Genomic DNA, 66423 nt, shown 5'->3' with positions numbered 1-66423 from the left:
TTTGTAGAATTTTCTGGGATGAAAAGTGTTTAACTGCTACTATAGTGGTGATACGATGATGTAGGGCGGCAGGTAGCTTAGTGGGTAAGAGCGTTGTGCCAGTAACCGAAAGGTCGCTGGTTCTAATCCCCGAGCCGACTAGGTGAAAAATCTTTCGATGTGCCCTTGAGCAAGGCACTTAACCCTAATTGCTCCTGTAAGTCGCTCTGGATAAGAGCGTCTGCTAAATGACAAAAAAAAAAAAAAAAAAAAATGTAGGCTACTCTTTATTTTAGACCATTCATTTTGAGTGTTGAGTTCACAGAGCATCCGTTTAATGGGTTCCAGTATAGAGGAACTGCTGAGTTCAACTATCTTACTGAAGGCAGTTTAAGACCATATAAAGTCAATGATGACTGAGGAGAGAAGACACAGTTAGTTGGAGAGACAGTGGTCGGATACAAGACAGGAAGTTGGTGAAGTATGTCGACATGACGGCAGAATGGTGTTAACATCTACTAGTCACTGTTTCTCTGCATATTTTGTGCAGTTACCAGAATAATAATATTATCTATTTTAACTTTATATCTATTTAGAAGTTATTGTGTCAGTTTTATGTTGAGTTTTAAACAAGACAAACAATTTAGGCTGATTTTAATATTGTTAATTCATACAAATAAAAACTTAACATTCAACTTCAATTAAATCTTCTGGATTTTATTGGTCCAACCTTTTACATATCTAATTTAAATTGATTAAATTGAGATTTTGTGTCACTGGCCTACACACAATACCCCATAATGTGGAATTATGTTTTAAAACATTTTTACAAGTCAATAAGTATTCAACCCCTTTCCTCAACCCCTTTCTTATGGCAAGCCTAAATTCTTTCCGGAGTAAAGATTTGCTTAACAAGTCACATAATAAGTTGCATGCACTCACTCTCTGTGCAATAATAGTGTTTAACATGATTTTTGAATGACTACCTCATCTCTGTACCCCACACATACAATTATCTTAAAGGTCCCTCAGTAGAGCAGCGAATTTTAAACAGATTCAACCACAAAGACCATGGAGCTTTTCCAATGCCTCGCAAAAAAGGGCACCAATGGTAGATTGGTAAAAAGAAAACAAATCTGACATTTCATATCCCTTTGAGCATGGTGAAGTGATTAATTACACTTTTGCACATGCAAAACGCAAGAGGAAAACCTGTGTAGCTCCTCCAGTGACAGGCATGAGGCAAGAGGTCTTGATTTGAATACAGGGCTTTAATGCTGGTCAACCCATGAGAACTCATTGCTGCTTATCACACAGAGGTGCTAAACATCCTTTTAAATGTCCTTTATCTTCTTCTGTATACTTTCTTTGTAAGTATGCACTTAAACACGATAACAGTGGAAAAATAATTCGCTTTTTTTTGCGGTAAAGTTTCCTCGGTGCGTCGCTAAAGGCGCTCGGGTGACAACACTCGGGCGGAACCAATAATTAGTTCCGTCTTGCTGTAAACGTACAATTCAGAAGAAATTAAATAATAAAAAGTGCAAATACATGAAATAACTAAAGTGCTAATACATGAAATAAACTGGCGACAGAGGCAGTTACACTCCCACCAAATCACAAGTGATTTCTTAAAACTTGGAGACAAACCTACTGCATGAATAAATTAAATGAAACTCTGTCCTAATAAACAACTAATAAACTGTGTGTGAGTGTATGATAGAACAATCAGTCTCCTTCTAGCAATGTAACTGTTTTCTGAATGGGTCTCTCCAGGTAAACAGGTTTGGCTGTACGCTTTCCTCTTCCATCCAGGGAGGAGTCACTGATGAGTAACTTGAGTCTCCTCACTCTTTCATCACTTCCAGGATACACCTCGATGACTCTTGCTAGCTTCCATTGGTTTCGTGGTGTGGCAGCATCTTGTAACAGAACAATGTCACCGACCTTTGCATTTCTGCGATCTTTGGTCCAATTCTGTCTGTGTTGGAGATTCAGGAGATACTTCTTTTTCCATCGTACCCAAAAGTTGTTGGTTAAGAGTTGAACTCTGCGCCATCTTTTGCGGAGGTAGAGATCCTCCTTGACAAACTTTCCAGGAGGAGGGAGAATGATTGTGGATTTTCTTTGACAACCACTCTGAACTGCAGCTCATCAGAAGTTACACACCACTGTACTCCTAGTGCTCTTTCCATGTGTGGTTCTCCCAACATCATGGTCAGGTCCTTGACGGCTTTAGCACACTCTTCCTCAGGAATTGTGGCTAAGACTTCTTTGCTGTTGGAGATGAACTTGTGCAATCGAAGTTTGCCTGTGCGACAAAGCTCTCTTGCTTCCTTCACTAGTTGGATTGCTTGGTTTTCAGATTCTACACTTGCCAATCCATCATCGACGTAGAAGTTCTTCTGGATGAACCTGATGGTTTCTTCTCTAAAGCGTCCTTGTCCTTGAGCGGCAAGGTGCTTCAGGCCATAGTTAGCACATCCAGGTGATGAAGCTGCACCGAACAAGTGGACCTTCATTCGATAGATGGAGGGCTGGGCTTTAAGATCTCCATCCTTCCACCACAAGAATCTGAGGTAATCTTGGTCCTCTGGCTTAACATGGAACTGGTGGAACATACGTTCTATGTCACACATAACTGCCACACGACCCTTTCTGAACCGACATAAAACTCCCACCAAGGTGTTTGTTAACTCTGGGCCAGTCAGGAGATGGTCATTCAAGGCTGTCCCTTGAAACCTTACAGAGCAGTCAAAAACGACACGGATCTTACCGGGCTTTTGGGGATGATACACCCCATGGTGGGGGATGTACCACGCTGGGGTCTTGCTAATATCCTCTTCAGGGACAAGCTCGGCGTCTCCACAAGCTATTGTCTCATCCATAAAGGTCTTATAGTCTCTGCAGTACTGCTCATTTCCCTTTAACTTCTTCTCCAGACATCTGAGACGGTGGATGCTACATACCTTGTTATCTGGTAAGTTTGGTCTTCCTTTCTTGAAGGGAAGTGGCATTTCATAGTGCCCATCATCCTTGAGTCTGATGCCACTCTCCATAATTGACATGAACTGGAGATCCTCTTGAGAAAGGTGTTCATCTTCTGAAGCCCTTTCTACAAAATCAGATTCCAACACCTTGATGACGTCTGTTGGAAGGACTACTTCTTTGATCTGTGCTCTACAGACATAGTTCACTTCGTTTGGGAGATTTGGAAGAACTGATGTCACTTGCTTCACAATGACTTGATGGCTTATTCCAAAGGCATCTCCAAAGTCAAGACATGGGTTGCCATAGCCGACTACACTCCAACCCAAGTCTGTTCTCTGAGCAAAGGGCTCATTTTCTTCTCCAGCAACCACTTGTCTTGGTACAAGAGCTTGAGGACAGTTGTAGCCAATTAGTAGGCCGATGTCACAGCTCTGCAGAGGAGCAATTTCATCTGCAATGTGCTCAAGATGAGACCATGCCTTGGCAGTCTCTGGTGTGGGAATATGATCTCTGTTTGCAGGGATGAATTCTCTTGAGTAAGTTACTGGCAGGTAGATTATCTTATCGGAGTAGTATCCTCTTATTTGTAGATCAGTCAGCCTTCTGCTAGGCACCACTGTATTTCTTGAAGCCATTGTGGAGAGCTTTAACTGGACTGGTTCATTTTTAGTGTGAAGCACCTTTGCTGTCTCTTCAAGGATGAAGGTCGTGTCACTCTGTGTATCTAGAAGAGCGTACACAAGAACTTCATGATTTGGCTTACTTGTAGTGGACAACCACACAGGAATGACTGAGGATGTATGGGTGCCTTTAACATTCTGGATAACTCTGTTAGATGTTACCTCGCGTGGTGGTTTTGTCACCCTCTCTTGTGAACGATCTGTCGTTCCTTCTCTTGACTTGTCACTCTCCATTTCTCCATCAGTCCTTGTTGACATTCCTCTTTCTTTGCTGCGATTATCGTGTAGGCAGGTTGGATGTCCTTTCTCACATGTATCACAGATCCTTCTATTTTCACACTCCTTTGAGCGATGGCCAGGCTTCAGACAGCCAAAGCACAACTTCATCCCTTGAACAAACTTGACTCGCTCAGAGATGGTTTTATTCATAAATTTCCAACACTTGTGTAGACTGTGACCTGACTTCTCACAAAAAACACAGCTTGTGGAGGAAGCTTTTTCATCTGTGTTAGTTGCTAGTACCTTTGCTCCGAGAGCTCTGTTCTTTAAAACCTTGATCTGCTCACCTTCAGCAGGTTTCAGAGCATGGAGAGATGTTATTGGGTTATTAGCAATCTTAGCTTCACGTGTGAGAAACTTTACAAACTGCTGGAAGCTTGGGAATGTGTGACTTTCTTCCTCCACTTCTATGACCTTTCTGTTCCATCTCGAGGTCAGCCAGTCTGGAAGCTTTGCAAGTAACTTCTGGTTCTCATTGCAGTCATTAAGTACTTCGAGGCCTCTGATGTGAGTCATAGCAGCCTCACAGCTCCGAAGAAAATCAGCAAACTCTTGAAGTTCGATACTGCCTTTGGAGCTTATCTTGGGCCATGCCTCCAGCTTATCTCTGAATGCTTTGGCTATGAGGAATGGATTTCCATATCTTTCCTCGAGAATCCTCCATGCTGCGTGATAGGCTGACTCTGAACCAAGCAGGAAGTAGCTCTCTATAGCCTTTTTAGCAGGTCCACCCACATACTTTCGCAAGTAATATATATTTTTTCTTCGGCTGGAATGTTTTTCCGATCAATGAGTGTCTGAAATGAAACCTTCCAGTCATTGAATCTGAGTGGGTCGCCATTGAATATTGTTGGTTCAGGTATAGGAAGACGACCTGCACTGATGGACTCTGCAAGTGCTCTAACAAGAGCTGCTGTGCTGTCACCCTGCTTTGAATGTGCCCGGTCTTGTGGTGAAGAATGGTGCTGCAACAGATTATTTTCATGTTTAACTTCTTCCTTTTCCTTCATACAGACACTTTGATGGAGTAGACTGCTTATTTCCTTATCTGAGCACTCACTCTGATCATACACTCGCTGACGTGCCTTAGCAGCCTTTAACCTTTTAACTGTCTCTAGTCGCTCCAGTTGTCTCCGCTTTGCATCTAGCACCTTTTGTCTCTCTGCAGCTTCAGCTTCAAGCCTTTCCAATTCCTCAATGCAACACTCTTGTTCTAGTAGTACTTCTAGAGTAGCTTCATTGGCAGCAACTTCAGCAGCGGCATCTTGTCTGCTAACAGAAATCCGACTTGAATGTCTGGAGCTGCTTTGAGCATGACAGGACTTAGTGCATTGGGATTTGATACTTATCTTGTCTGAGGCTACAGACTTGAATATAGACGATGTCGCCCTGTTGCCTCATTGTTCATCTCCTCCACCGTTATCTGCTGTCTCCAAACGATCTTTTACAGTTTGGATGATCTTCCTGGTTACTGCATCACAGGTGTCAATTCTGCGACGTGTGTCATGGTCAGGGTTGTCTATGCGCCTTAACTCATCATAAGCAATGTTCAGATTCTCTGAGGCAGCACTTATTTTGCTTATGTGTTCCTGTAGCAGGTTGTTTGAGCATTGTCCACTCAAAGCTTGCTTGGCGTCTTTAGCAATAGCCTTCCCCTCCTCATAGCTCACAGTGAAACGGTGAGCAAATCTTCTTATTTGCTCATTGTACAGTTCTTGGCCCTTTTCTGTTAACTTTCGGTCTCTTTGGCTTCTTCGTGGTTCTTGTGAGGAAGTGTGGTCATTAGCTCTTGTGCCTTTAGTAGCCTGTGGTTGCATGTCTATGCACTGCTGCTCTATACTTTCACCTACATTAACCAGCTTTCTCCCAGAGGTAAGACTAGGCTCTGACATTGTTACTTGGTGTACTTAAATTTGGGTTAAATCTAATTTGGCCTGTAGCTAAGTGATTCAGCTCCCATTAGCTATTCACATTTATACTATTTTTACCACTAATATTATTTTTTAGAACATATTCACATCTACTTCACACAAATCAATATCACGTTGTTCTATGAAATGCAAAATTCAGTCTCTTGGTTGTAGCTTAGTTAACACTTAAACATACACACAACTATACCGTATGAATATGAAGGCAAAAATGTGTCAGTCTCTTGTGGGAAATAGTTTAAGCTTCTTTGCATCAGCTGGATTCATGGTAAGGCGCCTGGATTCTTCTGTGGATGCTGCGGCTGTGTAAATGTCAGGAGCAGATGCACACTCTTGGATGTAGAGATGTCCCTTCTTGTCCATGGATCACGGCTCTTTGGTACTGTCTTCCTCGTCTACTCATGCAGAGCAGATGAGTTCTCACTGTAGCTCCTCCAGTGACAGGCATGAGGCAAGAGGTCTTGATTTGAATACAGGGCTTTAATGCTGGTCAACCCGTGAGAACTCATTGCTGCTTATCACACAGAGGTGCTAAACATCCTTTTAAATGTCCTTTATCTTCTTCTGTATACTTTCTTTGTAAGTATGCACTTAAACACGATAACAGTGGAAAAATAATTCGCTTTTTTTTGCGGTAAAGTTTCCTCGGTGCGTCGCTAAAGGCGCTCGGGTGACAACACTCGGGCGGAACCAATAATTAGTTCCGTCTTGCTGTAAACGTACAATTCAGAAGAAATTAAATAATAAAAAGTGCAAATACATGAAATAACTAAAGTGCTAATACATGAAATAAACTGGCGACAGAGGCAGTTACAACCTGGTTCAGTCTGCTTTTCAAAAGACACTGGGAGACAAATTCACATTTCAGCAGGACAATAACCTAAAACACAAGGCCAAATATACACCAGAGTTGCTTACTAAGACAACATTGAATGTTCCTAAGTGGCATTGTTACAGTTTCGATCGGCATGAAAATCTATTGCAAGACTTGAAAATGGCTGTCTAGCAATGATTAACAACCAAATTGAAAGAGCTTGAAGAATTGTTTTAAGAATGATGTGCAAATGTTGTACAATCCAGGTGTGCAAAGCTCTTAGAGACTTACCCAGAAAGACTCACAGCTGTAATCGCTGCAAAAAGTGCATTGACTCAAGGGTGTGAATGCTTAAGCAAATTAAATATTTCTGTATTTCATTTTCAATAAAACTCCAAACTTTTCTAAAAACATATTTTCACTTTGTTATTATGGGTTATTGTGTGTAAATGGGTGAGAAAACAAATACATAATCAATGTTTTATTCAGGCATTAACACAACAAAATGTGGAATAAGTCAAGGGGTATGAATACTTTCTGAAGGCCCTGAGTATACCAAACATTAGGAACACCTTCCTAATATTGAGTTGCACCCCCTTTTGCCTTCAGAACAGCCTCAATTCATCGGGGCATGGACTCAACAAGGTGTCGAAAGCGTTCCACAGAGTTGCTGGCCCATGTTGACTCCAATGCTTCCCACAGTTGTGTCAAGTTGGCTGGATGTCCTTTAGATGGAGGATCATTGTTGATACACACAGGAAACTGTTAAGTGCGAAAAAAACAACAGTGTTGCAGTTCTTGATACAAACCGGTGCGCCTTGCACCTACTACCACACGTCGTTCAAAGGCACTTACATTTTTGTGTCTTGCCCGATCACCCTATAAATGGCACACATACACAATCCATGTCTCAGTTGTCTCAAGGCTTAAAAATCCTTCTTGAACTTGTCTCCTCCCCTTCATATACACTGATTGAAGTGGATTAAACAAGTGACATCAATAAGGCATCATAGATTTAACCTGGATTCACCTTGTCAGTCTATGTCATGAAAAGCGCAGTAAGATACTGCTAAACGTTGGTTCTGATCTATCACCTAATACCTACTCATATATCCATTGACAGTGAGTGGTTGCCTGAACTGCATGCAGACAAGACGTTTCATTGTAATTTCATACATTTTACCCACATATAGGAGAAGCAGTTTCCACAAAACTGAAATTAGCTTGTTAGTCCCTTTTCTGTCAGTCTCACCATATCCCCATCCCCACCATATTGCAGCATCAGCATAGTGTAGTGTCCAATAGTCCATACTTTCTCTCTTCTCTCTCTGAATCATCTGGTCCCTCCACCTCTCAATTCCTGACCCTGTCCTCCAGAGCCTTCAGCTCTCCCTCCACCTGTTGGGGGAGGTTGGCTCTCAACTGCAGGGTAAAGTACGCCCTCGGCTCCTGGGTCTCCTTCTCCCAGAAGGCCTTGGGCAGGTCCAAGAGGGTTTTGTTCAGAAGGGATACAGCTTTTGTCAAAATTGCCTTTTACTTAGCGATTTGGGGTCCCGTTTCAAAAAGCTGTTGTCTTGTCCTAACCCCAAAAAGGGATTTACCCCTCCCCCCTCCCCCCACTTTGTGTTAAGAATCAGTCAGTGGGCAGCTGAGGCCCATTTCATTTGAAACTGGTGAAACATGGCTCAGGCCACCTCTGCAATGTCTCAAGTGACTGAAACAAATTGTGCAAAAGTAGAAGGTTTATTAGAAAATGTCAATGTTCATAGCACTTACAATGGGGAGAACAAGTATTTGATACACTGCCGATTTTGCAGGTTTTCCTACTTACAAAGCATGTAGAGGTCTGTAATTTTTTATCATAGGTACACTTCAACTGTGAGAGACGGAATCTAAAACAAAAATCCAGAAAATCACATTGTATGATTTTTAAGTAATTCATTTGCATTTTATTGCATGACATAAGTATTTGATCACCTACCAACCAGTAAGAATTCCGGCTCTCACAGACCTGTTAGTTTTTCTTTAAGAAGCCCTCCTGTTCTCCACTCATTACCTGTATTAACTGCACCTGTTTGAACTCGTTACCTGTATAAAAGACACCTGTCCACACACTCAATCAAACGGACTCCAACCTCTCCACAATGGCCAAGACCAGAGAGCTGTGTAAGGACATCAGGGATAAAATTGTAGACCTGCACAAGGCTGGGATGGGCTACAGGACAATAGGCAAGCAGCTTGGTGAGAAGGCAACAACTGTTGGCGCAATTATTAGAAAATGGAAGAAGTTCAAGATGACGGTCAATCACCCTCGGTCCGGGGCTCCATGCAAGATCTCACCTCGTGGGGCATCAATGATCATGAGGAAGGTGAGGGATCAGCCCAGAACTACACGGCAGGACCTGGTCAATGACCTGAAGAGAGCTGGGACCACAGTCTCAAAGAAAACCATTAGTAACACATTACGCCGTCATGGATTAAAATCCTGCAGCGCACGCAAGGTCCCCCTGCTCAAGCCAGCGCATGTCCAGGCCCGTCTGAAGTTTGCCAATGACCATCTGGATGATCCAGAGGAGGAATGGGAGAAGGTCATGTGGTCTGATGAGACAAAAATAGAGCTTTTTGGTCTAAACTCCACTCGCCGTGTTTGGAGGAAGAAGAAGGATGAGTACAACCCCAAGAACACCATCCCAACCGTGAAGCATGGAGGTGGAAACATCATTCTTTGGGGATGCTTTTCTGCAAAGGGGACAGGATGACTGCACCGTATTTAGGGGAGGATGGATGGGGCCATGTATCGCGAGATCTTGGCCAACAACCTCCATCCCTCAGTAAGAGCATTGAAGAGGTTGAGAGGTTGAGAGCTTCAAGTTCCTTGGTGTCCACATCACCAACGAACTATCATGGTCCAAACACACCAAGACAGTCGTGAAGAGGGCACGACAAAGCCTATTCCCCCTCAGGAGACTGAAAAGATTTGGCATGGGTCCTCAGATCCTCAAAAAATTATACAGCTGCACAATCGAGAGCATCCTGACTGGTTGCATCACCGCCTGGTATGGCAACTGCTTGGCCTCCGACCGCAAGGCACTACAGAGGGTAGTGCGTACGGCCCAGTACATCACTGGGGCCAAGCTTCCTGCCATCCAGGAACTCTATACCAGGCGGTGTCAGAGGAAGGCCCTCAAAATTGTCAAAGACTCCAGCCACCCTAGTCATAGACTGTTCTCCCTGCTACCGCACGGCAAGCGGTACCGGAGTGCAAAGTCTAGGTCCAAAAGACTTCTCAACAGCTTCTACCCCCAAGCCATAAGACTCCTGAACAGCTAATCATGGCTACCCGGACTATTTGCACTGCCCCCCCACCCCATCCTTTTTACGCTGCTGCAACTCTGTTAATTATTTATGCATAGTCACTTTAACTCTACCCACATGTACATATTACTTCAACTATCTCAACTAGCCGGTGCCCCCGCACATTGACTCTGCATCGGTACCCCCCTGTATATATAGCCTCCCTACTGTTATTTTATTTTACTTCTGCTCTTTTTTTCTCAACACTTTTTTTGTTGTTGTTTTATTTTTACTTTTTTTGTTAAAAATAAATGCACTGTTGGTTAAGGGCTGTAAGTAAGCATTTCACTGTAATGTCTGCACCTGTTGTATTCGGCGCATGTGACAAATAAAATTTGATTTGATTTGATAAGGAGTGGCTCCGTAAGAAGCATCTCAAGGTCCTGGAGTGGCCTAGCCAGTCTCCAGACCTGAACCCAATAGAAAATCTTTGGAGGGAGCTGAAAGTCCATATTGCCCAGCGACAGCCCCGAAACCTGAAGGATCTGGAGAAGGTCTGTATGGAGGAGTGGGCCAAAATCCCTGCTGCAGTGTGTGCAAACCTGGTCAAGACCTACAGGAAATGTATGATCTCTGTAATTGCAAACAAAGGTTTCTGTACCAAATATTAAGTTCTGCTTTTCTGATATATCAAATACTAAAATGCAAATGAATTACTTAAAAATCATACAATGTGATTTTCTGGATTTTTGTTTTAGATTCCGTCTCTCACAGTTGAAGTGTACCTATGATAAAAATTACAGACCTCTGCATGCTTTGTAAGTAGGAAAACCTGCAAAATCGGCAGTGTATCAAATACTTGTTCTCCCCACTGTATGTTTTCAGACAGTGTTTCTCACACTCTTATTATGAAGTACGTCACTGATGAGATGTGAGATGTGCCACATGAATTTTATCACTTTAGTCAGACCACACTATGGGTGTGTGACAGTCTCTTCTGTAGACAGTTTACGTTACCGTCCAAGGCAAGTATGGACTTCTTCACTATATTTTCTGTTAATTTGAATGTTCAACATAAAATAAAGGAACTTATTTACAAGAAATTAGATTTAATATGGTAAAAGTACTGCAATTCGTTCATGTATTAGCTTCACAACTGAAAGACATACTGTATTTGATATGGGGATTGTTCAATGCAATGTGTTGTGTGAGTTAAGATATTCTACTAGTAAGTGTGTGTTTGTCCTGTTTCAGGTGATCAGAAGTGTGTGAGTTCTCACATGGCTTGTCCTGAGAACATGTTTTTTCTCATTGGCCTCTTTATGTCAGGTGAGTCTTCCACACAGCAACAACTAGTTATGAATCAGACAGAGGAATAAGCACAAGTCATGATATTTCATGGTATGAGCTATATTCCCATCTGTCTCAATGTGTAGAAAAGTGTACAGTTGACTCCTGATAAGTACAGTTTAATATTCTGGATTCAAACAAACTTTGCTCCAGATATATCCATGCTCCAGTTTAGGGCATGGAGTCACAACATCAGGAATCACCTGTACATTGAAATTAATTAATATGTTTTGATACAGAGGCAGAATATTGGGAGAGAGTGACTGGACTGAAAAGATCACATAACCTCCCTGATGTTGTCCTTTATGTTGCAGGTGTTTTCGCCTGTTTTCGCCAACGAGATTTGATCGCCACAATGCCAGATAGACTGGATGTACTGACTGGCTCCTGTGTGCAAATCCCATGTGCATTTTATATTCCTGACCAAAATGACTATAAATTTAACAGCACAATACTTACGTCTGGAGTGTGGTTGAAAGGATCAACAAAATTTGGTGAAGGTCAGGACAATGTGAAATTTCACAGTAGTAAGACGGTCAACAGATATCAAGGGAACATAACTGGAAACATGTCCCAGAAGAACTGCACCACAGTCTTCTTCAATGTAACCACCAGTTACTCTGATAAATACTTCTTCAGGATTGAAAGTCAACCATTCCGTGCAACAGACCCAGAAAAGTCTGTTAATATAGATGTCAGGGGTAAGAAGACAGAGACTATTTAACTTTTATAAACTTTTCTAAAATGATATGAGTAGAATAAGACCAAGTAGGCAGTGTGCCTGTCAGAGTAAAATATATTTATATTCAATGTATTACAGATTTGCCTCCCAGTCCCATCATTACTGTCTCAGGTGAGGTGATGGAAGGGACCCCTGTCAGTTTGAACTGCTCTGCTGTCGCTCCCTGTCCCGAACACCCCCCTGAGTTGATATGGACTCTCCCAACACAGTTCACACCTGAGAACCAACTGCAGGAGAATCCAGACCAAACCAAATCAGTTCTCTCCACGGTGAACTTCACTCCATCATACCTTCATCATGAGAAGAACATCACTTGTACTGCAGTCTACCCAGTAGGGACAAGCAACAAGACAGCTGAACATACCATGATGCTTAACGTTTCATGTAAGATTTAGTCACAGTTTCCTGTAGAATAGATCATTCTATCATGTTTTCACTGATGATTGTCATAGAGTGGTTTTAATTAGATTATTCAATATACCACATCCAGATACATTCTAAACGAACCCTTCTCCCTCAGTCTGTCCTAAGGACACCTCAGCCTCCATCAGTCCAGCTGGTCCAGTATTAGTGGGCAGCTGTGTTAATCTGACCTGCAGCAGTACAGCCAACCCTCCTGTGACAAACTTCACCTGGTTCCAGATCAGTGGGGGTAAACCAACACAGGTAGCATCTGGACAGAGTTACACCCTCAATGTGACTGTTGGTGATGGAGGACTGTACTACTGTGAAGCAAGAAATAGTCACGGCCTTGGGAAGTCAGAGGAAGAGAAGCTGGCTATTAAAGGTAAAACAGGCACGTTGGGCACAATCTTAGATTAGATATACACTGTATATACAAGAGTATGTGGACACCCCTTCAAATTAGTAGATTTGGTTATTTCAGCCACACCCGTTGCTGACAGGTGTATAAAATCGAGCACACAGCCATGCAATCTCCATACTCAAACACTGGTAGTAGAATGGCCTTACTCAAGAGCTCAGTGACTTTCAACGAGGCACCGTCATAGGATTCCACCTTTCCAACAAGTCAGTTTGTCAAATTTCTGCCCTGCCAGAGCTAACCCGGTCCACTGTAAGTGCTGTTATTGTGAAGTGGAATCTTCTAGGAGCAACAACATCTCAGCCGCGAAGCGGTAAGCCACACAAGCTCAGAAAACGGGACAGCTGAGTGCTGAAGCGCATAGTTCGTAAATATCATCTGACCTCAGTTGCAACATTCACTACCGAGTTCCAAACTGCCTCTGGAAGCAACGTCAGCACTATAACTATTTGTGGGGAGCTTCATGAAATGGGTTTCCATGGCCGAGCAGCCGCACACAAGCCTAAGATCAACAAGCGCAATGCCAAGAATCGTCTGGAGTGGTGTAAGGCTCACCGCCATTGGACTCTGGAGAATAGGAAACCGGTTCTCTGGAGTGATGAATCCTGCTTCACCATCTGGCAGTCCGACGGACAAATCTGGGTTTGACGGATGCCAGGAGAACGCTACCTTCCCCAATGCATAGGTCCAACTGTAAAGTTTGGTGGAGGAGGAATAATGGTCTGGAGCTGATTTTCATGGTTCGGGCTAGAACCCTTAGTTCCAGTGAAGGGAAATCTTAATGCTACAGTGGAGGCTGTTATAACAGCAAAGGGGGGACCAACTCCATATTAATATTAATGCCCATGATTTTGGAATGAGATGTTCGACGAGCAAGTGTCCACATACTTTTGTTCATGTAGTGTCCTTTAGAGATCTTTTAGTTAGAAATGACCATAATATGTGCTGTATTTTCAGGGCAAGTAGAGCCTGTGGTGTTTGGGGTTGCAGCAGGAACTCTGGGGGTCTTTCTGCTTATCAGCCTGGTCTGTCATTTTGGATGGTAAAAACTATTCCTGGCATCAATGCAAAACTATCTATTTATGTTGTGTTTGTGCTTTTGCATATGAAAACCCTCTCAGTGCATTCAGAATACCTTTCTAAATGTCTTCCAGGAGGAGAAACTCTAGGCTCCCCGATGGACTTGAAAGGACGGACAATCCACAGGGACAGGTGGGAATAAGGCTCAACTTTCAAAACACATCTACAAAGTGTATCTAAGGATGTACTGAATGAATGATGAAACTACCCAAAGCCATGAGGTTAACATCATTTTAGAGAATGTTTAGGGTGAGATGACCACACTGAAAGCAGTTCCACATCCTGTAAGAACATTGAATGATAACAGAATAGCTGTTGGACTTTGACAGTATTTTCTGTAGATTGGAGCTCATTTGTTGTCAAAATGTAATTATTTTCTTCTGTCAGTTAAATTGACATTGTCATTGACATCCCCTCAGTATGTGTTGTGTAACCTGCTGACTTTAGAGTTTTACAAATGACTGAGCTTAGAACTTTACACCTGTTCCTCTCTCTGTGTTCTCTCCACAGAACTCCCCGGTTGGGACGGTGTGTGTTAACCAGACCACAGCCGGAGAGAAACCAGAGGAACCTGCAGAAGACCATCCTGAAGAGATCCACTATGGTGACATAGACTTCTCCAAACTACGGCCCAAAGTGATCCCAGCTGCAGCCCAGGACGGGAACAGGGTCCAGGGGCAGGAGAGTGAGTACGCTGAAGTCAATGTGACCAGGAGAGGGCCCCAGGAATCACACCTTAACTACATAGATGGGCTTTAAGAGATAAAAGAGGTGCATTTTAAGTATTTTGCCAATGGGTAGTAAATGTTTTTACGTACAGTATCGTCGTTGTGTATTTGTTTTCTGTTGGTACTTTTGATACATTTATAATTGTTTGCTCTTTGATTATCTGCATATTTGTAGAATTTTCTGGGATGAAAAGTGTTTAACTGCTACTATAGTGGTGATACGATGATGTAGGCTACTCTTTATTTTAGACCATTCATTTTGAGTGTTGAGTTCACAGAGCATCCGTTTAATGGGTTCCAGTATAGAGGAACTGCTGAGTTCAACTATCTTACTGAAGGCAGTTTAAGACCATATAAAGTAAATGATGACTGAGGAGAGAAGACACAGTTAGTTGGAGAGACAGTGGTCGGATACAAGACAGGAAGTTGGTGAAGTATGTCTACATGACGGCAGAATGGTGTTAACATCTACTAGTCACTGTTTCTCTGCATATTTTGTGCAGTTACCAGAATAATAATATTATCTATTTTAACTTTATATCTATTTAGAAGTTATTGTGTCAGTTTTATGTTGAGTTTTAAACAAGACAAACAATTTAGGCTGATTTTAATATTGTTAATTCATACAAATAAAAACTTAACATTCAACTTCAATTAAATCTTTTGGATTTTATTGGTCCAACCTTTTACATATCTAATTTAAATTGATTAAATTGAGATTTTGTGTCACTGGCCTACACACAATACCCCATAATGTGGAATTATGTTTTAAAACATTTTTACAAGTCAATAAGTATTCAACCCCTTTCCTCAACCCCTTTCTTATGGCAAGCCTAAATTCTTTCCGGAGTAAAGATTTGCTTAACAAGTCACATAATAAGTTGCATGCACTCACTCTCTGTGCAATAATAGTGTTTAACATGATTTTTGAATGACTACCTCATCTCTGTACCCCACACATACAATTATCTTAAAGGTCCCTCAGTAGAGCAGCGAATTTCAAACAGATTCAACCACAAAGACCAGGGAGCTTTTCCAATGCCTCGCAAAAAAGGGCACCAATGGTAGATTGGTAAAAAGAAAACAAATCTGACATTTCATATCCCTTTGAGCATGGTGAAGTTATTAATTACACTTTTGCACATGCAAAACGCAAGAGGAAAACCTGTGTAGCTCCTCCAGTGACAGGCATGAGGCAAGAGGTCTTGATTTGAATACAGGGCTTTAATGCTGGTCAACCCGTGAGAACTCATTGCTGCTGTTGGTGAAACCATAATTAGGAGAGGAAGTACAAAACCAACGACGCTAGACAGAGAGGAATTTGCTTAAGAAAAAGGCAGTTTATTAAAACAGAGATAGCTGGTACTGTTCAAGCTACATGCATGGACCCATTCAATTGCCTCTTATGGAGACAGTTGAGAATGGATGGATAAACAGAGTTACAGCATTATTTTATACAATGTAACATAAAGGAAGGGGTCCTTCTTCTAGTCCCTTGATTGGTTCCCGAGGCGTAGGAGGCGGGTCTGCTCTGTCCAGAGCAGATGCCCCATTGGTGCACGGCAGAGTCCTCTACCCTTGGCACCCGACCAGTAGACAGGGGAGTTGAGAATGAGTGTGCGTCCACAGTGAGATGTGTGTGTGTGTGTGTGTGTGTGTCTCAAGGGAAAGTCGTGGGGAGCAACAAGTGATTGTGGCCTGTGGCGTGGGTGTTGTCCTTGGCCACCTGGTGACAAGATATGGTCCTCTGTCCATTGTTCGCTACTAAAATGTTATGCACAGACAACTAACACAACAGTATCAGACGCATGACACAGAACAGTACGCTGTTAGTATCAGACACATGACACACTCCTGTAACAGCATTTATAAGACCATTTTACACAACATATTACTCAGATCAATCTATAACATTTTATATTTACTACGACACTGCTTATCACACAGAGGTGCTAAACATCCTTTTAAATGTCCTTTATCTTCTTCTGTATACTTTCTTTGTAAGTATGCACTTAAACACGATAACAGTGGAAAAATAATTCGCTTTTTTTTGCGGTAAAGTTTCCTCGGTGCGTCGCTAAAGGCGCTCGGGTGACAACACTCGGGCGGAACCAATAATTAGTTCCGTCTTGCTGTAAACGTACAATTCAGAAGAAATTAAATAATAAAAAGTGCAAATACATGAAATAACTAAAGTGCTAATACATAAAATAAACTGGCGACAGAGGCAGTTACACTCCCACCAAATCACAAGTGATTTCTTAAAACTTGGAGACAAACCTACTGCATGAATAAATTAAATGAAACTCTGTCCTAATAAACAACTAATAAACTGTGTGTGAGTGTATAATAGAACAATCAGTCTGCTTCTAGCAATGTAACTGTTTTCTGAATGGGTCTCTCCAGGTAAACAGGTTTGGCTGTACGCTTTCCTCTTCCATCCAGGGAGGAGTCACTGATGAGTAACTTGAGTCTCCTCACTCTTTCATCACTTCCAGGATACACCTCGATGACTCTTGCTAGCTTCCATTGGTTTCGTGGTGTGGCAGCATCTTGTAACAGAACAATGTCACCGACCTTTGCATTTCTGCGATCTTTGGTCCACTTCTGACTGTGTTGGAGATTCAGGAGATACTTCTTTTTCCATCGTACCCAAAAGTTGTTGGTTAAGAGTTGAACTCTGCGCCATCTTTTGCGGAGGTAGAGATCCTCCTTGACAAACTTTCCAGGAGGAGGGAGAATGATTGTGGATTTTCTTTGACAACCACTCTGAACTGCAGCTCATCAGAAGTTACACACCACTGTACTCCTAGTGCTCTTTCCATGTGTGGTTCTCCCAACATCATGGTCAGGTCCTTTACGGCTTTAGCACACTCTTCCTCAGGAATTGTGGCTAAGACTTCTTTGCTGTTGGAGATGAACTTGTGCAATCGAAGTTTGCCTGTGCAACAAAGCTCTCTTGCTTCCTTCACTAGTTGGATTGCTTGGTTTTCAGATTCTACACTTGCCAATCCATCATCGACGTAGAAGTTCTTCTGGATGAACCTGATGGTTTCTTCTCTAAAGCGTCCTTGTCCTTGAGCGGCAAGGTGCTTCAGGCCATAGTTAGCACATCCAGGTGATGAAGCTGCACCGAACAAGTGGACCTTCATTCGATAGATGGAGGGCTGGGCTTTAAGATCTCCATCCTTCCACCACAAGAATCTGAGGTAATCTTGGTCCTCTGGCTTAACATGGAACTGGTGGAACATACGTTCTATGTCACACATAACTGCCACACGACCCTTTCTGAACCGACACAAAACTCCCACCAAGGTGTTTGTTAACTCTGGGCCAGTCAGGAGATGGTCATTCAAGGCTGTCCCTTGAAACCTTACAGAGCAGTCAAAAACGACACGGATCTTACCGGGCTTTTGGGGATGATACACCCCATGGTGGGGGATGTACCACGCTGGGGTCTTGCTAATATCCTCTTCAGGGACAAGCTCGGCGTCTCCACAAGCTATTGTCTCATCCATAAAGGTCTTATAGTCTCTGCAGTACTGCTCATTTCCCTTTAACTTCTTCTCCAGACATCTGAGACGGTGGATGCCACATACCTTGTTATCTGGTAAGTTTGGTCTTCCTTTCTTGAAGGGAAGTGGCATTTCATAGTGCCCATCATCCTTGAGTCTGATGCCACTCTCCATAATTGACATGAACTGGAGATCCTCTTGAGAAAGGTGTTCATCTTCTGAAGCCCTTTCTACAAAATCAGATTCCAACACCTTGATGACGTCTGTTGGAAGGACTACTTCTTTGATCTGTGCTCTACAGACATAGTTCACTTCGTTTGGGAGATTTGGAAGAACTGATGTCACTTGCTTCACAATGACTTGATGGCTTATTCCAAAGGCATCTCCAAAGTCAAGACATGGGTTGCCATAGCCGACTACACTCCAACCCAAGTCTGTTCTCTGAGCAAAGGGCTCATTTTCTTCTCCAGCAACCACTTGTCTTGGTACAAGAGCTTGAGGACAGTTGTAGCCAATTAGTAGGCCGATGTCACAGCTCTGCAGAGGAGCAATTTCATCTGCAATGTGCTCAAGATGAGACCATGCCTTGGCAGTCTCTGGTGTGGGAATATGATCTCTGTTTGCAGGGATGAATTCTCTTGAGTAAGTTACTGGCAGGTAGATTATCTTATCGGAGTAGAATCCTCTTATTTGTAGATCAGTCAGCCTTCTGCTAGGCACCACTGTATTTCTTGAAGCCATTGTGGAGAGCTTTAACTGGACTGGTTCATTTTTAGTGTGAAGCACCTTTGCTGTCTCTTCAAGGATGAAGGTCGTGTCACTCTGTGTATCTAGAAGAGCGTACACAAGAACTTCATGATTTGGCTTACTTGTAGTGGACAACCACACAGGAATGACTGAGGATGTATGGGTGCCTTTAACATTCTGGATAACTCTGCTAGATGTTACCTCGCGTGGTGGTTTTGTCACCCTCTCTTGTGAACGATCTGTCGTTCCTTCTCTTGACTTGTCACTCTCCATTTCTCCATCAGTCCTTGTTGACATTCCTCTTTCTTTGCTGTGATTATCGTGTAGGCAGGTTGGATGTCCTTTCTCACAAGTATCACAGATCCTTCTATTTTCACACTCCTTTGAGCGATGGCCAGGCTTCAGACAGCCAAAGCACAACTTCATCCCTTGAACAAACTTGACTCGCTCAGAGATGGTTTTATTCATACATTTCCAACACTTGTGTAGACTGTGACCTGACTTCTCACAAAAAACACAGCTTGTGGAGGAAGCTTTTTCATCTGAGTTAGTTGCTAGTACCTTTGCTCCGAGAGCTCTGTTCTTTAAAACCTTGATCTGCTCACCTTCAGCAGGTTTCAGAGCATGGAGAGATGTTATTGGGTTATTAGCAATCTTAGCTTCACGTGTGAGAAACTTTACAAACTGCTGGAAGCTTGGGAATGTGTGACTTTCTTCCTCCACTTCTATGACCTTTCTGTTCCATCTCGAGGTCAGCCAGTCTGGAAGCTTTGCAAGTAACTTCTGGTTCTCATTGCAGTCATTAAGTACTTCGAGGCCTCTGATGTGAGTCATAGCAGCCTCACAGCTCCGAAGAAAATCAGCAAACTCTTGAAGTTCGATACTGCCTTTGGAGCTTATCTTGGGCCATGCCTCCAGCTTATCTCTGAATGCTTTGGCTATGAGGAATGGATTTCCATATCTTTCCTCGAGAATCCTCCATGCTGCGTGATAGGCTGACTCTGAACCAAGCAGGAAGTAGCTCTCTATAGCCTTTTTAGCAGGTCCACCCACATACTTTCGCAAGTAATATATCTTTTCTTCGGCTGGAATGTTTTTCCGATCAATGAGTGTCTGAAATGAAACCTTCCAGTCATTGAATCTGAGTGGGTCGCCATTGAATATTGTTGGTTCAGGTATAGGAAGACGACCTGCACTGATGGACTCTGCAAGTGCTCTAACAAGAGCTGCTGTGCTGTCATCCTGCTTTGAATGTGCCCGGTCTTGTGGTGAAGAATGGTGCTGCAACAGATTATTTTCATGTTTAACTTCTTCCTTTTCCTTCATACAGACACTTTGATGGAGTAGACTGCTTATTTCTTTATCTGAGCACTCACTCTGATCATACACTCGCTGACGTGCCTTAGCAGCCTTTAACCTTTTAACTGTCTCTAGTCGCTCCAGTTGTCTCCGCTTTGCATCTGGCACCTTTTGTCTCTCTGCAGCTTCAGCTTCACGCCTTTCCAATTCCTCAATGCAACACTCTTGTTCTAGTAGTACTTCTAGAATAGCTTCATTGGCAGCAACTTCAGCAGCGGCATCTTGTCTGCTAACAGAAATCCGACTTGAATGTCTGGAGCTGCTTTGAGCATGAGAGGACTTAGTGCATTGGGATTTGATACTTATCTTGTCTGAGGCTACAGACTTGAATATAGACGATGTCGCCCTGTTGCCTCGTTGTTCATCTCCTCCACCGTTATCTGCTGTCTCCAAACGATATTTTGCAGTTTGGATGATCTTCCTGGTTACTGCATCGCAGGTGTCAATTCTGCGACGTGTGTCATGGTCAGGGTTGTCTATGCGCCTTAACTCATCATAAGCAATGTTCAGATTCTCTGAGGCAGCACTTATTTTGCTTATGTGTTCATGTAGCAGGTTGTTTGAGCATTGTCCACTCAAAGCTTGCTTGGCGTCTTTAGCAATAGCCTTCCACTCCTCATAGCTCACAGTGAAACGGTGAGAAAATCTTCTTATTTGCTCATTGTACAGTTCTTGGCCCTTTTCTGTTAACTTTCGGTCTCTTTGGCTTCTTCGTGGTTCTTGTGAGGAAGTGTGGTCATTAGCTCTTGTGCCTCTAGTAGCCTGTGGTTGCATGTCTATGCACTGCTGCTCTATACTTTCACCTACATTAACGTGCTTTCTCCCAGAGGTAAGACTAGGCTCTGACATTGTTACTTGGTGTACTTAAATTTGGGTTAAATCTAATTTGGCCTGTAGCTAAGTGATTCAGCTCCCATTAGCTATTCACATTTATACTATTTTTACCACTAATATTATTTTTTAGAACATATTCACATCTACTTCACACAAATCAATATCACGTTGTTCTATGAAATGCAAAATTCAGTCTCTTGGTTGTAGCTTAGTTAACACTTAAACATACACACAACTATACCGTATGAATATGAAGGCAAAAATGTGTCAGTCTCTTGTGGGAAATAGTTTAAGCTTCTTTGCATCAGCTGGATTCATGGTAAGGCGCCTGGATTCTTCTGTGGATGCTGCGGCTGTGTAAATGTCAGGAGCAGATGCACACTCTTGGATGTAGAGATGTCCCTTCTTGTCCATGGATCACGGCTCTTTGGTACTGTCTTCCTCGTCTACTCATGCAGAGCAGATGAGTTCTCACTGTAGCTCCTCCAGTGACAGGCATGAGGCAAGAGGTCTTGATTTGAATACAGGGCTTTAATGCTGGTCAACCCGTGAGAACTCATTGCTGCTTATCACACAGAGGTGCTAAACATCCTTTTAAATGTCCTTTATCTTCTTCTGTATACTTTCTTTGTAAGTATGCACTTAAACACGATAACAGTGGAAAAATAATTCGCTTTTTTTTGCGGTAAAGTTTCCTCGGTGCGTCGCTAAAGGCGCTCGGGTGACAACACTCGGGCGGAACCAATAATTAGTTCCGTCTTGCTGTAAACGTACAATTCAGAAGAAATTAAATAATAAAAAGTGCAAATACATGAAATAACTAAAGTGCTAATACATGAAATAAACTGGCGACAGAGGCAGTTACAACCTGGTTCAGTCTGCTTTTCAAAAGACACTGGGAGACAAATTCACTTTTCAGCAGGACAATAACCTAAAACACAAAGCCAAATATACACCAGAGTTGCTTACTAAGACAACATTGAATGTTCCTAAGTGGCATTGTTACAGTTTCGATCGGCATGAAAATCTATTGCAAGACTTGAAAATGGCTGTCTAGCAATGATTAACAACCAAATTGAAAGAGCTTGAAGAATTGTTTTAAGAATGATGTGCAAATGTTGTACAATCCAGGTGTGCAAAGCTCTTAGAGACTTACCCAGAAAGACTCACAGCTGTAATCGCTGCAAAAAGTGCATTGACTCAGGGGTGTGAATGCTTAAGCAAATTAAATATTTCTGTCTCAAGGCTTAAAAATCCTTCTTGAATTTGTCTCCTCCCCTTCATCTACACTGATTGAAGTGGATTAAACAAGTGACATCAATAAGGCATCATAGATTTAACCTGGATTCACCTTGTCAGTCTATGTCATGAAAAGCACAGTAAGATACTTCTAAATGTTGGTTCTGATCTATCACCTAATACCTACTCATATATCCATTGACAGTGAGTGGTTGCCTGAACTGCATGCAGACAAGTCGTTTTATTGTATTTTCATACATTTTACCCACATATAGGCAAAGCAGTTTCCACCAAACTGAAATGAGCTTGTTAGTCCCTTTTCTGTCAGTCCCACCATATCCCCATCCCCACCATATTGCAGCATCAGCATAGTGTAGTGTCCAATAGTCCATACTTTCTCTCTTCTCTCTCTGAATCATCTGGTCCCTCCACCTCTCACTTCCTGACCCTGTCCTCCAGAGCCTTCAGCTCTCCCTCGGCTCTCAACTGCTGGGTAAAGTACACCCTCGGCTCCTGGGTCTCCTTCTCCCAGAAGGCCTTGGGTAGGTCGAAGAGGTTTTTTTTTCCTAGAAGGGATACAGCTTTTGACAAAATTGACTTTTCCTAGCAGGTTTAAAGCAATTTATGCAGCAGGTTCGGATAATTAACGTAGCAGGTTAGGAAAATTAGATTGATGTAAAGAAAAGGGTTAGGGTTAGCTGAAATGATAAAAAAATTCAACTTTTGACATTAATTTGACAAAAGCTGTATCCCATCTACACATCATCGTCGAAGAGGGTGCCCATGTACACCTTGCCGCCCAGGCCCTGCAGGTCGCTGGCTCCTTCCTGTGGCACCACGGTCATGCTCTTTTCATGAAATTTCAATAAGAAGTCATTTTGGGAGTAGGGCCCCATTACCGAACGGCCCCAGATAGCATATGATAGCAAAATGTGTTGAATATCAGGACATTTGCTTAAAAACAGAAGCATTTCTGATCAGCTTCATGACAAAATGTGTGGAATAGCATTATAAAACTCTACATTTTTCTCTCTGCACCATGGCAAAATGGGTTTAAATGTAGTAAGTAAACTCCTGGGGGGAAATAGACCTCAAAGAGGAAGTGAAACAAGAAAAACAGGAAGTTAGTGCAGTAGAAGTTGAGTGGTGTGTGAGAATCAGTCAGATACAATTATAGTTACTCTGTTACATACCAAGTCTGTTTTTCATGTAAAAAAATTATGTGAGAACCATATGTTTTGTATCGAACTCAAATGTAACTTTTTTTTTTTGTCTTAAAGAAATTAATAGTGGATTTTGGTTCATGATTTAACTATATGTTTTAATCCCACATACATTCCCATTGAAGCCTGGGAGACAGGGGAGAGGGAGATGCTTATATTACCTAAAGTTTCCTTTATTATATTTATTGATGTTTCAGGGAGGACTTAGCAATTTGGGGGCCTGTTTCAAAATGCTGTTGAGGTATTCTTCTACCCCCATTAAGTCACATTTAATTAAATGTATAGGCCATATAAAGCTGTTGAATCAGTGGATAAAACATAATTTGTCTTTAGAACCATTTCATTTGAAACTGGTGGAACATTATTAAGGCCACCTCTGCAATGTCTCAAGTGAAAGAAACAGAAGGTTCATTAGCAGAGCAGAAGGTTCATTAGAAAATGGAAATGTTCTTAGCACTTATTTATGCATACAGTGTTTTCACAGCTGATGAGGACACCCAGTACATAGACTATTCAAGCATCCTGTTATACAAATACTGTAGTATTCTTTTAAAATAATTTCTCATACACTTATTAGGAAGTACGTCACTGATGAGATGTGAGATGTGCCACATGAATTTCATCACTTTAGTTTGTCAGACCACACTATGGGTGTGTGATAGTCTCTCCTGTGGACCGTTTACATCATTGGAAGGCAAGTGTTGACTTCTTCACTATCTTATCTTTACATTTTAATGTTCAGATTAAATTTAGGAAATGAATTACAAGTAATGAGATTCAATATGTTCAAAGTACTGTTATCCGTTCATGTTTTAGCTTCACAACTGAAAGACATACACAACATGACCAAAAGTATGTGGACACCTGCTCATCAAACATCTCATTCCAAAATCATGGGCATTAATATGGAGTTGGTCCCCCCTTTGCTGTTATAACAACCTCCACTCTTCTGGGAAGGCTTTCCAGTAGATGTTGGAACATTGTTGCGGGGACTTGCTTCCATTCAGCAACAACATCATTAGTGATGTCGGGCATTGATGTTGGGCAATTAGGCCTGGCTCGCAGTCGGCGTTCCAATTCATCCCAAAGGGTTTCAATGGGTTTGAGGTCAGGGCTTTGTGCAGGTCAGTCAAGTTCTTCCACACCGATCTCAACAAACCATTTCTGTATGGACCTCGCTTTGTGCACGGGGGCATTGTCATGCTGAAAAAGGAAAGGGCCTTTCCCAAACTGTTGCCACAAAGTTGGAAGCACAGAGTCGTCATTGTATGCTGTAGCTTTAAGATTTCTGTTCACTGGAACTAAGGGGCCTTGCCCGAACCATGAAAAACAGCCCCAGACCTTTATTACTCCTCCACCAAACTTTACAGTTGGCACTAGGCATTTGGTCAGGTAGCGTTCTCCTGGCATCCGTCAAACCCAGATTCGTCCGTCAGACTGCCAGATGGTGAAGCGTGATTCATCACTCCAGAGAACGCGTTTCCACTGCTCCAGAGTCCAACGGCGACGAGCTTCAGACCACTCCAGACGATTCTTGGCATTGCGCATGGTGATCTTAGGCTTGTGGGCGGCTGCTCCGCCATGAAAACTCATTTCATGAAGCTCCCGACGAACAGTTATTGTGCTGACGTTGCTTCCAGAGGCAGTTTGGAACTCGTTAGTGAGTGTTGCAACCGAGGACAGACGATTTTTACGAGCTACCCACTTCAGCACTCGGCGGTCCTGTTCTGTGAGCTTGTGTGGCCTACCACTTCGCGGCTCCGCCGTTGTTGCTCCTAGACATTTCCACCTCACAATAACAGCACTTACAGTTGACCGGGGCAGCTCTAGCAGGGCAGAAATTGGACCTATGACGGTGCCACGTTGAAAGACACTGAGCTCTTCAGCATTGCCATTCTACTGCCAATGTTTGTCTATGGAGATTGCATGGTTGTGTGCTCAATTTATAGCCAAATCCACTCATTTGTTGGGGTGTCCACATACTTATGTGTATATAGTGTATTTGATATGGGGATTGTTCAATGCAATGTGTTGTGTGAGTTAAGCTACTCTACTAGTAAGTGTGTGTTTGTCCTGTTTCAGGTGATCAGTAGTGTGTGAGTTCTCACATGGCTTGTCCTGAGAACATGTTTTTTCTCATTGGCCTCTTTATGTCAGGTGAGTCTTCCACACAGCAACAACAAGTTATGAATCAGACAGAGGAATAAGCACAAGTCATGATATTTCATGGTATGAGCTATATTCCCATCTGTCTCAATGTGTAGAAAAGTGTACAGTTGACTCCTGATAAGTACAGTTTAATATTCTGGATTCAAACATGCTTTGCTCCAGATATGTCCATGCTCCAGTTTAGGGCATGGAGTCAGGACATCAGGAATCACCTGTACATTGAAATGAGTTCATATGTTTCGATGCAGAGGCAGAATATTGGGAGAGAGTGACTGTACTGAAAAGATCATATAACCTCCCTGATGTTGTCCTTTATGTTGCAGGTGTTTTGGCCTGTTTTGGCGAACGACATTTGATCGCCACAATGCCAGACAAATTGAATGTACTGACTGGCTCCTGTGTGCAAATCCCATGTGCATTTGATATTACAAACCAAAATTACTATACATTTAACAGCACAATACTTACATCTGGAGTGTGGTTGAAAGGATCAACAAAATTAGGTGAAGGTCAGGACAATGTGAAATTTCACAGTAGTAAGACGGTCAACAGATATCAAGGGAAGATAACTGGAAACATGTCCCAGAAGAACTGCACCACAGTCTTCTTCAATGTAACCACCAGTTACTCTGATAAATACTTCTTCAGGATTGAAAGTCAACCATACCGTTCAACAGACCCAGACAAGTCTGTTAATATAGATGTCAGGGGTAAGAGACAATTTAACTGTTTACCAACTATTTTATCCAGTTTAGATTCCTTGCATCAAAGATAAGAGTAGAACAAGTGAAACAGTTTAGCTATTAGTAATATAGATGTCAGGGGTAAGAAGACAGAGACTATTTAACTTTTATAAACTTTTCTAAAATGATATGAGTAGAATAAGACCAAGTAGGCAGTGTGACTGTCAGAGTAAAATATATTTATTTTTAATGTATTACAGATTTGCCTCCCAGCCCCATCATTACTGTCTCAGGTGAGGTGAAGGAAGAGACCCCTGTCAGTTTGAACTGCTCTGCTGTCGCTCCCTGTCCCGAACACCCCCCTGAGCTGACATGGACTCTCCCAACACAGTTTACACCTGAGAACCAACTGCAGGAGAATCCAGACCAAACCAAATCAGTTCTCTCCACGGTGACCTTCACTCCGTCATACCTTCATCAGGAGAAGAACATCACTTGTACTGCAGTCTACCCAGTAGGGACTAGCAACAAGACAGCTGAACATACCATGATGCTTAACGTTTCATGTAAGATTTAGTCACAGTTTCCTGTACAATAGATAATTCTATCATGTTTTCACTGATGATTGTCATAGAGTGGTTTTGATTAGATTATTCAATATACCACATCCTGATACATTCTAAATGAACCCCTCTCCCTCAGTCTCTCCTAAGGACACCTCAGCCTCCATCAGTCCAGCTGATCCAGTATTAGTGGGCAGCTGTGTTAATCTGACCTGCAGCAGTACAGCCAACCCTCCTGTGACAAACTTCACCTGGTTCCAGATCAGTGGGGGTAAACCAACACAGGTAGCATCTGGACTGAGTTACACCCTCAATGTGACTGTTGGTGATGGAGGACTGTACTACTGTGAAGCAAGAAATAGTCAAGGCCGTGGGAAGTCAAAGGAAGTGAAGCTGGCTATTAAAGGTAGAAGCAGTGGCACATTCAATATGACACAACATTAAGAACAATATAGAGATAGATAGATATAATGTAGAAGAGATATACTTGTTTTTGTGGAACAGACCAGATAAAGCATGCCTGCTATATGTATCTAGGCATGATACAGTTGTAGGATCTTAAATTGATTACTATTTTGTTGCTGAGAAGTTTCTTGCACCGTGGGAAATGCAGATAAGCTTTGTGATTTACATAAATTCACAGAACACCTGCACCAAAACATGGTTGTATTAATAGTATTGCACTTTTCATGTAGCCTTATTTTGGCCAGCTAATAGCCTAACCACCAATGGAACAACATTATGGACTCAATGTTCAAATACTTTTGCTGCAGGATTATTTTGCTGCAACAATACTGGTCAAATTAAGATCTTACATCTGTACATCTACAGTACACGTGTAATTTGTAATATTAGACAATGTGCAAAATGTTTCCTCTTTTTGGAACAGATGACCATACAATATGTGCTTTATTTACAGGGCAAGATGAGCCTGTTAACCCAAAGGTTTATGAAATTATAGGAAAAACCTTGGCGTTGCTTTTCCTTTTCAGCCTGATCGTGTTCCTTGCATGGTAATAAGCTATTCCAAGCCTCAATGCAAACATATTTATCATGCTGTTTGTGCTTTTGTATATGAATACCTAAATGATTTATTCTTGTCTTCCAGGAGGAGGAGAACATCTAGACTCTCCAATGGGTTTGAAATGACAGACCGTTCATAGGGACAGGTGGGAATGTTAGAGTCATCTTTTAAAACCCATCTAGAATGTGCATTTAAGGAAGAATTGATTGAATACTGTGTTGTATAACTAACTGTAACTATGAAGTCATTCTTCTTCTGAAGTGTCTGTCCTGACACCTGTTCCTTTCTCTGTGTTCTCTCCTCAGAACTCCCCGGTTGGGACGGTGTGCTCTAACCAGGCCACGGTCGGGAGAGGGGACCAGGAACCACCACTTAACTACCTAGATGGGCTTGATGTACAAGTGAATAAAAGAGGTGCATTTTAAGTATTTTGCCAATAGATATTAAGTGTTTATGTAGATTAATGTCATTATGTATCAGTTTTCTATTGGTACTTTAGTTACTTTTATATTTGTGTGCTCTTTGATTATCTGCATATTTGTAGAATTTATTTTTAGCCAATTTATTTTGAGTGTTGAGTTCACAGAGCATCTGTTTAATGGGTTCCAGTATAGAGGAACTGCTGAGTTCAACTATCTCACTGAAGGCAGTTTAAGACCATATAAAGTCAATGATGACTGAGGAGAGAAGACACAGTTAGTTGGAGAGACAGTGGTCTGATACAAGACAGGAAGTTGGTGAAGTATGTCTACATGACGGCAGAATGGTGTTAACATCTACTAGTTACTGTTTCTCTGCATCTTTTGTGCAGTTACCAGAATAATAATATTATCTATTTTAACTTTATATCTATTTATAAATTATTGTGTCAGTTTTTATGTTGAGTGTTAAACCAGACAAACAATTGGGACTGAATTTAAGGTTGTTTATTAATTGCACTGTAATCAAAACATTTACAATCAATTTCCATGAAATCTTTTGGTCTTATTGGTCCAACATTTTACATATCTCATTAAAATGGAATACATTGAGATGTTGTGTCACTGGCCTACACACAGTACCCCATAATGTGGAATTATGTTTTTTTTTTAAATACAAATAATAAAAAATGAAAAGCTGAACTGTCTCGAGTCAATATGTATTCAACCCCTTTCTTATGGCAAGCCTAAATAAGTTCAGGAGTAAAGATTTGCATAACAAGTCACATAAGTTACATTGATTCACTCTGTGTGCAATACTAGAGTTTAACATGATTTTTGAATGACTACCTCATCTCTGTACCCCACACATACAATAATATGTAATGTCCCTCAGTCGAGCAGCGAATTTCAAACAGATTCAACCACGAAGACCAGGGAGCTTTTCCAATGCCTCACAAAGAAGGGCACCTATTGGAAGATGGGTGTATCCTTTTGAGCATGGTGAAGTTATTAATTACAATTTGGATGGTTTATCAATACACAGATTCACTACAAAGATACAGGCATCCTTCCTAACTCAGTTGCCGAAGAGGAAAGAAACCGCTCAGGGATTTCACACCCAGGAGGTTGGTGGCACCTTCATTGGGGAGAATGGGCTCGTGGTAATGGCTGGAGTGGAATTGGTGGAATGGTATCAAATCCATGAAACACATGGTTTCCATGTGTTTCATGCTATTCCATTTGGTCCGTTCCAGCCATTATTATGAGCTGTCCTCCCCTCAGCAGCCTCCACTGATTTCACCATAAGGCCATTGGTGACTTTTTTAATTTTTATTTTATTTCACCTTTATTTAACCAGGTAAGCCAGTTGAGAACAAGTTCTCATTTACAACTGCGACCTGGCCAAGATAAAGCAAAGCAGTGCGATAAAAACAACACAGAGTTACATATGGGGTAAAAAAACCTAAAGTCAAAAATACAACAGAAAATATATATACAGTGGTGCAAATGTAGCAAGTTATGGAGGTAAGGCAATAAATAGGCTATAGTGCAAAATAATTACAGGCTATAGTGCAAATAGAGATACTGGGGTTGCAAAAGAGCAAAATAAATAACAATATAGGGATGATGTAGTTGGGTGGGCTAATTTCAGATGGGCTGTGTACAGTTGCAGTGATCGGTAAGGTGCTCTGACAACTGATGCTTAAAGTTAGTGAGGGAGATAAGAGTCTCCAGCTTCAGAGATTTTTGCAATTCATTCCAGTCATTGGCAGCAGAGAACTGGAAGGAATGGCGGCCAAAGGAGGTGTTGGCTTTGGGAATGACCAGTGAGATATACCTGCTGGAGCGCAGACTACGGGTGGGTGCTGCTATGGTGACCAATGAGCTAAGATAAGGCGGGGATTTGCCTAGCAGTGATTTATAGATGGCCTGGAGCCAGTGGGTTTGACGACGAACATGTAGTGAGGACCAGCCAACAAGAGCGTACAGGTCACAGTGGTGGGTAGTGTATGGGGCTTTGGAGACAAAACGGATGGCACTGTGATAGACTACATCCAGTTTGCTGAGTAGAGTGTTGGAGGCTATTTTGTAAATGACATCGCCAAAGTCAAGGATCGGTAGGATAGTCAGTTTTACGAGGGCATGTTTGGCAGCATGAGTGAAGGAGGCTTTTTTGCGAAATAGGAAGCCGATTCTAGATTTAACTTTGGATTGGAGATTCTTAATGTGAGTCTGGAAGGAGAGTTTACAGTCTAACCAGACACCTAGGTATTTGTAGTTGTCCACATACTCTAGGTCAGACCCGTCGAGAGTGGTGATTCTAGTCGGGTGTGCGGGTGCCAGCAGCGTTCGATTGAAAAGCATGCATTTAGTTTTACTAGTGTTTAAGAGCAGTTGGAGGCTACTGAAGGAATGTTGTATGGCATTGAAGCTCGTTTGGAGGTTTGTTAACACAGTGTCCAATGAAGGGCCAGATGTATACAAAAATGGTGTCGTCTGCGTAGAGGTGGATCTGAGAGTCACCAGCAGCAAGAGCGACATCATTGATATACACGGAGAAAAGTGTCGGCCCAAGAATTGAACCCTGTGGCACCCCCATAGAGACTGCCATAGGTCCAGACAACAGGCCCTCCGATTTGACACACTGAACTCTATCTGAGAAGTAGTTGGTGAACCAGGCGAGGCAGTCATTTGAGAAACCAAGGCTATTTAGTCTGCCAATAAGAATGCGGTGGTTGACAGAGTCGAAAGCCTTGGCCAGGTCGATGAAGACGGCTGCACAGTACTGTGTATTATCAATCGCGGTTATAATATCGTTTAGGACCTTGAGTGTGGCTGAAGTGCACCCATGACCAGCTCGGAAACCGGATTGCATAGCGGAGAAGGTACGGTGGTATTCGAAATGGTCGGTGATCTGTTTGTTAACTTGGCTTTCAAATACTTTCGAAAGGCAGGGCAGGATGGATATAGGTCTGTAGCAGTTTGGATCTAGAGTGTCACCCCCTTTGAAGAGGGGGATGACCGCGGCAGCTTTCCAATCTCTGGGGATCTCAGACGTTATGAAAGAGAGGTTGAACAGACTAGTAATAGGGGTTGCGACAATTTCGGCGGCTAGTTTTAGAAAGAAAGGGTCCAGATTGTCTAGCCCAGCTGATTTGTAGGGGTCCAGATTTTGCAGCTCTTTCAGAACATCAGCTGTCTGAATTTGTGTGAAGGAGAAGCGGGGGAGGCATGGGCAAGTTGCAGCGGAGGGTGCAGAGTTGGTGGCCGGGGTAGTGGTAGCCAGATGGAAAGCATGGCCAGCTGTAGCAAAATGCTTGTTGAAATTCTCGATTATTGTAGATTTATCGGTGGTGATAGTGTTTCCTAGCCTCAGTGCAGTGGGCAACTTGGAGGAAGTGCTCTTATTCTCCATGGACTTTACAGTGTCCCAAAACTTTTTGGAGTTAGTGCTACAGGATGCAAATTTCTGTTTGAAAAAGTTAGCCTTTGCTTTCCTGACTGCTTGTGTATATTGGTTCCTAACTTCCCTGAAAAGTTGCATATCGCGGGGGCTATTTGATGCTAATGCAGTACGCCACAGGATGTTTTTGTGCTGGTCAAGGGCAGTCAAGTCTGAGGAGAACCAGGGGCTATATCGGTTCTTAGTTCTGTATTTTTTGAATGGGGCATGTTTATTTAAGATTGAGAGGAAATTACTTTTAAGGAACAACCAGGCATCCTCTACTGACGGAATGAGATCTATATCCATCCAGGATACCTGGGCCAGGTCAATTAGGAAGGCCTGCTCGCTAAAGTGTTTTAGGGAGCGTTTGACAGTGATGAGGGGTGGTCGTTTGACCGCGGACCCGTTACGGACGCAGGCAATAAGGCAGTGATCGCTGAGATCCTGGTTGAAGACAGCTGAGGTGTATTTAGAGGGTATGTTAGTCAGGATGATATCTATGAGGGTACCCATGTTTACGGATTTAGGGTTGTACCTGGTAGGTTCGTTGATAATTTGCGTGAGATTGAGGGCATCTAGTTTGGATTGTAGGATGGCCGGGGTATTAAGCATATCCCAATTTAGGTCATCAAGCAGTACGAACTCTGAGGATAAATGGGGGGCAATCAATTCACATATGGTGTCCAGGGCACAGCTGGGGGCTGAGGGGGGTCTGTAGCAAGCGGCAACAGTGAGAGACTTATTTCTGGAAAGGTGGATTTTTAGAAGTAGAAGCTCAAACTGTTTGGGCACAGACCTGGATAGTATGATAGAGCTCTGCAGGCTATCTCTACAGTAGATTGCAACTCCACCCCCTTTGGCAGTTCTATCTAGACGGAAAATGTTATAGTTGGGGATGGAAATTTCAGAATTTTTGGTGGCCTTCCTGAGCCAGGATTCAGACACTGCTAGAACATCAGGGTTGGCGGAGTGTGCTAACGCAGTGAATAACTCAAACTTAGGAAGTAGACTTCTGATATTTACGTGCAAGAAACCAAGACTTTTGCGATTACAGAAGTCAGCAAATGATAGCGCCTGGGGAGTAGGAGTGATACTGAGGGCTGCAGGGCCTGGGTTAGCCTCTACATCACCAGAGGAACAGAGGAGGACTAGAATAAGGATACGGCTAAAGGCTTTAAGAACTGGTCTTCTAGTGCGTTGGGTACATAGAATAAAGGGGGCAGATTTCCGGGTGTTGTAGAAAAGATTCAGGGCATTATGTACAGACAAGGATATGGAAGGATATGAGTAAAGTGGAGGTAAACCTAAGCGTTGGGTAACAATGAAAGAGATAGCATCACTGGAGGCACCAATTGAGTCGGTCTCGGCGTGTATGGGGGGTGGGACAAAGGAGCTATCTAAGGCAGGTTTAGCTGGGCTGGGGGATCTACAGTGAAATAGTACAATTAGAAATAACCGAAACAACAATAAGCTAACCATGTTTGGGCTGAGGCTAAACATAAACAGGATGCAGTACCGTAAAAAGGAACAGTCCAGCAGACATCAGCTGTATAGCTGAGTTATCATAAGGTCCAGTGAACAGCAATAGGATAGTTCGGAGGCTGCTAAAGCACTAGCGAGTAAGAGGCCACGGCTAGCGTGTGCTAGCGGGCCGGGGCTAGCAGATGGAATCTTCGTGGTCGACGTCGTAACCACATCAGACGATTTCGTCGGCAGACCAGTCGTGTAGGATCGGCGGGGCTCCGTGTCAACACTAGGTGGTCCCGTCCGGTTGACAGAGAGGTAGATAGCCGGGAGATGGGCCTAGCTCAGGATGATTAGCCAGACCACAGAGTCCATTTTGTTGCAGCTAGCTGGTAGCGATGAATCCGGAGTTAAAGGTCCAGTGATTCAGTGATTCTGGCAGAAAAACTGATATGTTCTGGGTCGATAAAGCGCTGTGCAGACTGGCCGAATAATAGTCCAGACTTGAGCTGGCTGGTGAGTGGTGCAGGCCACGGACAATGGTGAAAAACCGCTAACGGTAGCTGATAGCAAGTAGCTAGTTAGCTGGCTACTCCCGTCCGGTACACCTAGAGGTAGATATGAGCCTGGATCTAGGCTAGCTCGAGGCTAACTGGGGCTTGCATCGGGGGCAGTGGTGATTAGCCAGACAGCAACATCCATTCGGTTGCGGCTAGCTAGTTGCGATCCGGTGATTAATGTCCAGTGATTAAAATTACTCCCGCAGAAAAAAAATCCAATGTTCTGGGTGAAATACCGCTAACTGTGGCTAATAGCAAGTAGCTAGTTAGCTGGCTAGCTAGTTTCAACTGGAGATTCTAGATAAAAGGTAAGTCAATAATAGAATCCGTTCCACATTGAGTGAGGCGGGTTGCAGGAAAGTATATTTTGTAGAAGGATGAAAAGTCTGATATGGAAATATGTACGAAAAATACAAAAAAAACAGGGTATTTACAGGCTATTTACAGACACACGACAAAAACAGAACTGCACTACTACGCCATCTTGGACCGAAAAGTTACAAAGTTTAATGGCTGAGGATGGATCAACAACAAATCCCACAGATATTTCCATTGAAGCCTGGGAGACAGGGGAGAGGGAGATGGTTATATTCCCTAAAGTTTCCTTTATTATATTTATAGATGTCTCAGGGGCGGATTTAGCAATTTGGGGGCCTGTTTCAAAATGCTGTTGACTTTCCTAACCCTAAAAAGGGACATTTACCCCCCCACCCCAAATAAACTGCTTTTATTATGATTATCCCACAATTAACAACCTATTTTGTATAACAGTTCCATTCCTGGCGTAATGAAATATATAGGCCATATAAAGCTGTTGAATCAGTGGCTAACACTCACTTTGTGTTGAGAATCAGTCAGTGGGCAGCTAGGGCCCATTTCATTTGAAACTGGTGAAACATGGCTAAGGCAACCTCTGCAATGTTTCAAGTGACTGAAACAAATTGTGCAAGAGCAGAAGGTTCATTAGAAAATGGAAATGTTCTTAGCACTTAAATGTAAAAACAATGCTTTCACAATTGATAAGGAAGCCCAGCACATAGACTATTCAAGTATCCTTGAATAGTCTATGTGTTATTATATAAATACTGTAGTATTCTTTTGAAATAATTTCTCACACTCTTATTAGGAAGTACGTCACTGATGAGATGTGAGATGTGCCACAATAATTTCATCACTTTAGTCAGACCACACTATGGGTGTGTGATAGTCTCTCCTGTAGACAGTTTACGTTACCGTCTAGGGTAAGTATCGACTTCTTCACTATATTTTCTGTTAATTTGAATGTTCAAAATAAATTAAAGGAAATTATTTACAAGAAATTAGATTTAATATGTTCAAAGTACTGCAATTCGTTCATGTATTAGCTTCACAACTGAAAGACATACTGTATTTGATATGGGGATTGTTCAATGCAATGTGTTGTGTGAGTTAAGCTACTCTACTAGTAAGTGTGTGTTTGTCCTGTTTCAGCTGATCAGTAGTGTGTGAGTTCTCACATGGCTTGTCCTGAGAACATGTTTTTTCTCATTGGCCTCTTTATGTCAGGTGAGTCTTCCACACAGCAACAACTAGTTATGAATCAGACAGAGGAATAAGCACAAGTGATGATATTTCATGGTATGAGCTATATTCCCATCTGTCTCAATGTGTAGAAAAGTGTACAGTTGACTCCTGATAAGTACAGTTTAATATTCTGGATTCAAACATTCTTTGCTCCAGATATGTCCATAATCCAGTTTAGGGCATGGAGTCATGACATCAGGAATCACCTGTACATTGAAATTAATTAATATGTTTTGATGCAGAGGCAGAATATTGGGAGAGAGTGACTGTACTGAAAAGATCACATGACCTCCCTGATGTTGTCCTTTATGTTGCAGGTGTTTTGGCCTGTTTTGGCCAACGAGATTTGATCACCAAAATGCCAGATAGACTGGATGTACTGACTGGCTCCTGTGTGCAAATCCCATGTGCATTTCATATTCCTGACCGAAATTACTATAAATTTAACAGCACAATACTTACCTCTGGAGTGTGGTTGAAAGGATCAACAAAATTTGGTGAAGGTCAGGACAATGTGATATTTCACAGTAGAAAGACGGTTAACAGATATCAAGGGAACATAACTGGAAACATGTCCCAGAAGAACTGCACCACAGTCTTCTTCAATGTAACCACCAGTTACTCTGATGAATACTTCTTCAGGATTGAAAGTCAACCATACCGTTCAACAGACAGTAAAAAGTATGTTAATATAGATGTCAGGGGTAAGAAGACAGAGACTATTTAACTTTTATAAACTTTTCTAAAATGATATGAGTAGAATAAGACCAAGTAGACAGTGTGTCTGTCAGAGTAAAATATATTTATTTTTAATGTATTACAGATTTGCCTCCCAGTCCCATCATTACTGTCTCAGGTGAGATGAAGGAAGGGACCCCTGTCATTTTGAACTGCTCTGCTGTCGCTCCCTGTCCCGAACACCCCCCTGAGCCGATATGGACTCTCCCAACACAGTTCACACCTGAGAACCAACTGCAGGAGATTCCAGACCAAACCAAATCAGTTCTCTCCACGGTGACCTTCACTCCGTCATACCTTCATCATGAGAAGAACATCACTTGTACTGCAGTCTACCCAGTAGGGACAAGCAACAAGACAGCTGAACATACTATGATGCTTAACGTTTCATGTAAGATTTGGTCACAGTTTCCTGTAGAATAGATAATTCTATCATGTTTTCACTGATGATTGTCATAGAGTGGTTTTGATTAGATTATTCAATATACCACATCCAGATACATTCTAAATGAGCCCCTCTCCCTCAGTCTCTCCTAAGGACACCTCAGCCTCCATCAGTCCAGCTGGTCCAGTATTAGTGGGCAGCTGTGTTAATCTGACCTGCAGCAGTACAGCCAACCCTCCTGTGACAAACTTCACCTGGTTCCAGATCAGTGGGGGTAAACCAACACAGGTAGCATCTGGACAGAGTTACACCCTCAATGTGACTGTTGGTGATGGAGGACTGTACTACTGTGAAGCAAGAAATAGTCACGGCCGTGGGAAGTCAAAGGAAGTGCAGCTGGCTATTAAAGGTAGAAGCAGTGGCACATTCAATATGACACAACATTAAGAACAATATAGAGATAGATAGATATAATGTAGAAGAGATATACTTGTTTTTGTGGAACAGACCAGATAAAGCATGCCTGCTATATGTATCTAGGCATGATACAATTGTAGGATCTTAAATTGATTACTATTTTGTTGCTGAGAAGTTTCTTGCACCGCGGGAAATGCAGATAAGCTTTGTGATTTATATAAATTCACAGAACACCTGCACCAAAACATGGTTGTATTAATAGTATTGCACTTTTCATGTAGCCTTATTTTGGCCAGCTAATAGCCTAACCACCAATGGAACAACATTATGGACTAAACGTTCAAATCCTTTTGCTGCAGGATTATTTTGCTGCAACAATACTGGTCAAATTAAGATCTTACATCTGTACATCTACAGTACACGTGTAATTTGTAATATTAGACAATGTGCAAAATGTTTCCTCTTTTTGGAACAGATGACCATAATATGTTATTTATTTACAGGGCAAGAGGAGCCTGTTAACCCAAAGGTTTATGAGATTATAGGAAAAACCTTGGCGTTGCTTTTCCTTTTCAGCCTGATCGTGTTCTTTGCATGGTAATAAGCTATTCCAAGCCTCAATGCAAACATATTTATCATGCTGTTTGTGCTTTTGTATATGAAAACCTAAATGATTTATTCTTGTCTTCCAGGAGGAGGAGAACATCTAGACTCTCCAATGGGTTTGAAACGACAGACAGTTCATAGGGACAGGTGGGAATGTTAGAGTCATCTTTTAAAACCCATCTAGAATGTGCATTTAAGGAAGAATTGAATGAAAAATGTGTTGTATAACCAACTGTAACTATGAAGTCATTCTTCTTCTGAAGTGTCTGTCCTGACACCTGTTCCTTTCTCTGTGTTCTCTCCTCAGAACTCCCCGGTTGGGACGGTGTTCTCTAACCAGGCCACGGTCGGGAGAGGGGACCAGGAACCACCACTTAACTACCTAGATGGGCTTTATACACAAGTGAATAAAAGAGGTGCATGTTAAGTATTTTGCCAATAGATATTAAGTGTTTATGTAGATTAATGTCATTATGTATCAGTTTTCTATTGGTACTTTAGTTACTTTTATATTTGTGTGCTCTTTGATTATCTGCATATTTGTAGAATTTTCTGGGATGAAAAGTGTTTAACTGCTACTATAGTGGTGATACGATGATGTAGGCTACTCTTTATTTTTAGCCAATTCATTTTGAGTGTTGAGTTCACAGAGCATCCGTTTAATGGGTTCCAGTATAGAGGAACTGCTGAGTTCAACTATCTTACTGAAGGCAGATTAAGACCATATAAAGTCAATGATGACTGAGGAGAGAAGACACAGTTAGTTGGAGAGACAGTGGTCTGATACAAGACAGGAAGTTGGTGAAGTAAGTCTACATGACGGCAGAATGGTGTTAACATCTACTAGTCACTGTTTCTCTGCATCTTTTGTGCTGTTACCAGAATAATAATATTATCTATTTTAACTTTATATCTATTTAGAAGTTATTGTGTCAGTTTTTATGTTGAGTGTTAAACCAGATGAACAATTGGGACTGAATTCAAGGTTGTTTATTAATTACACTGTAATCAAAACCTTTACATTCAATTTCCATGAAATCTTTTGGTCTTATTGGTCCAACATTTTACATATCTCATTAAAATGGAATACATTGAGATGTTGTGTCATTGGCCTAAACACAACCCCATAATGTTTTTAGACATTAAAAAAATACAAAATGAAAAGTGGAACTTTCTCGAGTCAATATGTATTCAACCCCTTTCTTAAGGCAAGCCTAAATAAGTTCAGGAGTAAGATTTGCATAACAAGTCACATAAGTTGCATTGATTCACTCTGTGTGCAATACTAGTATTTAACATGATTTTAGAATGACTACCTCATCTCTGTACCCCACGCATACAATTATCTGTAATGTCCCTCAGTCGAGCAGCGAATTTCAAACAGATTCAACCACGAAGACCAGGGCGCTTTTCCAATGCCTCACAAAGAAGGGCACCTATTGGAAGATGGGTGTATCCCTTTGAGCATGGTGAAGTTATTAATTACACTTTGGATGGTTTATCAATACACCCAGTCACTAAAAAGATACAGGCTTCATTCCTAACTCAGTTTCGCTCGTGGTAATGTGTTTCATGCCATTCCATTTGGACCGTTCCAGCCATTATTATGAGCCGTCCTCCCCTCAGCAGCCTCCACTGATTTCACCATAAGGCCATTGGTGACTTTAAAACAGTTACAAAGTTTAATGGCTGAGGATGGATCAACAACGTTGTTGTTACTCCACAATACTACCCTAAATGACAGAGTGAAAGGAAACATCTACAGAATCAACATATTCCAAAACATTCATTCTGTTTGCAATAAGGCACTGAAGTAAAACTGCAAACGTTTTGCTAAGAAATTAACTATATGTCCTGAATACAAAGTGTTATGTTTGGGGCAAATCCAACACAACACATAACTGAATACCACTCTTCATATTTTCAAGCATGGTGATGGCTGCACCATGTTATGGGTATGCTTGTCATCAAGTTTTTTAGGATAAAATAAATGGAATAGAGCTAAGCAGAGGCAAAACGCTAGAGGAAAACCTGGTTCAGTCTGCTTTTCAAAAGACACTGGGAGACAAATTCACTTTTCAGCAGGACAATAACCTAAAACACAGGGCCAAATATACACCAGAGTTAATTACTAAGACAACATTGTACAATCCAGGTGTGCAAAGCTCTTAGAGACTTACCCAGAAAGACTAACAGCTGTAATCGCTGCAAAAAGTGATTCTAACATGCATTAACTCAGGGGTGTGAATACTTATGTAAATTAGATATTTCTGTATTTCATTTTCAATAAATCTCCAAACATTTCTAAAAACATATTTTCACTTTGTTATTATGGGGTATTGTGTGTAAATGGGTGAGAAAACCAATCAATGTTTTATTCAGGCATTAACACAACAAAATGTGGAATAAGTCAAGGGGTATGAATACTTTCTGAAGGCACTGAGTATACCAAAAATTAGGAACACCTTCCTAATATTGAGTTGCACCCCCTTTTGCCTTCAGAACAGCCTCAATTCATCGGGGCATGGACTCAACAAGGTGTCGAAAGCGTTCCACAGAGATGCTGGCCCATGTTGACTCCAATGCTTCCCACAGTTGTGTCAAGTTGGCTGGATGTCCTTTAGATGGAGGATCATTGTTGATACACACAGGAAACTGTTTAGTGTGAAAAAACCCAGCAGTGTTGCAGTTCTTGACACAAACCGGTGTGCCTTGAACCTACTACCACACGTCGTTCAAAGGCACTTAAACATGTTTGTCTTGCCCAATCATCCTCTAAATGGCACACATACACAATCCATGTCTCAATTGTCTCAAGGATTAAAAATCCTTCTTGAACTTGTCTCTTCCCCTTCATCTACACTGATTGAAGTGGATTTAACAAATGACATCAATAAGGCATCATAGATTTCACCTGGATTCACCTGGTCAGTCTATGTCATGGAAAGCGCAGTAAGATACTGCTAAACGTTGGTTCTGATCTATCACCTAATACCTACTCATATATCCATTGACAGTGAGTGGTAGCCTGAACTGCATACAGACAGGTCGTTTCATTGTAATTTCATACATTTTACCCACATATAGGAGAAGCAGTTTCCACAAAACTGAAATGAGCTTGTTAGTCCCTTTTCTGTCAGTCCCACCATATCCCCATCCCCACCATATTGCAGCATCAGCATAGTGTAGTGTCCAATAGTCCATACTTTCTCTCTTCTCTCTCTGAATCATCTGGTCCCTCCACCTCTCAATTCCTGACCCTGTCCTCCAGAGCCTTCAGCTCTCCCTCCACCTGTTGGGGGAGGTTGGCTCTCAACTGCAGGGTAAAGTACGCCCTCGGCTCCTGGGTCTCCTTCTCCCAAAAGTTTGATGAGGTTTTTGTCTAGAAGGGATACAGCTTTTGTCAAAATTGACTTTTACTAGCAGGTTTAGGAGAACTTATGCAGCAGGTTCGGATAATTAACGTGGCAGGTTTAGGAAAATGAGATTAAGGTAAGAGAAAGGGTTATGGTTAGCTAAAATGCTAAACAAATTCAACTTTTGACATCAATTTGACAAAAGCTGTATCCTCTCTAGACATTACTGAAAGGGCGACCATGTCCACCTTGCCGCTCATGCCCTGCAGGTCGCTGGCTCTCTCCTGTGGAACCCGGGACACTCTTTTCAAGCCACTTCAATAAGAAGTGATTTTGGTAGCAGGTCAGGAGCAGGGCTGGATTACTGAATGGCCCCAGACAGCATATGATAGCAAAATGTGTAGAATAGCAGGAAATTAGCTTTAAAGCTGCAACATTTTCTGTCAGCTTCATGACAAAATGTGTAGAATAGCATTATAAAACTGTAAATACTTATCCCTGCACCATGGCAAAATGGGTTGAAATGCTCTCTGCACTATGACGAAATGGGTTGAAATGCTCTCTGCACCATGACGAAATGGGTTGAAATGCTCTCTGCACCATGGCAAAATGGGTTGAAATGCTCTCTGCACCATGGCAAAATGGGTTGAAATGCTCTCTGCACCATGGCAAAATGGGTTGAAATGCTCTCTGCACCATGGCAAAATGGGTTGAAATGCTTTCTGCACCATGACAAAATGGGTTGAAATGCTCTCTGCACCATGGCAAAATGGGTTGAAATGCTCTCTGCACCATGGCAAAATGGGTTGAAATGCTCTCTGCACCATGACAAAATGGGTTGAAATGCTCTCTGCACCATGGCAAAATGGGTTGAAATGCTCTCTGCACCATGGCAAAATGGGTTGAAATGCTCCCTGCACCATGACAAAATGGGTTGAAATGCTCTCTGCACCATGACAAAATGGGTTGAAATGCTCTCTGCACCATGACAAAATGGGTTGAAATGCTTTCTGCACCATGACAAAATGGGTTGAAATGCTCTCTGCACCATGGCAAAATGGGTTGAAATGCTCTCTGCACCATGACAAGATGGGTTGAAATGCAGTAAGTAAAGGGGGGGGGGGGGGGTTGTGCCGCGGGGCCCCAAATGCCGTAGTCTGACAACGGTTAGGAGAGCATTTTCGCTAACCATAACCCGTAACCATAATTCTCCTAACTTGCTGCACACATTTACCTTGCCTGCTACGGAAAAGTCCATTCCGTATCGAAGTGGCGTGAAAATAATGTTTCTATGTGGTATCCAGCCCACCAGGCTCTGCTTGGCAAATAGACTCCAAAGAGGAAGTGAAGCAAGAAAAACAGGAAGTTATTGAAGGAGAAGTTGAGTGGTGTGTTAGAATCAGTCAGATGCAATTACAGTTACTTTGTTTCATACCAAGTCTGTTTTTCAGTTGAAAAATGATGTTACAATAATTTGTTTTGTATCGAACTCAAATGTAACTTTCTTTTTCTGTCTTGTGTGAAATGAAAAGTGGATTTTGGTTTATGATTTAGCTCAATTAAAAAAAAATATCCACATACATTCCCATTGAAGCCTGGGAGACAGGGGAGAGGGAGATGGGAGCCTGTTTCAACATGCTGTTGAGGTGTTATTCTACCCCCAAAAAGGGACATTTACCCCCCCCCCCCCCCCCCCCCCCTGGCAGAAATGAAATGTATAGGCCATATAAAGCTGTTCAATCAGTGGCTAACACACACAGTGTGGGCAGCTAGGGCCCAAAACATGCATTCTGTTTGCAATAAAGCACTAAAGTAAAACTGCAAAGACATGGCCTGATGGCCATATGGCCTGAATACAAAGTCTTATGTTTTGGGCAAATCCAACACATCACTGAGTACCACTCTCATATTTTCAAGCATGGTGATGGCTGCACCATTTTATAGCTACGCTTGACATCAAGTATTTTAGGAAATATGCTAAGCACAGGAAAAATGCTGGACGAAAACCTGATTCAGTCTGCTTTTCAAAAGACACTGGGAGACAAATTCACCTTTCAGCAGGACAATAACCTAAAACACAAGGCCAAATATACAGTGAAGTTGCTTACCAAGATGACATTGAATGTTCCTGAGTGGCCTAGTTACAGTTTTGACTCATATCGGCTTGAAAATCTATGGCAAGACTTGAAAATGGCTGTCTAGCAATGATAAACAATCAACTTGACAGAGCTTGAAGATTTTATTTATTTATATTTCAGTCATTTAGCAGACGCTCTTATCCAGAGCGACTTACAGTTAGTGAGTGCTTACATTTTTATTTTATTTTCATACTGGCCCTCCGTGGGAATCGAACCCACAACCCTGGCGTTGCAAGAGCCATGCTCTACCAACTGAGCTACACGGGCCTCATTATTGAAAATAATGTGCAACTATTGTACAATCCAGGTGTGCAAAGCTCTTAGAGACTTACCCAGAAAGACTCACAGCTGTAATCGCTGCCAAAGGTGATTCAGTCATGTATTGATTCAGGGGTGTGAATACTTATATGAATCAGATATTTTTGTATTTCATTTTCAATGAATGTGCAAACATTTCTAAAAACATATTTTCACTTTGTTATTATTGGGTATCAATACTTTCTGAAGGCACTGTATACTTCATTGCAAGATGTCAGTAAGATGCTGTTCTGATCTATCACCTAATACCTACTCACATATCCATTGACAGTGTTCGGTAGCCTGAACTGCATACAGACAAGTCTTTTCATCGTATTATTTTACATTTTACCCACATATAGGAAAAGCAGTTTCCACAAAACTGAAATGAGCTTGTTAGTCCCTTTTCTGTCAGTCCCACCATATCCCCATCCCCACCATATTGCAGCATCAGCATAGTGTAGTGTCCAGTAGTCCATACTTTCTCTCTTCTCTCTCTGAATCATCTGGTCCCTCCACCTCTCAATTCCTGACCCTGTCCTCCAGAGCCTTCAGCTCTCCCTCCATCTGTTGGGGGAGGTCGGCTTTCACCTGCTGGGTAAAGGACACCCTCAGCTCCTGGGTCTCCTTCTCCCAGAAGGCCTTGGGCAGGTCCAAGAGGGTTTTGTTCAGAAGGGATACAGCTTTTGTCAAAATTGCCTTTTACTTAGCGATTTGGGGTCCCGTTTCAAAAAGCTGTTGTCTTGTCCTAACCCCAAAAAGGGATTTACCCCTCCCCCCACTTTGTGTTAAGAATCAGTCAGTGGGCAGCTGAGGCCCATTTCATTTGAAACTGGTGAAACATGGCTAAGGCCACCTCTGCAATGTCTCAAGTGACTGAAACAAATTGTGCAAAAGTAGAAGGTTCATTAGAAAATGTCAATGTTCATAGCACTTACAGTGGGGAGAACAAGTATTTGATACACTGCCGATTTTGCAGGTTTTCCTACTTACAAAGCATGTAGAGGTCTGTAATTTTTATCATAGGTACACTTCAACTGTGAGAGACGGAATCTAAAATTCCAGAAAATCACATTATATGATTTTTAAGTAATTCATTTGCATTTTATTGCATGACATAAGTATTTGATCACCTACCAACCAGTAAGAATTCCGGCTCTCACAGACCTGTTAGTTTTTCTGTTCTCCACTCATTACCTGTATTAACTGCACCTGTTTGAACTCGTTACCTGTATAAAAGACACCTGTCCACACACTCAATCAAACGGACTCCAACCTCTCCTCAATGGCCAAGACCAGAGAGCTGTGTAAGGACATCAGGGATAAAATTGTAGACCTGCACAAGGCTGGGATGGGCTACAGGACAATAGGCAAGCAGCTTGGTGAGAAGGCAACAACTGTTGGCGCAATTATTAGAAAATGGAAGAAGTTCAAGATGACGGTCAATCACCCTCGGTCTGGGGCTCCATGCAAGATCTCACCTCGTGGGGCATCAATGATCATGAGGAAGGTGAGGGATCAGCCCAGAACTACTCGGCAGGACCTGGTCAATGACCTGAAGAGAGCTGGGACCACAGTCTCAAAGAAAACCATTAGTAACACACTACGCCGTCATGGATTAAAATCCTGCAGCGCACGCAAGGTCCCCCTGCTCAAGCCAGCGCATGTCCAGGCCCGTCTGAAGTTTGCCAATGACCATCTGGATGATCCAGAGGAGGAATGGGAGAAGGTCATGTGGTCTGATGAGACAAAAAGAGTGCTTTTTGGTCTAAACTCCACTCGCCGTGTTTGGAGGAAGAAGAAGGATGAGTACAACCCCAAGAACACCATCCCAACCGTGAAGCATGGAGGTGGAAACATCATTCTTTGGGGATGCTTTTCTGCAAAGGGGACAGGACGACTGCACCGTATTTAGAGGAGGATGGATGGGGCCATGTATCGCGAGATCTTGGCCAACAACCTCCTTCCCTCAGTAAGAGCATTGAAGATGGGTCATGGCTGGACTCTTCCAGCATGACAACGACCCGAAACACACAGCCAGGGCAACTAAGGAGTGGCTCCGTAAGAAGCATCTCAAGGTCCTGGAGTGGCCTAGCCAGTCTCCAGACCTGAACCCAATAGAAAATCTTTGGAGGGAGCTGAAAGTCCATATTGCCTATTGCCAACACAGGTAGCATATGGACTGAGTTACACCCTCAATGTGACTGTTGGTGATGGAGGACTGTACTACTGTGAAGCAAGAAATAGTCACAGCCGTGGGAAGTCAGAGGAAGAGAAGCTGGCTATTAAAGGTAAAACGGGCATGTCGGGCACAATCTTAGATTAGATATACAGTGGGGAAAAAAAGTATTTAGTCAGCCACCAATTGTGCAAGTTCTCCCACTTAAAAAGATGAGAGAGGCCTATAATTTTCATCATAGGTACACGTCAACTATGACAGACAAATCAAGAAAAAAAAATCCAGAAAATCACACTGTAGGATTTTTTATGAATTTATTTGCAAATTATGGTGGAAAATAAGTATTTGGTCACCTACAAACAAGCAAGATTTCTGGCTCTCACAGACCTGTAACTTCTTCTTTAAGAGGCTCCTCTGTCCTCCACTCGTTACCTGTATTAATAGCACCTGTTTGAACTTGTTATCAGTATAAAAGACACCTGTCCACAACCTCAAACAGTCACACTCCAAACTCCACTATGGCCAAGACCAAAGAGCTGTCAAAGGACACCAGAAACAAAATTGTAGAACTGCACCAGGCTGGGAAGACTGAATCTGCAATAGGTGAGCAGCTTGGTTTGAAGAAATCAACTGTGGGAGCAATTATTAGGAAATGGAAGACATACAAGTCCACTGATAATCTCCCTCGATCTGGGGCTCCACGCAAGATCTCACCCCGTGGGGTCAAAATTATCACAAGAACGGTGAGCAAAAATCCCAGAACCACACAGGGGGACCTAGTGAATGACCTGCAGAGAGCTGGGACCAAAGTAACAAAGCCTACCATCAGTAACACACTACGCCGCCAGGGACTCAAATCCTGCAGTTCCAGACGTGTCCCCCTGCTTAAGCCAGTACATGTCCAGGCCCGTCTGAAGTTTGCTAGAGTGCATTTGGATGATCCAGAAGAGGATTGGGAGAATGTCATATGGTCAGATGAAACCAAAATAGAACTTTTTGGTAAAAACTCAACTCGTCGTGTTTGGAGGACAAAGAATGCTGAGTTGCATCCAAAGAACACCATACCTACTGTGAAGCATGGGGGTGTAAACATCATGCTTTGGGGCTGTTTTTCTGCAAAGGGACCAGGACGACTGATCCGTGTAAAGGAAAGAATGAATGGGGCCATGTATCGTGAGATTTTGAGTGAAAACCTCCTTCCATCAGCAAGGGCATTGAAGATGAAACGTGGCTGGGTCTTTCAGCATGACAATGATCCCAAACACACTGCCCGGGCAACGAAGGAGTGGCTTCGTAAGAAGCATTTCAAGGTCCTGGAGTGGCCTAGCCAGTCTCCAGATCTCAACCCCATAGAAAATCTTTGAGGGAGTTGAAAGTCTGTGTTGCCCAGCGACAGCCCCAAAACATCACTGCTCTAGAGGAGATCTGCATGGAGGAATGGGCCAAAATAGTGTGTGAAAACCTTGTGAAGACTTACAGAAAACGTTTGACCTGTGTCATTGCCAACAAAGGGTATATAACAAAGTATTGAGAAACTTTTGTTATTGACCAAATACTTATTTTCCACCATAATTTGCAAATAAATTCATAAAAAATCCTACAATGTGATTTTCTGGATTTTTTTTTCTTATTTTGTCTGTCATAGTTGACGTGTACCTATGATGAAAATTAAAGGCCTCTCTCATCTTTTTAAGTGGGAGAACTTGCACAATTGGTGGCTGACTAAATACTTTTTTTCCCCACTGTATACTATATATACAAGAGTATGTGGACACCCCTTCAAATTAGTAGATTTGGTTATTTCAGCCACACCCGTTGCTGACAGGTGTATAAAATCGAGCACACAGCCATGCAATCTCCATACTCAAACACTGGTAGTAGAATGGCCTTACTCAAGAGCTCAGTGACTTTCAACGAGGCACTGTCATAGGATTCCACCTTTCCAACAAGTCAGTTCGTTAAATGTATGCCCTGCCAGAGCTAACCCGGTCCACTGTAAGTGCTGTTATTGTGAAGTGGAATCTTCTAGGAGCAACAACATCTCAGCCGCGAAGCGGTAAGCCACACAAGCTCAGAAAACGGGACAGCTGAGTGCTGAAGCGCATAGTTCGTAAATATCATCTGACCTCAGTTGCAACATTCACTACCGAGTTCCAAACTGCCTCTGGAAGCAATGTCAGCACTATAACTATTTGTGGGGAGCTTCATGAAATGGGTTTCCATGGCCGAGCAGCCGCACACAAGCCTAAGATCAACAAGCGCAATGCCCAGAATCGTCTTGAGTGGTTTAAGGCTCACCGCCATTGGACTCTGGAGAATAGGAAACCGGTTCTCTGGAGTGATGAATCCTGCTTCACCATCTGGCAGTCCGACGGACAAATCTGGGTTTGACGGATGCCAGGAGAACGCTACCTTCCCCAATGCATAGGTCCAGCTGTTATGTTTGGTGGAGGAGGAATAATGGTCTGGAGCTGCTTTTCATGGTTCGGGCTAGATCCCTTAGTTTCAGTGAAGGAACATCTTAATGCTACAGTGGAGGCTGTTATAACAGCAAAGGGGGGACCATGTCACGATCGTTACCGGATGAAGTGGACCAAGGCACAGCGTGATAAACGTACATACTTTATTCAGTACTTAACACAAACAAAACAACAAACGAAATGTGAAGTCCTAGGTTAAATAACACAAACCTTTCGGAACAAGATCCCACAATTGACTAGTGCCAAACAGGCTGCCTAAGTATGGTCCCCAATCAGAGACAACGAGCTACAGCTGTCTCTGATTGGGAAACACCCTGGCCAACATAGAAACTAAACGATCTAGAACAAAAACCAATGAAAACTAAACATAGAAAATCCACACCCTGGCTCAACAATTAAGAGTCCCCAGAGCCAGGGCGTGACAGACCAACTCCATATTAATATTAATGCCCATGATTTTGGAATGAGATGTTCGACGAGCAGGTGTCCACATACTTTTGTTCATGTTGTGTACTTTAGTGATCTTTTTGTGAGAAATGACCATAATATGTGCTGTATTTTCAGGGCAAGAAGAGCCTGTTAACCCAATGGTATTTGGGATTGCAGCAGGAACTCTTTGATTATCTGCATATTTGTAGAATTTGCTGGGATGAAAAGTGTTTAACTGCTACTATAGTGGTGATACGATGATGTAGGCTACTCTTTATTTTAGACCATTCATTTTGAGTGTTGAGTTCACAGAGCATTGTTTAATGGGTTCCAGTATAGAGGAACTGCTGAGTTCAACTATCTTACTGAAGGCAGTTTAAGACCATATAAAGTCAATGATGACTGAGGAGAGAAGACACAGTTAGTTGGAGAGACAGTGGTCGGATACAAGACAGGAAGTTGGTGAAGTAAGTCTACATGACGGCAGAATGGTGTTAACATCTACTAGTCACTGTTTCTCTGCATCTTTTGTGCAGTTAGTGCAGTTTTGTGCAGTTATAGGAAAAGCAGTTTCCACAAAACTGAAATGAGCTTGTTAGTCCCTTTTCTGTCAGTCCCACCATATCCCCGTCCCCACCATATTGCAGCATCAGCATAGTGTAGTGTCCAATAGTCCATACTTTCTCTCTTCTCTCTCTGAATCATCTGGTCCCTCCACCTCTCAATTCCTGACCCTGTCCTCCAGAGCCTTCAGCTCTCCCTCCACCTGTTGGGGGAGGTCGGCTCTCAACTGCTGGGTAAAGTACACCCTCGGCTCCTGGGTCTCCTTCTCCCAGAAGGCCTTGGGTAGGTCGAAGAGTTTTTTTTTTTCTAGAAGGGATACTGCTTTTGACAAAATTGACTTTTGCTAGCAGGTTTAAAGCAATTTATGCAGCAGGTTCGGATAATTAACGTAGCAGGTTAGGAAAATTAGATTGATGTAAAGAAAAGGGTTAGGGTTAGCTGAAATGATAAAAAAAATGCAACTTTTGACATTAATTTGACAAAAGCTGTATCCCATCTACACATCATCGTCGAAGAGGGTGCCCATGTACACCTTGCCGCCCAGGCCCTGCAGGTCGCTGGCTCCTTCCTGTGGCACCACGGCCATGCTCTTTTCATGAAATTTCAATAAGAAGTCATTTTGGGAGTAGGGCCCCATTACCGAACGGCCCCAGATAGCATATGATAGCAAAATGTGTTGAATATCAGGACATTTGCTTAAAAACAGAAACATTTCTGATCAGCTTCATGACAAAATGTGTGGAATAGCATTATAAAACTCTACATTTTTCTCTCTGCACCATGGCAAAATGGGTTTAAATATAGTAAGTAAACTCCTGGGGGGGAAATAGACCTCAAAGAGGAAGTGAAGCAAGAAAAACAGGAAGTTAGTGCAGTAGAAGTTGAGTGGTGTGTGAGAATCAGTCAGATACAATTATAGTTACTCTGTTACATACCAAGTCTGTTTTTCATGTAAAAAAATTATGTGAGAACCATATGTTTTTTATCGAACTCAAATGTAACTTTTTTTTTTGTCTTAAAGAAATTAATAGTGGATTTTGGTTCATGATTTAACTATATGTTTTAATCCCACATACATTCCCATTGAAGCCTGGGAGACAGGGGAGAGGGAGATGGTTATATTACCTAAAGTTTCCTTTATTATATTTATTGATGTTTCAGGGGAGGACTTAGCAATTTGGGGGCCTGTTTCAACATGCTGTTGAGGTGTTCTTCTACCCCCATTAAGTCACATTTAATTAAATGTATAGGCCATATAAAGCTGTTGAATCAGTGGATAAAACATAATTTGTCTTTAGAACCATTTAATTTGAAACTGGTGGAACATGATTAAGGCCACCTCTGCAATGTCTCAAGTGACAGAAACAGAAGGTTCATTAGCAGAGCAGAAGGTTCATTAGAAAATGGAAATGTTCTGAGCACTTATTTATGCATACAGTGTTTTCACAGCTGACAAGGACACCCAGTACATAGACTATTCAAGCATCCTGTTATACAAATACTGTAGTATTCTTTTGAAATAATTTCTCACACACTTATTAGGAAGTACGTCACTGATGAGATGTGAGATGTGTCACATAAATTTCAGCACTTTAGTTTGTCAGACCACACTATGGTTGTGTGATAGTCTCTCCTGTGGACCGTTTACATCATTGGAAGGCAAGTGTCGACTTCTTCACTATCTTATCTTTACATTTTAATGTTCAGATTAAATTTAGGAAATTAATTACAAGTAATGAGATTCAATATGTTCAAAGTAATGTTATCCGTTCATGTTTTAGCTTCACAACTGAAAGACATACACAACATGACCAAAAGTACAGTGGGGAGAACAAGTATTTGATACACTGCCGATTTTGCAGGTTTTCCTACTTACAAAGCATATAGAGGTCTGTAATTTTTATCATAGGTACACTTCAACTGTGAGAGACGGAATCTAAAACAAAAATCCAGAAAATCACATTGTATGATTTTTAAGTAATTAATTTGCATTGTATTGCATGACATACGTATTTGATCACCTACCAACCATTAAGAATTCCGGCTCTCACAGACCTGTTAGTTTTTCTTTAAGAAGCACTCCTGTTCTCCACTCATTACCTGTATTAACTCTACCTGTTTGAACTCATTACCTGTATAAAAGACACCTGTCCACACACTCAATCAAACAGACTCCAACCTCTCCACAATGGCCAAGACCAGAGAGCTGTGTAAGGACATCAGGGATAACATTGTAGACCTGCACAAGGCTGGGATGGGCTACAGGACAATAGGCAAGCAGCTTGGTGAGAAGGCAACAACTGTTGGCGCAATTATTCGAACATGGAAGAAGTTCAAGGTGACGGTCAATCACCCTCGGTCTGGGGCTCCATGCAAGATCTCACCTCGTGGGGCATCAATGATCATGAGGAAGGTGAGGGATCAGCCCAGAACTACACGGCAGGGGCCTAGCCCGAACCATGAAAAACAGCCCCAGACCTTTATTACTCCTCCACCAAACTTTACAGTTGGCACTAGGCATTTGGTCAGGTAGCGTTCTCCTGGCATCCGTCAAACCCAGATTCGTCCGTCAGACTGCCAGATGGTGAAGCGTGATTCATCACTCCAGAGAACGCGTTTCCACTGCTCCAGAGTCCAACGGCGACGAGCTTCAGACCACTCCAGACGATTCTTGGCATTGCGCATGGTGATCTTAGGCTTGTGGGCGGCTGCTCGGCCATGAAAACTCATTTCATGAAGTTCCCGACGAACAGTTCTTGTGCTGACGTTGCTTCCAGAGGCAGTTTGGAACTCGTTAGTGAGTGTTGCAACCGAGGACAGACAATTTTTACCAGCTACCCACTTCAGCACTCGGCGGTCCTGTTCTGTGAGCTTGTGTGGCCTACCACTTCGCGGCTCAGCCGTTGTTGCTCCTAGACGTTTCCACTTCTCAATAACAGCACTTACAGTTGACCGGGGCAGCTCTAGCAGGGCAGAAATTGGACCTGTGACGGTGCCACGTTGAAAGACACTGAGCTCTTCAGCATTGCCATTCTACTGCCAATTGTTGTCTATGGAGATTGCATGGTTGTGTGCTCAATTTATAGCCAAATCCACTCATTTGTTGGGGTGTCCACATACTTTTGTACACATAGTGTATTTGATATGGGGATTGTTCAATGCAATGTGTTGTGTGAGTTAAGATATTCTACCAGTAAGTGTGTGTTTGTCCTGTTTCAGGTGATCAGTAGTGTGTGAGTTCTCACATGGCTTGTCCTGAGAACATGTTTTTTCTCATTGGCCTCTTTATGTCAGGTGAGTCTTCCACACAGCAACAACTAGTTATGAATCAGACAGAGGAATAAGCACAAGTCATGATATTTCATGGTATGAGCTATATTCCCATCTGTCTCAATGTGTAGAAAAGTGTACAGTTGACTCCTGATAATGTAGAGGGTTCTTTGCACAGTGCTGATATTCTCTTATTCTTAAACAAACTTTAAACTTTAGAAAATGACACAGACACTGAGTATATGTAAAATATCTTTAGTTATGCAATTGTAGGCAGACGTTAATATTGAGTCAACAGTGAAATGTAGCTCTTCATAAGTTCTGCAAAGTGTCCAAAACAATCTCTGCTTTTCGTACATGTACGCCCCTCCCTGGCAGATCAGGAGCCACCTTGTTTTCTTCTTGTGGCTATGTGTAAGCAACAAGAAATTGAAACAATACAGGTCTCTGTTCCTCAAGTTTATCTCTATCCCATGTCCTTGACTACACGCCCAGACCAGCTGCAGGGAGCTGGAGCGAACCATCCTTACGAAAAGCACAGCATTGGTAGTTAAGAAATGTCTCTGCTATTGTTAAGCATATTAATTGTTAACTATTAATATTAAACAAATCAGGTAAATACGTGATCTTTCTCTCACAGCATAATAGATAATATATTCCCCATTAATAAGTATAGTTTAATAGTCTGGATTCAATGCTGGATGAATGCTCCAGTTTAGGGCATGGAGTCACGACATCAAGAATCACCTGTACATTAAAATGAGTTCATATGTTTTGCTGCAGAGGCAGAATATTGGGAGAGAGGGACTGTACTGAAAAGATCACAGAACCTCCCTGATGTTGTCTTTTATGTTGCAGGTGTTTTGTCCTTTTTTGTCGAACGAGGTTTGATCGCCACAATGCCAGATAGACTGGATGTACTGACTGGCTCCTGTGTGCAAATCCCATGTGCATTTGAAATTCCTGTCAAAATGAGCTATAAATTTAACAGCACAATACTTACCTTTGGAGGGTGGATTAAAAACTCCTCACAGTTTGGTGACAATCTGGTCAATGTGATATTTAACAGTAGTAAGACGGACAACAGATATCAAGGGAACATAACTGGAAACATGTCCCAGAAGAACTGCACCACAGTCTTCTTCAATGTAACCACCAGTTACTCTGATAAATACTTCTTCAGGATTGACAGTCAACCATACCGTGCAACAGACCCAGACAAGTCTGTTAATATAGATGTCAGGGGTAAGAGACAATTTAACTGTTTACCAACTATTTTGTCCAGTTTAGATTCCTTGAATCAAAGATAAGAGTAGAACAAGTGGACAGTTTAGCTATTAGTGTAAAATATATTTATCTGCAATGTATTACAGATTTGCCTCCCAGCCCCATCATTACTGTCTCAGGTGAGGTGAAGGAAGAGACCCCTGTCAGTTTGAACTGCTCTGCTGTCGCTCCCTGTCCCGAACACCCCCCTGAGCTGACATGGACCCTCCCAACACAGTTCACACCTGAGAACCAACTGCAGGAGAATCCAGACCAAACCAAATCAGTTCTCTCCATAGTGAACTTCACTCTGTCATACCTTCATCATGAGAAAAACATCACTTGTACTGCAGTCTACCCAGTAGGGACAATCAACAAGACAGCTGAACATACCATGATGCTTAATGTTTCATGTAAGATTTAGTCACAGTTTCCTGTAGAATAGATCATTCTATCATGTTTTCACTGATGATTGTCATAGAGTGGTTTTGATTAGACTGTTCAATATACCACATCCAGATACATTCTAAATGAACCCCTCTCCCTCAGTCTCTCCTAAGGACACCTCAGCCTCCATCAGTCCAGCTGATCCAGTATTAGTGGGCAGCTGTGTTAATCTGACCTGCAGCAGTACAGCCAACCCTCCTGTGACAAACTTCACCTGGTTCAATATCAGTGGGGGTAAACCAACACAGGTAGCATCTGGACAGAGTTACACCCTCAATGTGACTGTTGGTGATGGAGGACTGTACTACTGTGAAGCAAGAAATAGTCACGGCCGTGGGAAGTCAAATGAAGTGCAGCTGGCTATTAAAGGTGAAACGGGAACGTTGGGCACAATGTTAGATTAGACAAACGCTATATCTACGAAAGTATGTGGACACCCCTTCAAGTTAGTTGATTTGGCTATTTCAGCCACACCCGTTGCTGACAGGTGTATACAATCGAGCACACAGCCACGCAATCTCCATAGACAAACATTGGCAGTAGAATGGCCTTACTCAAGAGCTCAGGGACATTCAACGTGGCACTGTCGTAGGATTCCACCTTTCCAACAAGTTAGTTCGTCAAATTTCTGCCCTGCTTGAGCTAACCCGGTCAATTGTAAGTGCTGTTATTGTGAAGTGGAATCTTCTAGAAGCAACAACATCTCAGCCGCGAAGTGGTATGCCACACAAGCTAAGAGAACGGGACTGCCGAGTGCTGAAGCACATAGTTCGTAAATATCATCTGACCTCAGTTGCAACATTCACTACCGAGTTCCAAACTGCCTCTGGAAGCAACGTCAGCACTAGAACTGTTTGTCGGGAGCTTCATGAAATGGGTTTCCATGGCCGAGCAGCCGCACACAAGCCTAAGATCACCATGCGCAATGCCAATAACTCGTCTGGAGTGGTGTAAAGCTCACCGCCATTGGACTCTGGAGAGGAGGAAACCGGATCTCTGAAGTGATGAATCCCGCTTCACCATCTGGCAGTCCGACGGACGAATCTGGGTTTGACGGATGCCAGGAGAACGCTACCTTCCCCAACGCATAGTGCCAACTGTAAAGTTTGGTGGAGGAGGAATAATGGTCTGGAGCTGATTTTCATGGTTCTGGCTAGAACCCTTAGTTCCAGTGAAGGGAAATCTTAACGCTACAGCATACAATTACATTCTATATTCCATATTAATGCCCATGATATTGGAATGAGATGTTCGACGAGCAGGTGTCCACATACTTTTGTTCATGTACTGTCCTTTAGAGATCGTTTTGTGAGAAATGACCATAATATGTGCTGTATTTTCAGGACAAGAAGAGCCTGATAACACAATGTTTTCTGGGATTGCAGCAGGAACTCTGGGGGTCTTTCTGCTTATCAGCCTGGTCTGTCTTTTTGGATGGTAAAAACTATTCCTGGCATCAATGCAAAACTATTTATTTATGTTGTGTTTGTGCTTTTGCATATGAAAACCCTCTCAGTGCATTCAGAATACCTTTCTAAATGTCTTCCAGGAGGAGAAACTCTAGGCTCCACGATGGACTTGAAAGGACGGACAATCCACAGGGACAGGTGGGAATAAGGCTCAACATTCAAAAACCATCTACAAAGTGTATCTAAGCAATTACTGAATTAATGATGAAACTACCCAAAGCCATGAGGTTAACATCATTTTAGAGAATGTTTAGGGTGAGATGACCACACTGAAAGCAGTTCCACATCCTGTAAGAACATTGAATGATAACAGAATAGCTGTTGGACTTTGACAGTATTTTCTGTAGATTGGAGCTCATTTGTTGTCAAAATGTAATTATTTTCTTCTGTCAGTTTAACTGACATTGTCATGGACATTCCCTCAGTATGTGTTGTGTAACCTGCTGACTTTAGAGTTTTACAAATGACTGAGCTTAGAACTTTACACCTGTTCCTCTCTCTGTGTTCTCTCCACAGAACTCCCCAGTTGGGACGGTGTGTGTTAACCAGACCACAGCCGGAGAGAAACCAGAGGAACCTGCAGAAGACCAGCCTGAAGAGATCCACTATGGTGACATAGACTTCTCCAAACTACGGCCCAAAGAGATCCCAGCTGCAGCCCAGGACGGGAACAGGGTCCAGGGGCAGGAGAGTGAGTACGCTGAAGTCAATGTGACCAGGAGAGGGCCCCAGGAACCACACCTTAACTACATAGATGGGCTTTATGCACAAGTGAATAAAAGAGGTGCATTTTAAGTATTTGGGGTATATACAGTATGTCTTGAGCTCCAACAGTACTGGGACAGTGCCATTTATTTAAATTTTTAGTCTCTGTTCTCCAGAACTTTTGATTTGAAATGAAACAGTTACTATGAAGTTAAAATGCAGACTGTCAGCTTTAATTCCAGGGTATTTTCATCCATATCGTGTGAACTGTTTAGAAATTACGGGACGTTTTGTACATAGTCACCCCATTTTAGGGGACCAAAAGTATTGGGACAAATTCACTTATGTGTATTAAAGTAGTAAAAAGTGTAGTATTTAGTCCCATATTAGCACACAATGACAACATCAAGCTTGTGACTGTACACACTCTTTGGATGCATTTGCTGTTTTTTTGGTTGTGTTTCAGATTATTTTGTGCCCAATAGAAATTAATGGTAAATAATGTATTGTGTCATTTTGCAGTCACTTTTATTGCAAATAAGAATAGAATATGTTTCTAAACACTTCTACTGTACATGAATGTGGATGCTACCACGAGGACGGATAATCCTAAATGAATTGTGAAAAATGATGAGTGAGAAAATATCATACTCCCCCCCCAAAATGCTAACCTCCCATGTTATTGCAATGGTGAAAGGTTAGCATGTCTTGGGGGTATGATATTTGTGACTCTCTGAACAAAAGAGAAGAGAAATCATTGATAAAGTCAATCATAAATCAATCTGGATTAATACAAGTTGCAACAGGGAGACAACTTCCAGCATAGAAGCAGAGATAATGTCTAACTGGCCTCTTGGAGTCCAGCCCTTTATATCCTAATCAGACACACAAATGTTCTGTAAACACCAGCCTGAGAGGCTTGTAGGAAGTCAAAAGAAAAGGCAGTGGCTTTGTCAGCTACTACAGAATCAGTGTTTCACAGAATACAATAATAATCAGTGTGTCCTCGGTCCTTGGACCTCCAGTCTGGAGTCAATCACTATCAACAGTTATGAGTTTAATCCATAACATGCAGCATTGATTCTAGTGACCATCATCCCGAGTGTTAGAAACAGAATACTGGAAATCATTTACGTTTTAGTCATTTAGCAGACGCTCTTATCCAGAGCGACTTACAGTTAGTGAGTGCATACATTATTTTTATTTTTTCATACTGGCCCCCCGTGGGAATCAAACCCACAACCCTGGCGTTGCAAACGCCATGCTCTACCAACTGAGCTACACAGAAAGGGAAACTATATCAATATTGCAAACATTTTGTTAATCACTCTAACCTGAATGTGAACTTTATTCATCTTAAATATTCCCATTACATATATATTTTTAATGTATATATTTTGGGGAGTTATGTCAGTTTTTATGTTGTGTTGATCAAGAGACACAATTGAGGCTGAAATTGATGTTTGTTTATTAATTGCACTGTAATAAAAACTTTACATTAAATTTCCATGAAGTCTCAGTTTTATTGGTCCAACATGTTGCATCATTAGATCATAATGATTTTTATTGGAAATAATACAAAAGTGAGAAGAAATGCTAATGAATCTTTCCCCCTGAGCCAACCAGATGTATTTCCTCCACATGTTCGTAGCCAATGGCCATTCAGTAATCCCAGGGACATGTGAGCAAATAAAAGGATATTGAGGTAACATTCTGCAAGAAATGTTGAAATTAATATGGATATTAAAGCTTGTCATGATTAGATATGATTATTTGGGCTATAACTTGTAAACATCCAATGCCGTTATACTCCATTGCAAGATGTCAGTAAGGTACTGCTAAACACTGATTCTGCTCTATCACCTAATATCTACTCATATAGCCACTGACAGTGTGTGGTAGCATGAACTGCATGCAGACACCTCGTTTCATTGTATGTTCTTACATTTTAGAACCTTTGGGTTAAATACCCACATATACTCAATGCAAAATTGCAATGTGCTTGTCAGTGATTGTTTTTATCAGTCCCACCCTATCCCCATCCCCAACATATTGCAGCATCAGTGTGTAATGTAGTGTCCAATAGTCATAGCTTTCTCTCTTCAAACATTCCCTTCTGATTCAATTCATTCCTGACCTTGTCCTCCAGAGCCTTCAGCTCTCCCTCCTCCTGTTGGGGGAGGTCAGCTCCCACATGCTGGGTAAAGTACGCCCTCAGCTCCTGGGTCTCCTTCTCCCAGAAGGCCTTGGGCAGGTCGAAGAGGGTTTATTTATAGAAGGGATACAGCTTTTGTGAAAATTGACTTTTCCTAGCAAATTTAGGAGAACTTGTGCAGCAGGTTAGGATAATTAATGTGGTAGGTTAGGATACTTTGATTAAGGTAAGGAAAAGGTTCATGGTTAGCTAAAATAAAAAATGTAATCATCTTTTGACGTCAATTTGACAAAAGCTGTTTCCCATCTAGACATGACCGTTGAAGAGGGTGCCCATGTCCACCTTGCTGACCAGGCCCTGCAGGTCGATGGCTCCCTCCTGTGGCTCCCAGCCCACCATGCTCTTCCTGGCAGATAGAAGTGAAGCAATGAAAGAGGAAGTGTGTGATAATCCGTCAGCTACAATTACAGTTACTCTGTTTCTGACCAAGTCTATTTTACGTGTTGAAAGATAACGTGAGAACTGGGTATCTTTTACTGAACTCAAATTTTAACTACGCAAATTGGATGGATTTTGGTTTATGATTTAGCTACATTTTTTAAAATCCCACAAACATTCCCATTCAAGCCTGGGAGATAGAAGAGAGGGAGATTTTATTTTAATTTATTTGATTTAACCTTTATTTAACCAGGTAAAACCCATTGAGGTTAAAAACCTGTTTTGCGAGGGTGGCTTGGCAAGAAGGCAAAACAGGGAAATAGCAGCGTGTAAATAAAATAGTACAGAAAAATACAAAATACACACAAAAGACAAAGTGTCACAAGTTACAGATACAATTGAAGATTAGAAACAACTGCAGCTATCACAAACAGTGTTGTCGATCAGAGTCTTAAAAACAGGCAAGGACACTAACTTTCATATCTTTTGAAGCATGTTCCAGGATGAAGGGGCATTATGGGAAAAAGATTGTTTCCCCATCTCAGTTCTAGCCTTAGGAACAGACAAGGACAGCAGCGACTGTGAATGAAGACTGTATTGAGTGACTGATCTGGTCAGTAAGGAACAGAAATACAAAGGGAGTTGTCCTATCGATACATTGCACACAAAGGTGTACCAGTTCTTCAGCCTCCTGGTGGAGAGAGAGGTCCATTACACCATAGCCTTCAAATCCCAGTGATGGGTGAGTGATCTTAAAGCACCATAATACACTGTGTCCAGAATTGTTAAGGTACTTGATGAGGCCTGCATATAAACAATATCACCATAATCCAGCACTGATAAACAAAAGTGCTTTGAACAAGATCCTTTCTGACTAACATTGGTTATATTGCCGAAAGTTTCCATTGTTGCATTTACCAATGTATCAAAGGCGGAATTAGCGATTTGGGGGCCTATTTCAAAATGCTGTTAAGGGGTCCAATTACCCCTCCTCCTGGAACAATACTGGTCAAATTAAGATCTTACATCTGTACATCTACAGTATACGTGTAATTTGTAATATTTGACAATGTGCAAAATGTTTCTTCTTTTTGGAACAGATGACCATAATATGTGCTTTATTTACAGGGCAAGATGAGCCTGTTAACCCAAAGGTTTATGAGATTATAGGAAAAACCTTGGCGTTGCTTTTCCTTTTCAGCCTGATCGTGTTCTTTGCATGGTAAGAAGCTATTCCCAGCCTCATTGCAAACATATTTATCATGCTGTTTGTGCTTTTGTATATGAAAACCTAAATGATTTATTCTTGTCTTCCAGGAGGAGGAGAACATCTAGACTCTCCAATGGGTTTGAAACAACAGACAGTTCATAGGGACAGGTGGGAATGTTAGAGTCATCTTTTAAAACCCATCTAAAATGTGCATTTAAGGAAGAATTTAATGAATACTGTGTTGTATAACCAACTGTAACTATGAAGTCATTCTTCTTCTGAAGTGTCTGTCCTGACACCTGTTCCTTTCTCTGTGTTCTCTCCTCAGAACTCCCCGGTTGGGACGGTGTTCTCTAACCAGGCCACGGTCGGGAGAGGGGACCAGGAACCACCACTTAACTGCCTAGATGGGCTTTATGTACAAGTGAATAAAAGAGGTCCATTTTAAGTATTTTGCCAATGGGTATTAAGTGTTTATGTAGATTAATGTCATTATGTATCCGTTTTCAATTGGTACTTTAGTTACTTTTATATTTGTGTGCTCTTTGATTATCTGCATATTTGTAGAATTTATTTTGAGCCAATTCATTTTGAGTGTTGAGTTCACAGAGCATCCGTTTAATGGGTTCCAGTATAGAGGAACTGCTGAGTTCAACTATCTTACTGAAGGCAGTTTAAGACCATATAAAGTCAATGATGACTGAGGAGAGAAGACACAGTTAGTTGGAGAGACAGTGGTCTGATACAAGACAGGAAGTTGGTGAAGTATGTCTACATGACGGCAGAATGGTGTTAACATCTACTAGTCACTGTTTCTCTGCATCTTTTGTGCAGTTACCAGAATAATAATATTATCTATTTTAACTTTATATCTATTTAGAAGTTATTGTGTCAGTTTTTATGTTGAGTGTTAAACCAGAGAAACAATTGGGACTGAATTTAAGGTTGTTTATTAATTGCACTGTAATAAAAACCTTTAAATTCAATTTCCATGAAATCTTTTGGTCTTATAGGTCCAACATTTTACATATCTCATTAAAATGGAATACATTGAGATGTTGTGTCACTGGCCTACACACAGTACCCCTTAATGTGGAATAATGTTTTTAGACATAAAAAAAATAAAAAAATAAAAAAAATTAAAAGCTGAACTGTCTCGAGTCAATATGTATTCAACCCCTTTCTTATGGCAAGCATAAATAAGTTCAGGAGTAAAGATTTGCATAACAAGTTACATTAGTTGCATTGATTCACTCTGTGTGCAATACTAGTGTTTAACATGATTTTTGAATGACTACCCCACACATACAATAATATGTAATGTCCCTCAGTCGAGCAGCGAATTTCAAACAGATTCAACCACGAAGACCAGGGAGCTTTTCCAATGCCTCACAAAGAAGGGCACCTATTGGAAGATGGGTGTATCCCTTTGAGCATGGTGAAGTTATTAATTACAATTTGGATGTTTTATCAATACACAGATTCACTACAAAGATACAGGCATCCTTCCTAACTCAGTTGCTGAAGAGGAAAGAAACCGCTTAGGGATTTCACCCACAGGAGGTTGGTGGCACCTTCATTGGGGAGAATGGGCTCGTGGTAATGGCTGGAGTGGAATAGGTGGAATGGTATCAAATCCATGAAACACATAACTGAGTACCACTCATGGCATGGTGATGGCTGCACCATGTTATGGGTATGCTTGTCATCAAGTTTTTTAGGATAAAATAAATAGAATAGAGCTAAGCAGAGGCAAAACGCAAGAGGAAAACCTGGTTCAGTCTGCTTTTCAAAAGACACTGGGAGACAAATTCACTTTTCAGCAGGACAATAACCTAAAACACAAGGCCAAATATACACCAGAGTTACTTACTAAGACAACATTGAATGTTCCTAAGTGGCCTACTTACAGTTTCGATCGGCATGAAAATCTATGGCAAGACTTGAAAATGGCTGTCTAGCAATGATTAACAATCAACTTGAAAGAGCTTGAAGAATTTGTTAAAGAATTATGTGTAAATATTGTACAATCCAAGTGTGCAAAGCTCTTAGAGACTTACCCAGAAAGACTCACAGCTGTAATCACTGCAAAAAGTGATTCTAACATGTATTGACTCAGGGGAGTGAATACTTTATTTTTTTATTTTTTTTTGGGGGGGGGGGGAATGGATCAGCTTAATATTGCAGATAGATTGTATCTTCTATCAATGTAATTGTCTGCATCACTTCCAATCCCCCATGTTTTTTTTATATATATACTCCCCTTTATTACTTTTCAACCCCGCCATCCTTTCTCTACTTGGAGTAAATTAGTGAACAACAATGCCCAGGCCTCTACTTCCGGTCTATACTTACTATCTACACCTTATGGACAAAGTTAATTTTACAATAATTCTAGTATATATATATATATATATATATATACATACACACCTTTTTTTGTTGCTCCTGAACTTCTTCTTCTCTCAACCTCTCCGATCATTTTCATGATGTCCATCCGGTTTGCTTCTATATGCCATATCTTTCTAACTGTGCTCTTTCCCAAAAGCTCCCAACATACAACCTATATACTTATTATGGACACAGTATGCTTACATTATTAGCTATCTTTGTTATTATTTGTTGTTATTTGTTATTAGTCCCATCCTTCAACTCTATTCAATACCTCCCATCTATCTCTTAACACCATCCATATAGGATTTCTATTTGCCATATATATTTCAACCGTACTGTGATGTTTTTCAAAAGTTCTGAACCTTTCTATTCTCATTGCTTCTACAGATTGTGAATTAAAAATAAACATTTTTGCTAAAAGTATTGTTATATTATTGATTGAGTGACTATGACTTTTCAGATCACCCAGTAATGCTATCTGCAAGGTTAGCTCCAGGTAAATATTGCAATCCTTTAGCCATTCCTGGACCTGTGTCCAAAAACAAGCTACAAATGGACAGAACCAAAACAAATGATCTAATGATTCTGTCTCTTCACAGCAAAATCTGCAGAGCTGGGAAGATTGTATCCCCCATATAAATAACATTCTATTGGTAGCAAGAATTTTATATAATAATTTAAATTGAAAGATTCAAATTTTTGAATCCGGTGTCGTTTTGCGTGTCAGTTCATAAACACTATGCCATGGGATCGGTACGTCAAAGATCTCTTCCCAACTATTTTGCAATCTATATGGGACGGCTGTCAATCCTTTGGTCCTTAAGTGAAACTGATATACTTTTTATTTATCACAGTTTTCCTTAACCAATTATGTTCTTTAATGCAAGGCCGACAGACAAGTTCCTTACTTTCTCCCCCTTCCACTTTCCTCTTCCACTTTTGCGGAAAGGCTGCAATTATTTGGTTGTAATTTTGGGTAGAGCAGACATTTCCATATGTTTTTGTTAGCTGCATGTGCGACATAACTCCACCAGTCCTACCGATTATATCATTTACGAAGATTATACCTTTTTTAAACATTCTGTCAAAAAATAAAGTTTTTTTGTCAATTAGTATATTTGAATTTAACCACAATATTTGTTGCATTATTTGTTCTGTCGTTTCTGGAGGATTAAATTGAAATTGCAACCAACTTTCTATTGCTTGTTTTAGAAATAGTGATATTTGGGAGATTATTTCCTTTTTAAATAACTAAAAGGCCTTTCTAAAAAGGCCTTTCTTGAACATTGGGTGAGACAATCTGTCACGGTTTCAGCCGAGGCTGCTCCTCTTCCTTGTTCGGGCAGGCTTCGGCGGTCGTCGTCTCCGGAGTACTAGCTGCCACCGTTCTATGTTTCATGTTCTGTTGGTTTTGTCTGTTTCATAACACCTGTCCCTTATTTGTCTTGATTGTTTCCCTTATTTAGTTCGTGTGTTTGGGTCAGGTGTTATGCGTGATTGTTTATTGTCAGACTGCCTCGTTAGGGTATTTTCTCTCGTTGTTGGCTTGTCCCGAGAGTTCGCACTGCGTGCGCTTTTCTTGTGTTTTACGCACTGTGTTTTGTGCGTAATTGTTTTGCGCCACCCGGTTGGGTTGGCGACTATTTTGTTCACGTGTTGAACGTACTATAAAGACTATTGTAGTCATCCTGGATCCTGCGCTTGATTCCTTCCACTCATCTACACACACCACTCTGACAGAATCACGCATCACCACCATGGAATCAGCAGGAGCGACCGCGCCGACGGCCGAGATGGCTGAACGTCTTCGTGGTCAGGAGGACCGCATCAACCAGGTCTGTCATGCCCTGGAGGGGGTGATGAATACTCTGCACCGATGGGAGACCAGCGGGGTTCCCACACCTCCAGGAACCGAACCAGCCCCATCGGCCAGCCCCCCCGTCTCATCTCCGGAACCTAGTAGGATTCGGCTCTCGCTCCCGAGGGCGTACGACGGCTCCACTGCCGGGTGTCAAGGATTCCTGCTGCAGGTGGAGCTCTACCTCGCCACCGTCCACCCGGCGCCCTCGGGACACGAGAGCGTCTCAGCCCTCATCTCCTGTCTCACCGGCAAGGCGTTGGAGTGGGCCAACGCCGAGTGGAGGAGAATGGACGCCGCTACTACGAACTATGCGGAGTTCTCCCGCCGCTTCCGTGCTGTGTTCGACCATCCACCGGAAGGGAAGGCGGCGGGGGAACGTCTGTTCTACCTCCGACAGGGGATGAGGAGCGCCCAGGACTTTGCCTTAGAGTTCCGGACCCTAGCGGCTGATGCAGGGTGGAATGAGCGGGCCCTTATCGACCATTTCCGCTGCAGCCTCCGGGAGGACGTCCAGCGAGAGTTGGCGTGCAGGGACACGTCGTTGACGTTCGACCAGCTGGTCGACATGGCCATCCGGCTGGATACCCTGCTCGCCACCCGTGGGCGTCCCGGAGGGGGGGGTTCGCCCATTCCACTCTCCAGCACCTCCGAGCCGAGCCCTATGGAGCTCGGAGGTGCTGGCGCTAGGGAACGGAGGAGGAGGAGCCCGAGGGGACCTGGCCCTTGCACCAACTGTGGTCGTGGAGGACACACCGCGGCTAGGTGTTGGGGCGGGTCCTCCAGTGAGGGAGATGGCAGGTCACGCATTGGGGGGTCCCCCCAGGTGAGTAGGCGCCCTGCTTACCCAGAGCTTTCTGTCGTGCACCTAACCTTGCCTGTTTGTTTCCCACAGGTTGCACCTCGTTCCCAGCATAAGGCGCTGGTAGATTCAGGCGCAGCTGGGAATTTTGTAGATCGCCAGTTCTGTATAGAGTTAGGGATTCCCCTCCTTCCAGTGGATAAACCTTTCCCCGTCCATGCCCTAGATAGCCGTCCGTTAGGGTCTGGGTTGATTAGGGAGGTCACAGCACCCATTCAGATGACGGCGCAGGAGGGTCATGAGGAGAGAATTCAGCTCTATCTGATTGACTCTCCTGCGTATCCGGTAGTGCTGGGTCTTCCCTGGTTGATGACTCATGACCCTATTATTAGGTGGCGAGAGAAAGCTCTTAAAGGGTGGTCTGCTCAATGTGAGGGGCGGTGTCTGGGTGTTTCCATAGGGGCGACCTCGGTGGAGAGTCCGAATCTAATGCCAGCACTGCAGATTCCCCCCGAGTATGAGGATTTGGCACTGGCGTTCAGTAAGACTCGGGCGGCGCAGCTGCCGCCTCATAGACGGGGGGATTGTGCGATAGATCTCCAGTCAGGAGCAGCTCTCCCGCGGAGCCATGTGTATCCCTTGTCTCAAGAGGAGAGAAAGGCTATGGAGACATACATCTCTGAGTCTCTGAGACAGGGATACATACGGTCCTCCGTTTCACCCGCTTCCTCAAGTTTCTTTTTTGTAAAGAAAAAGGATGGAGGTCTGCGCCCGTGTATTGATTACCGCGGTCTCAATCAGATCACAGTGAAGTACAGCTATCCACTTCCTCTGATTGCGACTATGACGGAGTCACTGCACGGTGCGCAGTTCTTTACAAAATTGGATCTTAGGAGCGCATATAACTTGGTACGCATTCGAGCGGGCGATGAATGGAAGACAGCGTTTAGCACGACTTCCGGACACTACGAGTATCTAGTCATGCCATATGGGTTGATGAATGCTCCCTCAGTCTTCCAATCCTTCGTCGATGAGATTTTCCGGGACATGCAGGGACAGGGAGTAGTTGTGTACATCGACGACATTCTGGTGTATAGTCCTACCCGTGCTGAGCATGTAGCCCTGGTGCGCCGAGTATTGAGGAGGCTGTTGGAGCATGACCTATATGTCAAGGCAGAGAAATGTCTGTTTTTCCAGAAGTCGGTCTCCTTTCTGGGTTACCAGTTGTCTGCGTCAGGGGTGAAGATGGAGGTAGACCGGGCGTCAGCTGTGCGTAATTGGCAGACCCCAACCACTGTGAAGGAGGTGCAACGGTTCTTGGG

At 42.3% G+C, this 66423-nt stretch overlaps 2 protein-coding genes across 2 annotated transcripts; both read left to right on the top strand.

Moving 5' to 3' along the window:
* Window positions 1-10941: 10941 nt before the first annotated feature.
* Window positions 10942-38071, top strand: LOC311109232 (B-cell receptor CD22-like; the record flags this gene model as incomplete). The annotated part of the gene is made up of 9 exons (XM_084152075.1): window positions 10942-10945; window positions 11220-11294; window positions 11630-12016; window positions 12136-12441; window positions 12578-12844; window positions 13838-13922; window positions 14035-14092; window positions 14471-14665; window positions 37985-38071. 9 exons carry the CDS (start codon window positions 10942-10944, stop codon window positions 38069-38071), a joined length of 1464 nt encoding a protein of 487 aa, XP_084008201.1.
* A 14303-nt stretch (window positions 38072-52374) lies between these two features.
* LOC311109231 (sialic acid-binding Ig-like lectin 13) lies at window positions 52375-56372 on the top strand (the record flags this gene model as incomplete). The annotated part of the gene is made up of 7 exons (XM_084152074.1): window positions 52375-52381; window positions 53216-53602; window positions 53731-54036; window positions 54173-54439; window positions 55414-55507; window positions 55620-55677; window positions 56056-56372. 7 exons carry the CDS (start codon window positions 52375-52377, stop codon window positions 56332-56334), a joined length of 1398 nt encoding a protein of 465 aa, XP_084008200.1. The 3' UTR covers window positions 56335-56372.
* Window positions 56373-66423: the final 10051 nt, after the last annotated feature.

Source organism: Coregonus lavaretus, assembly GCF_964263955.1.
Source record: "Coregonus lavaretus genome assembly, chromosome: 34".
In the NCBI taxonomy this organism is placed as follows: Eukaryota; Metazoa; Chordata; class Actinopteri; order Salmoniformes; family Salmonidae; genus Coregonus; species Coregonus lavaretus.
Note: the sequence above shows the minus strand (reverse complement) of the source record. Positions and strands in the feature narration are given on the sequence as shown.